The sequence below is a fragment of the Miscanthus floridulus genome, chromosome 12 (assembly GCF_019320115.1).
Source record: "Miscanthus floridulus cultivar M001 chromosome 12, ASM1932011v1, whole genome shotgun sequence".
In the NCBI taxonomy this organism is placed as follows: Eukaryota; Viridiplantae; Streptophyta; class Magnoliopsida; order Poales; family Poaceae; genus Miscanthus; species Miscanthus floridulus.
In genome coordinates, this window is record NC_089591.1 from 48958650 (window position 1) to 49030738 (window position 72089).

Here is a 72089-nt window from a genome sequence, read left to right on the forward strand (position 1 = left end):
GGTACCTAGGGCAGTTTGTTCGGGTTTTAGTGTATGCAGAACTCAATGGTAAATGCAAGAGACAGTCGATTTATCCTGGTTCGGACCCTCGATCGTTGATCGAGTAATAGCCCTACGTCTAGTCGGCATTAGCCTTTGCGTTGGATTGATTGTCAAGTGTTCTCTCTCTTGCCTCTAGGAACCCCGCCTTCCTTTATATAGTCAGGAGGTCAGAGTCCTAGTCGGTTTATAATAAGAGTTCCTAGTAGGATTACAGAATAATACTACTACTAAGATTACATGAAAAGAATCCTAGTTAGACTAGATCTTCTCCCTTCCTTGAGGGGTATCCCATGGGTCCCGCATCGACAGGCAGCAAACATAGGCTATGGTAGGCCAAGAAATGCTCTTGATGAAGTAACACAACTTGAGACAGCAATGGGAGAATCACTGAGGGGATCTAATTCTACCTTGGAAAATGATAGTTCTTCACCTTTTGGGAGGCCAAGTGGTAGTGGGGCTGCAAGTTGTTCAGGAAATCATCAAACAAGGATTGACAGGTTCTACCAAAGTCCTCAAAGTGCTTCCAATGCTCCTTTTGACATTGATTTGGCACGTAGTAGGACACAAGCTCAACCTCGAGTAGATGTTATGCTAATGGGGGGGGGTGCCAAAGAGAAACTTGGGAAATCTTGGGCAAAATGGTTCCATGCTATGGATATTCCTGAAAGGAAAGCTGACTGCCCGTACTTCTGATCAACACTTAAGTTATCACAACAGCTTGGTGAAGGAGTACAAATTCCAACCGGAAGAGAAATAGATGGCCCATTATTAGATATGAATTTTCAAGACGTGGAGGCTCACATGAGTCAATTTAAGGAAGACTGGCATGAATATGGTGTTACCATCATGTGCGATTCGTGGACAGGTAAACTATCTTGCTGTCCATGATGAATGCAATTGTATTTGTGCATTTACTTGTTTTTTTTTATTTTTGTCCATGATGATTGCTGATTAGTTATCTACAGTTACAATTTTTCCTTACTGTCCATACTTGAGTGCTGATTTTAGTTATCTATAGGTCCTACCTTGATGTCCATTATTAACTTCATGGTCTATTGCAATGGACGCATGTTCTTTCTCAAGTCTGTAAATGCAACTGGGTTGATCCAGAATGCAGATTACATTCACTCAATCCTTAGAGAGGTGGTTCATGATGATGTTAGGGAAAAATGTGTTGTTCAGATTATCATAGATAATGGTGCTAACTATAAGAAAGCATGTAGGATGATCATTGCTGAGTTTACACATATTACTTGGCAACCATGTGCAGCTCATACTATCAATTTGATGTTGAAGGACATAGCGACCTATATTGATGTCGAATATGTTGTGGATAGTGCAAAGCGAATTTGTAGGTTCTTGTACAAGCATAACAGGTAATTACTGTTACTACTATAATTGAGAAAGTTGTGTTGAAAAAAATTATAGTTTTGTAATGACTCTTCTCATTGTAGGGTGCATGCTATGATGAGAGAAAAGATAGGTGGGGAGCTCATTAGGTGGAATGCCACTAGGTTTGGCACAATTTTCATATTTCTTCAGAGTTTTTGGGATAGACAAGATAAGTTCAAGCAATGGATGATATCTGATGATTGGGAGAGTTACAGGACGACTAATGAAGGGGAACATGATTATGCATATAATTGTTTGACTTCCAAAAGATGGTGGAGTGAGATGGAGTTGGTGTTAAAAGCTGTGTCACCGCTCTATTTTGTACTTCGTTTTGTTGATCAGCAGAAGGGTGCTGTGGCAGAACAACCCAAAATAACACGATTACGGAGGTGCTTGTCTTCCACCAGACACTACACACCCCGAAAGCGAGTTATAGCGGCGGTATCCGTCGGGCACACCCAAAGGAGAACCCAAAAGATTCATATTTTTCCTAAGGATCCAATAATGAGAACGAGTTACAATACAAGTCCATTTTATACATCAGAGTTTCTTAGAAATTATATTATTACATTACCAAATGTTAGAGTGCGGAATGATAAACAACAGAATTTAAAATAAACATCTAGCAATAAGAATGAGGATTCGTCTGAGCCCACCAGAAGAATCCTCCACACAAAGATACTTCTCATGCATCACCTGTAATAGGGGTAAATAAACCTTGAGTACATAATGTACTCGCAAGACTTATCCGACTAGTGGGAATAATTTCCCAACTCCAAGGAAAATAATAAGCTTTATGGTTTGCTGGTTTTCTTTTGGCAGAAAGCAATACTAATAGTGAGTTCTTATTTATGTTATTATTACCAGCCGTATTAAGTTATTATCTATCCAGTCTATATAAGCACCTGTTCTACTTTCAAGCAAGAGTTGAGCAATCAGTTTCATTTCATCATCTTCCATCTTTCTGTTCTTACTACGGTACTAGATCAAAAAACAAGCCGTACCGGATTGCCCGGTGATTCGCGAATCAATGCCCCTAGCTGGGTACCCCGAAAACACACACCCCGCTTATACCCCAGGCACAAGCAGGACTAACCCATCACCCTCCTGTCCTGGGTGTCCAGGTCCCTGTCCAAACTTGGACTCCAAACCCCCACTCCTGAGTCCTAGACTCAGGGCGGTGCAAGGACCTCCACCATCCCTGCCTCCAATCAGTCAGTCCGGAAAGAGCCAGATCCACGACAAGAGAGTAACGAGTCTTCCCTGTGCCCATACCCAAGTATGTGCTCGGGATAATAGATCTGTGACTTGCCTCGAGACTTAGGCAATGACTGGTCCTTAATTGACACAGACAGTGAAAAAGTATAACCGAGCTATGCCCTGTTGGTCACAGGGCACAACCCCTTACACCCACCAGTACCCAAACCATATCCCTGCCCAGTCACCATTTTTTCTTTCCACCATTTTATCATAAGTGATCATATTTATCACCTATTTGCGAGTAACGGCAGGTTACTCATGCTACCGATATCCTGAGCATAGCAACTACTCGACCTTTACTAGTAGGACTCATGGGTAGATATATTTATGCATGTAGTTTCCATAAAACGCTTATAACTTAAATGCACATCATATATATATATTTAGTGATCATAAAATTGGGGTTATGCACTGGGGCTTGCCTTGGGCAGATGATGGGTCAGCAAAGTCAGCACCAAAAGGCTCCGAGGTTCCTTCCTACATAAGGATCTCCTCCTCATACTCCTCGATGACTTCCTCGTACTCCTGTTCATCGACGGGCACGAACTCTATCAACTCATGATCTACATGCATGAAATAATGATGCAATACTTAGTAATATAGCAACAACAACTCTTAAAATAAAAGTATATTGGTCTAACTACTAAGCTAGTGCTACCGACCATGGTACTAAGTTATTTATTGTTACCAATAACAAGTATGAAGTATGTCATACATTGTTATAGCAACTACATGTATTCTTACTCCTAATGCTGATTTACGCTATATATGATAAAGCAAGGATAATAGCTACTCTATTTATCAACTTACTCTAGGGCTACAAAATTTATAGCAAGTACATAATAATCTAGTGAGCCTACTGTAAAATTTTTATAGCTATAGCTATCATCAATTTACCATAAAATTCCCTACAATTATTAATCTATATAATACTAAGATCTTTAGTTTGAATTTATGAACCTACCATTGTCATAGCTAACTATAATCTAACTACACTAACAAGTAGATGGTATTTTTGTGAACCTAACAAACTTGGTTTCACTATTTTTGGACATCTACAAGATTTACTACAATTTATCAAAGTTCAGCTAGAAACTATATTGAATAAACATTTGTAAATCGCTGGAAAATTGGAAAATGAATTCACAGCGCGGCCCAACTCGCAACGTGGCTCGACCCACCACGGCGACCTGCGCCCGTGCGCTAGTGCGGCACACACGATGGCCCGTTCCCACGACAGCGGCCCAACATGGGAGACCCACGCGCGCGTCGACGTTTTTGCAAACAAGTCCCCGTTCTTTTTTCTATTCGTGAAGTTAACCCAAGCACTATTAGAATGTGTCACTGGCTTCGCATCTAGGACCCTACCTCTATTCAAATTCATGCTTTACAAAGTCCCTGGCCAGACGAACAGGGGCCATGGCCTTACCGGCCAAACGTCGGCAAGCACCGACCTCTTCGGCACCCACCAGCACCCCCATGAGCCTCTACGTGACATGCGCAACAGATTGAGGTAACAAACGCCAAGAATGGCACATCACGTAGGCGTGGCCACGCGCCGCGGTGGGGTCTGGCCATGGTTTTGGCCGGCGAAACCACCTAACTGTACGCCTCTACTGCTACTCGGTAACCATCTATAGGCTAAGAGTAACCACCTTGAAGCCCTAATTGAATCACAACTATGCCCAACCGAGCTGGCCATAGGAACAGCATCTAAGCCAGCTCGTCGGTGGCCGCCAATACGCTCTGGGCTACCTAGCCACTAATTGACTCAACCGCCTATCCTAGAAGCAAGAGGGCCTCACCAGAGATGTGGCGGATGGGCTGGGCGAAGTCGTGAGGAACGACAACGGGCTAGCCATGTGCGCGAGGTTGCTCTGATTCACGCCGGCCACGATGAAGGCGTTCCTGGCGCCCTATTGCTCCATCGGCGGAGCCACTGCACGAGAGAGGCAAATAAGTCAAGGAGAGGCAACAACCCTACCCAATTGAGACAATAGAGCAATGAGCATCGCCCTGGCCGAGCGCTCGCCTCGCCGGCCATGGTGGACTGCCGAGGGGAAAAATCTCCCCATTACCTCACCGTAGGAAGGAAGCCTGGCGAGATGACTCCAATCGGAAGCTAACTACTCTAGCTCATAGTGTGCACGGTTAATTAGAAAGTTGTGGAGTATGCGAGGCCAAATTGTAGGGGCGACGCCTACGGACTTATGGCGCCCGGTGACGGCAACACTTAAATTGACGCCCCTCCCTTGTACCACCGCAACAGTGACCGGTTAGGCACGACACTGTCATCCCACTTGACCACCAAACATGCTCAGTAACATAGATGGGGCCAGTGCATTGGTTTGGCGTTGGCGCGGCTCAGCCGGCCGGCGACCTTCTAGGCGATGTGATGGGAACCTTTAGCGTGGCCTCACGCGTAAGCGTGAGAACGAGGCAAGCAGGGCAAGCCCACATGTGCACACAACCGAACGTCAACGGAAGTAGTAGCTGTGCGGCAGCGTCGGACGGTGCACAGTGCAAGCGACGCGACACGATGGCGAGCAGCAGACTTAGGCGGACACGATGGGAAGGGGTAGAGCAGGCAGGCCTGCCGGGCCCAGCACGCGCGCGTGCCATGTGCCAGAGTGCGGCAACAGGAGGTCGTGGATGGCCACGTAGAGCCAAACGCGCGGTGTGCGTGTAGGCGCGACGAGCAACCAGCGCGGCAACGCCGAGACTCGAGCGGTGACCGCGCCTAGGCGCTGGCATGGATCAACATGTGGCATGCATGCTTTTTAAAGCTGTGACAACAACCAATTTGATGATCCGAAAGCCAAACCAGTCATTCTATCCTCAGATAGGTACATAGGGCTATCAAACTAAGAAAAGACACCTCGCCACTTCTTAACCCGATCGTTCTACAAAAATTGCCGAACATGGCTTCGTCGACCCATTTTCAAACTTACGCGAAATGACTAAGCTTCAAACGGTTTCGCGTCGAATTCCTTTTCCAAGCTACTTGATACACTAGCTAGCGAACCTCGTCCTCGACCGCATGTATTTTATCATCGTCTACGAAGTTTGTACTATGAACTTTATCAAAGTTTCGCATAAGCATTTTATAGCATTTTTGTTCGATAAAAATTCACTTAGAATACTAAACGATATAAAGCGACATGAAATGTAATACTTGTTTCTTGTTTCAGATGAATGTTTCAAGTGCCGTATGTTGATTTATACTCTATATTACACCCATGTATAAACAAGTATGATGCTCATGCAGTGTTTCTAGCAAAAACTATACAATGTAACACCGAGGGTGTTATAGGTGCTTCAATATCTAGATTCCTTCCAATAATGTTAAGTTCTATAGATGACATACGCGGCAACTTAAGTCATAATCCTGACCCCCGTTACAAACTTATGCTTGATAAGTTAATGGAGGTAACCAATGGAAGGCTTCAATATCTTGTCAATGATAATCTTATGATTGCAGGTCTGGGCTAAAGTGAAACTTGTTCAATACATGTTCCTATTTCAAGCATTCCATCAATTTCTAATGTTGCTGAACTTATTTCTCTTATTAGCTGCTACACTTAATCCTAAAGCGCTATATACTCACAAGCTTGCAAGAAGAACAATATATAGACATTGTCGGGGACCTAATACCGAGGTACCCCAGAAGGTGGAACCAATAACCACCGAATGTGAAAAACTTCTGGACGCATAAGGGCACCGTTTCATCCCTTGTTCGGATGATAGGAGTTTGGTTCCGCCTCGCCCGACGCCTTTGGGAGATGACTCTGCCTCGCCCGAGGGCTCAAGGTTAATCTCCATCTCGCCTGACGCCATTGGGATAGGCTCGGTGTCGCCCGAGGGCCAAGGGATAAACTCCATCTTGCCCGACGCCTTGAGGACGGGCTCGGTCTCGCCCGAGGGCTGAGGGATAGATTCTGCCTCACCCAACCCCAGAGGGGCGAGGTCGGTCTCACCCGAGAGATAGGAATTGGTCTCCGTTTCACCCGATGGCAAGGAACGAGTCTCACCCTGCTCCATATCTAAAGATTGGATTCATCCTCCCTAACGACTTCTCCCCATTCCCTCAAGATGATAAGTATAGGGCAAGACAAGACGTTTGGGTCAACCATGGCTCCAAGGACCATACCCTGCACCCTAGCAGGAAAAGTACTTCTAGGGGATGACAGGACAGGTGCTTTAGACCCTTCCGGACGCCGTAGAGCCCGAAAGGTTGTACGGGTGCATGCTCCTCGCCCTATAGAGTTGTAGGCGCCGCCTTTAGCCCTAGGACACGTAACCCGACGAAGATATATGACAACCGCTACGCTCCAGAAAAGGACTTAATATCTCCATGCACGACGGACATTCCGTCACCACGCTATGGACCCAAGGGAGCGGCACTCGCTTCTCGACCCCTCAGGTCCGCTAAGTCAGAAGGCCTTGACCACGTCGTCGCTCCAGACCCTGACCCCTCGTCCCTCCGACGAAGACTCACAGGAACCAGAAGGCATGCGAAGCAAGGCTAGGAGAGGCCAATAAGTCAAAACCACTGTACTACAGCCCACACCCTGTGCAGGGCAGCATTCTGTAATCGACCTGACATTCTACAGAGACATCAACAGTATTGTAGGCGCCTATCTTCCTTCACACTCATTAGAATGAAGGAGGAGGATTGGGTAGACATGAGCCACAAGACTAAGTAGAATATACATCCTAAAACCTCGCCCTTGTAAAAGCCGCCCCCTTCCTCTATAAAAGGGATGCGCTTCCTCCATCAGACGGACGGACTCTTGAGACCAAACAATACGACACATAGATACACACAATCAAGTTGTTTCGAACCTCTTGACATCCCTTCAACCCTTCCATCAGAGACTTGGGACCAGTCCCTCTCTTGATCGTTTGTACCCCTTACTACAAACCGTTCACGGAGCTAATAACACGAGCAGCAACAAACTGGACGTAGGGACTTTCGGCCCGAACCAGTATAAATCTTGTGTCCTTTAGCGCACCATCCGAGCCTAACGTGCATTACTATAAATTTACTTGCCGGTGCTTGTACGAAACACCAACAGTTGGCACTCCAGGTAGGGGAGCTTGCGCATTCCAAATCAGGCCTCGGATGGCCACCCACGCAATCACCTGGGCCCCGGGCGCACACGTGCGTTTTGGCAACCTAGATTTCATCATCACACTAGGAGGAGAGCTGGCACTGACTCACTCAGCCGCCCCATCTCCCCCTTCCATCAACCTCAGCCGTCTTAGGCTTGAGGGCCCACCGGGCAACTCCCTGGGAGTCCCGTCATCAAAGGAGGCCTCTCACAATGCCACTCTATGTCCGGAAGGGTTCGTACAGAGCGCCCCGACAGCGTTTCCGTTTGGTCTCCGCAACGTTGCGGCGACCGCTGGCCGCTTTCTGGTGCCACGTATGGTTCAATCACCCACGGGCATCGGGTTCATGGGGGCGATTGAGCAGGATACGGAGACCCTCTATGAGCTCCTCAATGAGGAGCCAGGATCATTCTCTAGCTTGGATTCTAGTAGGGGGAGCCACCACCCTTCCCGAGAGTGCTTCATGACGTAGACCCCCGAAGGTCACATCAATAGCGCCTCCAGGGAAGAGGTCACCCCTACAAACAACCCTGACAGAAGATCCAGGGAAGAGATGATAGCCCCATCTCGCCTAAGGATGGAGCAGCTGAGGGCCCATCAGCAAGAGATCGATGAGGCCGGGCAAGGGCTTGTCCAAGAATACGCGGACATCAATCGCGAGATTGAACGCCGCAAAGATGGAGGGCGCGTGCGCGCCACGGCCCGCACCATACATCAAAGGATCCTCACCGACGATGGGGCCCTTCCTCACTTTGCCCGAGCCAGCTAGAACATCACCGCAGCAATCGCCTTGCTGCATGGCCTTCCGGAGGCCGCGACGTCCGACGATCACCGCGCTTGCCGGGAGATTCGCACGTTGCTCAAGCATGCAGCGGCGTAGCAGGCGGAAAGTTCGTTGTCTCGATGATGTGAACCTGACACCAGCCAGCGCACGCCCTTAGTGCGTCCCACCAAAGACGCGTTCATTCACCAAACACCGCCAGCCGGCGGGTAGCCCTCCGTCGTCCCAGTATATCAACGCCTCGATAATGGCCACGACGTATGCAGCATCATCGACGCTCGGAGACGTGCCCACGGCGATGATGGAGAAGCAGCACGCCGCGGCTATCATCCCCGACATGGCGGACGCTACGACAGCAACGAGGACCGAAGCCCAAGCCCCAGCCTTCTAGGCCCTCAGGCCTTTGGCTGAAACATCCTCAATGCTGCGTTCCCCCTAAGGTATCGACCGCCTACCAACATCCCTAAATATTCTGGCGAAACAAATCCCAGGCTTTGGCTCGAAGACTATCGGCTTGCATATCAGGCCATGGTGTGAGTGATGACAATTTCATTATTCGCAATCTCCCGCTGTTCTTGGCTGACTCGGCGCGAGCATGGCTAGAGCACCTACCGTCCAATGCTATTCAGAGTTGGGTGGATCTAACGGAGATCTTCGTGGGCAACTTCCAGGGCACGTACAAACGCCCTAGAAACCCATGGGACCTCAAGAACTACCGCCAGAAGACCAATGAAACCCTTCACGGGTACATTTGGCGCTTCTCTCGACAGTGCAATGAGCTCCCTAACATCGCCAACGCCGATGTGATAGGAGCCTTTCTGTCCGGAACAACCTGCAAATCCCTGGTCCACAAGTTAGGACATAGGGGCCCACAAACTACAAAGGAACTCCTGGACATCGCCACCAGTCATGCCTCTAGAGAGGAGGCGGTCAGAGCCATCTTTGATCGCTCCGACGGAAAGATGAGGTGGGACGAGGACGTCGGCAAAGGCGCCTCCAACCATCCTGCCAAAAAGAAAAATAAGAAGCAATGGCGCGACAACTCGCTCGTGGCCGCTGCCGACCGCAAAGGTGGCCGAAAGCCCACGGAAGGCACTCCGAACCACTTTGAGAAAATGCTTGAGGGGCCATGCCCAAACCACGCCTTCCCGGCCAAGCATCTATGCAAAGATTGTGGCCTCATGCGCAAGTACTTAGCCGGGGGCCTCAACAAAGGGGAGCAGGGAAGGAACCTGTTCCCACCATAGATGATGCAGAGGAGAAGGACGACGCCTTCCCAACGCCGACCGATGCCCTCATGATCTTTAGAGGATCAACGGTCTATGACTCCAAGTGTCGCCAGAAGCTCGCACGCCGCGAGGTCTATACCACCGGACCAGCCACACCAGCCTTCCTTCGGTGGTCAGAATCTGCCATAACCTTCGATCGGATCGACCATCCGGATGCCATCCCACACCCAGGAAGGTACTTGCTTGTCATCAATCCGATCGTCGGTCCAAAGTGGCTCACCAAAGTACTAATGGATGGGGGCAGCGGCCTCAACATCATGTATGCCAAAACGCTCGACGAGATGGGCGTCGACTGAATGAACCTCCATCCCATCCAAGCACCTTTCCATGGTGTCGTGCCTAGGAGGCAAGCCATACCATTGGGGTAGATCGACCTGCCCGTCACTTTTGGGGATCAGTCCAACTACCGGACTGAGACCCTCACCTTCGATGTAGTGGGGTTCTTGGGGACTTTCCATGCCATCCTGGGGTGACCATGCTACGCGAAGTTCATGGCCATTCCCAATTATACGTACCTGAAGTTGAAGATGCCAGGCCCCTGTGGGGTCATCACCATCGGCACCTCCTTCCAGCGCGCTTATGAGTGCAAGGTCGAATGCTGCGGACACGTATCCGCAGTCATCGCCTCCGAAGAGCTCACCACCCTTAGGGAGAAGGTCATTGAAGAGGCACCCAACGCAAAGAAATCAACCGGGTCGTTCAAATCGGCAGAAGGCTCTAGGGAGGTCCTCTTGGATCCCAGCAGCTCCGAGGGCAAAAAAGTCTGTATCGGGACCGTACTCTCCTCTGAATAGGAAAGCGCGCTCATCAACTTCCTCTGCGCCAACAAAGACATCTTTGCGTGGAGACCCTTGGATATGCTGGGCATCCCGAGGGAGGTCGCCGAGCATACTCTCCAGATCCTCCCGGGCTCCAAGCCGGTGAAGCAACGCCTATGCCGCTTCAATGAGGAGAAACGTAGGGCCATCGGTGAAGAGATAGCCAAACTACTGGCCACAGGATTCATTAAGGAAGTATACCACCCAGAGTGGTTAGCAAATCCTGTTCTTGTCCAAAAAAAAAGAGTAGGAAATGGAGAATGTGTGTCGATTATACTGGCCTCAACAAACGTGTCCAAAGGATCCATTTTCTTTACCACGTATAGTCCAAATAGTCGATTCCACCTCGAGGTGCGAAACCCTCTACTTCCTTGATGCATACTCTAGCTACCATCAAATTGCGATGAAAGAGTCTGACCAGCTCGCGACATCTTTTATCACCCCCTTCGGATCGTTTTGCTATGTTTCAATGCCATTCGGTCTGAAGAATGCTAGGGCAACGTACCAGCGCTGCATGCTCAATTGCTTCGGAGACCTCATCGGGCGAACCATTGAGGCCTATGTCGATGACATCATAGTCAAAACCGAACAAGCTAACCACTTGGTCGCCGACCTTGAGCAAACCTTTGTGAAACTTCGGGCAAATGGCATCAAACTCAATCCCAAAAAATGTGTTTTCAGGGTCCCGAGAGGCATGCTGCTCGGCTTCATCATCTCTGAGCGTGGCATCGAAGCCAACCCAGAGAAGATATCAGCCATCACAAGGATGGGCCCGATCTAAAACATAAAGGGGGTTCAACGGATCACAGGGTGCCTCGCCGCCCTCAGCTGATTCATTTTGTGCCTCGGTGAATGAGGACTCCCCCTTTATCGGCTCCTAAAGAAAGCTGACCACTTTGAGTGGATGGCCGAGGCTTAGGAGGCGCTTGACATGGTTAAGCGATTTCTAACTAAACCACTGGTTTTAGTTCCTCCATGCAATAGAGAATCCCTCCTACTGTATGTATCGGCCACCACCCAAGTGGCTAGCTCTGCCTTAGTAGTAGAGTGAGAGGAAGAGGGGCATGCCTTCAAGGTGCAGTGCCCTGTGTATTTCATCAGCGAGGTGTTATCTGACTCCAAAACCCGCTACTCCCAAATCCAGAAACTGCTCTATGCTGTCCTCATCACCAAAAGGAAGCTACGCCACTACTTTGAGTCACACCCCATGATAGTAGTAACGTCGTTCCCCCTTGGTGAGGTAGTCCGTAGCCATGACGCTATAGGAAGAACCACAAAGTGGGCACTCGAGCTGATGGATCAAGGCATTTCTTATGCCCCCCGAATAGCGGTCAAATCTCAGGTACTGGCTGACTTCATCACAGAGTGGACCGAGGTCCACATGCCACCAGCAGCCGTCGATCAAGAGTACTAGACAATGTACTTCGATGGATCACTGATGAAGAAGGGCACCGGAGTAGGACTAGTCTTTGTATCTCCCCTCGGGGTCCATATGAGGTACATGGTTCGGCTCCATTTCCCCTCATCAAACAATACTATAGAATACGAAGCGCTCATCAACGGCCTACGAATCACCATCGAGCTAGGCATCCGACGCCTCGACGTTAGGGGTGACTCTTAGCTGGTCATCAACCAGGTCATGAAAGAGTCATGCTGCCATGACGCTAAGATGGAGGCATACTATCAAGAAATCCGACGGCTGGAGGACAAATTCGATGGCCTCGAACTCAATCACATCCCTAGGCGCCTCAACGAAGCGGCCGACACGCTTGCAAAAGCAGCATCCAGCCGAGAGCCAGTCCCAACAGGCGTCTTTGCCAGTGATTAACACAAACCCTCGGTATGCTACATGGGGTCAGAACAAGCCAACGATGGCCCTTCTAGTCTGACCCCCGGGGGTGATCCACCGACTGCTCTGCCTGACCCCGAGGTCATGGAGCTTGAAGAGGACCCAGCAGTGGAGTTTGACCCTCCCGATGACTGGAGAACACTTTACCTCAACTACTTCCTTCATGACATGCTACTGGTAGACAAGACGGAAGCCCGTCGGCTCACACGACGCGCCAAGTCCTTTGTTCTTGTAGAGGGCGAACTCTACAAATGAAGTCACATCGGAATTCTGCAACTCTGTATCCCTGGTGAATAGGGAAAACTCCTGCTGGGCGACATCCACGGTGGAGTCTACGGTCATCATGCCGCACCAAGAACCTTGGTTGGGAATGCATTCCAACAAGGTTTCTACTGGCCCACCATAGTAGCCGATGTCGAGCAAATTGTACGTACCAGCGAAGGGTGCCAGTACTACGCTCGACAAACACACCTCCTGGCCTAGGCTCTCTAGATGATCCCCATCATGTGGCCCTTCGTGGTCTAGGGGCTCGACCTAGTTGGGCCACTCAAAAAGGCGCCTGGGGGCTTTACCCACCTGCTTGTCACCATAGACAAGTTTACAAAATGGATTGAGGCTCGACCAATATCCACGATCAAATCCGAGCAAGCCATGCTGTTCTTCCTTGACATCGTCCATCGCTTTGGAGTACCGAACTCCATCATCACGGACAACGGCACGTAATTCACTGGTAGGAAATTCGTTCGATTCTGTGATGAATAACACATCTAGATCGATTGGGCAGCCGTCGCACACCCTCGGACGAATGGGCAGGTCGAGTGCACAAATGGCATGCTTCTTCAAGGCCTCAAACCCAGAATTTTGAACCGATTGAACAAATTTGGCGCACACTGGCTAGCTGAGCTCCCAGTCGTGCTCTGGAGCCTAAGGACAACTCCTAGCCAGGCCACCGGCTACACACCTTTCTTCATGGTCTATGGTTCTGAGGCCGTTCTCCCAACGGACCTCGACTATGGGGCAGCAAGAATCAGAGCATACGATGAACAGGGGGCCGAAGCATCTCACCAAGATGCCATGGACCAGCTAGATGAAGCCCGCGACATCGCCCTCCTCCGTTCGGCTAAGTACCAGCAGGCGCTGTGATGGTACCACAGCCGACGGGTGTGGGGTCGAGCCTTCAACGTTGGAGACCTTGTCCTCCGTCTTGCGCAGAGCAACAAGGACTACCACAAACTCTCCCCACCCAGGGAAGGGCCCTACATCATCGCGAAAGTACTTCACCTAGGCGCCTACTGGTTGAAAACCATCAACGGCGAGGTCTTCACCAATGCCTGGAACATCGAGCAGCTACGTCGTTTCTATCCTTAAAATAAGCTTACACTTCTTCCTTATCAGATTTTGTCATAACAAAACCCCGATCCTTAGTGACTTCCGACCCCTTCAAATCGCGAGGGGACAGACCTCACTCGGGGGCTGGCGTGTGATCATAACATATGACATATGTAATACAAGTATTACGCTTGCCAAAAACTCCTGTGTTATACTTACAAACATTCTCTAAGTTTTCCATTCGCCTCATAAACGAGTCCCAAAGGGCTAAGATTTTGGGAACCAATTCTGAATACAACTGGTAGGACTGCGAGACACCCATGCCCCAGCGGCTGCAACCTCTTTGCTCACCAGTTCAATCAGAATTAGTTCACCCATGTTCCTAGCTTCTTATGACTTAGACCATGAGAAGGGTCGGAAAGCACTAAAATCATTCCTACAGAAAGGAGAAAGATAAAAAAATTACTTAAGCAAAGGATGTAATTTTGTTCATTTTTGCACAAATTCGTCACTTACAAGGCGATTTCATTACAAAAAGGAACAATATACTTATAAATTTAGAGGACTGTTTACTCGGGGGCTTCCCCACAAAGTTATTTCATTACAGTCTCTGCTTAGCTCTACTACAAGTACTACTATGGTCGCCATGCCACACTCTCCATCGGCGACGCCCGAGGCATGTACACGGGCCAGCTCGTCTACTATGATCACCGTGCCACGCTCTCCATCGGCGACGCCCAGGGCATGTACACAGGCTAGCTCGTCTACTACGATCGCCGTGCCACGCTCTCCATCAGCAATGCCCAGGGCGTGTATACGGGCCAGCTCGTCTACTGCGGTCGCCGTGCCACGCTCTCCATCGGTGACATCCTGATATCCCGCCGCTTTGCTGGATCCTCGAAGGCGCCACCATCTACGATGCCTCCACTGGAGTGTCCAGGGACTATGCCATCATCGTCAGCCGCAACCCCGACAGCGACGCCTCTGCCGGAGCGTCTGGGGACTACACCATCGTCATTAGCCGCAACCTCGACAACGATGCCACTGCCAGGGCATCTGGGGACTACGCCATCATCCCCAGCCATAACCCTGACAACGGCGTATGGGCAGAAAACGCCTCCCGCCAAAGGAGGAGCACAGTGGATGACAGCGTAGTCGATGACGTACGACGCCCACCGGCGCCTCATCTCCTTCAGCAGCAGTGACTCCTCAGTAAGGGCAGCACGCACCATCTCATCTATGTTGGATAACCTCCGGCTCGACATCACGCACCAGACTCGTGAGCAAATTTGTGAGTTCTCTCTCTCTCTCTGGCATTACTCTTCCTCACTCAAGAACTGCCGTGACGCACGGACGCGTTCGGTGGAAAGGAAGAAGAAGGAGAGATAGCGGCTCAGAGGCAGAAGAGGAGGTGGGATGAGAACTCCTCTCCCCTCCCTATTTAAAGAGGAGGTGCGGTAGCTAAGGAAAGGTGAAAGGTTGGACGAAAAACCCTCTCCCTTCCCCTCTTTAAATACGGAATCAATGCTGATTGATATCTGAGGGGATGCACCGGAACTGACGGGACGCACCCCGGTCGACAAGGCATCCCTCTTTGGTCAAACTGAGCACTGCCTAGGTATGGCCTGCTACTGACCCACTCCAGACGTGGCAATTAAGGCGCCCACATAGGCAGGCAACCCTTCACCTCCCCATGCAGGACCACGAACGATCCGACGATACGACCTTTCGGATCTCCTGGGCCGGCCGTTCGGCCCAGAAGACACGATGAACGAACGTCCAAAGAAACATAAGCATCTCAGCTTTCTTACTTTATGCATTAAAATTCATTCACGAGCTTTCGACCCCGTCAAACGGCGGGGACACGAACATCACTCGAGGGCTGCCGAGGATGACTACCAGTCTAGACATCCTCTTCACCCGACCCCTCCATACGCTTGAAACCAGGAGTACGGAATATGGGCATAGAACTTTGAGTAAAACTGGATGAACTAGTAGACCCTACGCCTCGGTGGCTACGGTGTTTCTGTTCACTAGAAAAACCATGCTCAAACGCCCCTCGCGTCTCTGACTTCAACGTCTGCCTTCTCAAGAAGGGTTCAGAGGGGTCCGCCTACAGAGTCTCTCCCAAAGGAGAAGCTGTCAGGTTCCCCAAGTTAATTAAATGGCTCGGATCGCCACCGAGATACAAAAAACAAAGAATAGCAATTCTTATGCAGGTTACTCCAACCTCATCATGAACATCAGGGTCTGAACCCCGCGCGGACACATTTAGTAGGAGCTTTTCATCACTCATACCGCCACGGTAATGTTACCGACCCCGCATTCATTTTGATTATATTATACATATGCAAAACATCCCAAACGCTTCATGTTGCATCACGAAACGGCCGTCGCCTCATTCGATATAGGCGACCACAGGCCAAGGTTCGATGGTCGGCCCGCGAAGGGCTCAAGGCCGCCTCATGCCAAACAGAGCTAGGGAGAAATAACCGAGACAAGCCCCAGTGGCCCTACCCAACTCCACTCAGAAGCGGACAGGGACGTCTCGACCTTTTCTCGTTCGATTTTAACCCCAAGCCAAACCCACAGAATCTCCATCGAGAAGAGGCCATCGGGCCGCCGGAGCCTATCGAACGGCTTGGGCATCTGTCGGGAGGCGGGTTAAGAAGTTGTGGAGTGCCACCAGAGGGCTCTGCCGACCCCATCAGCAAATGATGGACCCAGATTCCACACGAACGTACCCGTTAGTGAGCTCGTTGAGCGAGATACTCAAGCTGACGAGGCAAGTGTCGTTCACACAGCCCCTCTGATTGCGAAAACCAAGGACAGGGTAACATGCAAATAATGGCCGACCCCTATCAGACCCTAACAAGGCTCGGGGGCTCGAGCCAATCAACACAGGGACACAGGTTCGAAGGCCCCACCTTGCTAAGCCCATAAAATCCCCAGTTGGGGATCTTTGTTGGAAGACAGGGCGGGGAATATTATGATGCCATCCATGGACTTCGTCAACCCTGTCATCAAAACCATAGTTCCAATCTCCAGTAACCCCCGACCCCAGCAAATACAGGGGGTTGGACCTTACTCAGGTTCTAGTTAAGGTACGGCTACCTCCTTTCTTTCTTTCCAAACAATCTCCTCACATCATTCACAAAACCTCCTTTCTTTCTTTCCAAACAATCTCCTCACATCATTCACAAAACCAAAATGAAATTCAGGGGAATAGATTGGTAAGATCGTAAAAAATCAAACAAAATGAAATTACGACGCAAAATCACGAAAAAGCGTCCAGACTCGAAAAATACCAACACTTGTCCACATATTACATATAAGTTGTTCTCAAAATTGTTCAACTAATTACTCCCATGGAGGGAGAACCATCTCTTTCAGATTGTCTGCTAGGTTTTTCGCAAGGGGAGCAACCATCTCCTCCATTTCCTCCAGCTCTTCATCCTCGTAGGTGGACGGGAAGCCTTTGCTCATCACCTTCAGGTTGATTTCCTTCTCGTAATGAGCGTGGGCGACGGTGAAGGCCTGGGTAATCCTGGCGTGAAAGGCACTCTCCTCAAGCTGGCCCACCTGAGCTATGATACCTGCGACACGAGCCACGAGCGGGCTGGTCTCCACCGGCTCCGTCACATTCAGGGCATTAAGGACCACCCCGACCGCAGCTTGTAGAAGATCGTGCTCATCGCTCTCAACCTAAAGGGCCCTTCGTGCATAGGCAGCCTCTTTTTCTAGCTTGACGGAGACGTTTTTAGCACTCAACCTTCGGTTCACCGCGTCACCGAGCTCCACCTGGAGAGAGCGGACCACCTCGACATCCTTGTCCACTTTCTGCTGGAGGGCTGTGGCCCTACTCTCGGCCTCCCGCTAGAGTTCCCGCTCCATCTCCAGCTCCTTTAGGACTTCGCTGGCCTTCTCATTGGCCACGACATTCCTCTGCAACAGCTCATCTCGCTCTTTTTGGAGTCTAGCAATCTCCTCCCCATCTAGCTTAGACCTCACCGACAGATCCTCGAACATCCCGTGGGCCTCCTCTGCGTCCTGACGCACCTGGGCCTCTCGCTCCTAGGCGGTAGCAAGCTAGGTGGCCATGTCTGCTCGTAGCTGGGCCTCCTCGAAGAGGCAATCCCACTCCACCTTCTGCTCACAGAGGAATTGGGATTTATTCTGGCTACGAGCAACAATAACCTGAAGAGGAAGAAGACTGGTATCAGAAATGCGAAAACACAAAAACATGCAAAGAAAGAAGAAAGCCCAGAAAATACCTGAGTAGTAGGGATAATGATCTCATGGAGGGCTCCTCTGGCATGGTCCAGGGCGTTCAGCATGGTCGAGATCCCGATGTCAAGACCCTCCCGCTCCATGCTCTCGAAATGATCATCGAGCGAGAAAAGAGCCGACGTCGGGTCCTGAGCGGCCATCCACTGGAGCGGCGGCTCCCCCCACGCAGGGGAGCGGGTTTCTCCTGACAAAGGGGCCAGGGGTAGCTCCCTCCTAACCCTGTGCGGCACCACTGCCGCACTCGAGGACCCTCCGGCTGGACCCTCCTCTGTCTGGGCCGCTTTGAGCGCCACGAGCGGATCCACCTGGGCCCCTAGTGGCGCGGATTGCACTATGCCCTCGGGCGCCACCACGACCGCGCTCGGCTGATCCTGGCTTGGTGCGGTCACGACCACCTCCACCGGCGGTATGCGGCCCTCGGCCGGCTATTCCACGTCCGCCATGGAGGAGGCCGCTCGCTCAGTAACCTCTGTGGGCGTGGGAGCCACCATGGGTGCCGTCGAGTCGGCCAACACGGCCCTGACGTCGGCACCACTCCTGCCCGAAATAGGGGTGACTCCAGGTGACACCGTCTGTCTCGCTTAAAGGGCGAGACTCTTCTTGGGTGCCAGCCCCAGGGGGTGACCCATCCGCAAGAACCTGCACAAAGGTAATAACCATTAAGTCAAAATAGAAATGGAAAAAGGATGAAAACAGGGGAATCAGCAGCTTATGTTGATGTCCTCGGCTAGAGGAAGCGTTTTGGGGATGGATCCCTAGATCCCTGCCCCGACTCATCTGGGTGGGACCGTTTCAAACCTGCCCCCTGCTCTGGGGCAGGGGGGTTCATCTCATCGGGAACGACACCGAAGTCGCTCCTCTCCATCGTCTCGTCGGGCGCGGCACCGGAGCCACCCCCCTCCATTGTCTCACAGGGTGCAGCACCAGAGCTGCTCTCCTCCATCATCGCCTTGAGGTTTGCGGCAGCAAGCCCGCCCTCCCCTGTCCACCGGTCCTCAGCCGGCACGCCGTGCGAAGCGGCGGACTCGCCGGCCTCCATTGACCTCATCGATTCACTTCCCTCCGTGTGGAAAGGGAAGGGCCCCTGCATGGATGGGTGGCCACTTGTCAGCATGTCCTCGTCCTCCAGGACGTCCCAATCCACACTGACGGCTACCTCGTCGTCGTCGTCATCATCATCATCATCGTCGTCGTCCTCACTGCTCACGTCCTCTCCCCGATCCCATGCCTCCTGCTTCAGTCGTTTCGCCTTCTTCATCTCCTCCCTTGCTTTCTTGTCCCGCTCGGCCATGAGTCGATTCGCCGCCGCCATGACCTTGTCCTTCAGCAGTGGAAGCGGACTGTCCTTGAAGACCAGCCCCCTCGGCTGGTCCCAACGTCATAAAGCAAGTGTTAAAAAATGGAGATCCATGAAAAAGAAAAGAGCACGGGAGAAGAGGGCTTACAAATTCAAAGAATCCAGGCTCTAGACGCATTGGGGGGTGTTCGGGCACTGGATACACAATGTCGAGGACCCTGCCTGCAGAATCCTTCGTCAGCTCCATCGCCTCCTTGATGCACTACGCCACTTCCGAGTAAGGGAGCGCCTCATCAACGAGCACCGTCCCCTCAAACGATATCCCAGGCATCATCTGATGTAGGGGAAGCACACACGCCATCAGGGGCACCACCCTCCTCGTGTGGTAGGCACCGATAATCCCTGTCCCCTTTACACCTCGATCCTTCAGGGCTTAGAGGGCGGAAAGAAGGTTGGAGATGTGTTTCTTGTCTTTGGACTGGACGCCCCAGCCCCACGACTCTGGAACGTCCACAATAAGACGTCCAGTATACTTCGGTAGGGTGGCACTCACATCATCCCTAACATAAAACCACTATGAGTGCCATCGATGTCGCTAGACGCATGTATGGGTAACCCCTCGACCGGGTATGGCACAGATGAATGCTAGCACATCCCATCGGCGCGTTCACATCTTTCCCCCCAATCTTCCTCTTTGATGAACTAATGTTAAAGAAATACCTCCACAGATAAAAATGGGGATCGATCCCTAGGAAACCCTTGCACAGGGCAACAAACGCTGCCATGTGTTGAATCCCATTGGGAGTTAGATGCTGCAGCTCTACCTCATAGTAATCCAACAGCCCCCGAAGGAATCTATGCGTGGGTACCCCAAATCCCCGCTCATGGAAGATGGCAAAAGAGACGACATACCCTTCTGGTGGCACCGGCTCACCCTCGTCGCTAGGTAGCAGCCACTCCTAGACGGCGGACAGTGGGTAGAGAAGGCCACGGCGGACGAGGCCCTCTAGACACCGGGAGGTGATGCTTGATCTGCCCCACAACTCCATTAAAGTAGTAGGGGGGAGGGCAGGCGCGAGCTTGACGGCGGCTGCAACACGAATGCAAGCCGGTCGACGATGACGATGCGGGCGCTAGAGGCTAGGACGATTGGCAGCGGATGTTTCAGAACGCAAAGGTAGGGGAGCGAAATACGGAACTTTTGGGGCAAACCCCATGATTTTATAGGGGGCGACGGACGCGAGAAGGGCAACCGTCCGCCTTGATCTCCGAGCCTACCACGTGCGCCACCGTGTCATGTCACAGGACACATGCCCGTAGTCCCTATCCTCTCGCCCCAAAAATCTCGGCGGACGGTTTGCCTTCCCCAGGCGAATCCAGACTCTCTACCCACCTGGGAAACGCAAGCCACGAAGGCCTGTTCTTTTCTCTTTGGCCCACCTAGGGCCTAGAAACTCGCCGGCTGGCCCAACTAAGAAAGGATCCGCGAACGATCCAAAATCAAGGGCAGAAGCACCAGCTAGGTCAGCCCCGAATCAGTTCCTAGCGAACAGGATGCCACGACCCACTCGAAAAACATCCAGTTGATAAAAAACTAAGTCCTTCAGCCTTACCCGTGAAGGGACCGATACATCCCCCTGGGCGACTCTACTCGAACCACCTAGGGGCTCGGGGGCTACACCCATCGTGTGCGCTCGCACGCACCCTCTGGCAAAGTAACTTCGACGAAGTCAAAAAAACACCCTCCAGGCGGTTCTACTCGAATCACCTAGAGGCTCGGGGGCTACTGTCGGGGACCTAATACCAGGGTACCCCAGAAGGTGGAACCAATAACCACCGAACGTGAAAAACTTCTGGACGCATAAGGGCACCATTTCATCCCTTGTTTAGATGACAGGAGTTTGGTTCCACCTCGCCCGACGCCTTTGGGAGATGACTCTGCCTCGCCCGAGGGCTCAAGGTTAATCTCTGTCTCGCCCGACGCCATTGGGACAGGCTCGGTCTCGCCTGAGGGCCAAGGGATAAACTCCGTCTCGCCCGATGCCTTGAGGGCGGGCTCGGTCTTGCCCGAGGGCTGAGAGATAGATTCCGCCTCGCTCGACCCCAGAGGGGCGAGGTCGGTCTCACCCGAGAGATAGGAATTGGTCTCCATTTTGCCCGACGGCAAGGAACGAGTCTCACCCTGCTCCATATCTAAAGATTGGATTCATCCTCCCTGACGACTTCTCCCCATTCCCTCAAGATGATAAGTATAGGGCAAGACAAGACGTTTGGGTCAACCATGGCTCCAAGGACCATACCCTGCGCCCTGGTAGGAAAAGTACTTCCAGGGGATGACAGGACAGGTGTTTTAGACCCTTCCGGGCACCGCAGAGCCCGAAAGGTTGTACGGGTGTGTGCTCCTCGCCCTGTAGAGTTGTAGGCGCCGCCTTCAGCCCTAGGACACGCAACCCGACAAAGATATACAACAACCGCTACGCTCCAGAAAAGGACTTAATATCTCCATGCACAACGGACATTCCATCACCACGCTATGGACCTAAGGGAGCGGCACCCGCTTCCTGACCCCTCAGGTCCACCAAGTCAGAAGGCCTTGACCACGTCGTTGCTTCGAACCCCGACCCCTCGTCCCTCCAACGAAGACTCACAGGAACCAGAAGGCATGCGAAGCAAGGCTGGGAGAGGCCAATAAGTCAAAACCACTGTACTACAGCCCACACCCTGCGCAGGGCAGCATTCTGTAATTGACCTGACATTCTACAGAGACATCAACAGTATTGTAGGCGCCTATCTTCCTTCGCACTCATCAGAATGAAGGAGGAGGATTGGGTAGACATGAGCCATGAGACTAAGTAGAATATACATCCTAAAACCTCGCCCTTGTAAAAGCCACCCCCTTCCTCTATAAAAGGGGATGCACTTCCTCCATCAGACGGATGGACTCTTGAGACCGAACAATACGACACACAGATACACATAGTCAAGTTGTTTCGAACCTCTTGACATCCCTTCAACCCTTCCATCAGAGACTTGGGACCAGTCCCTCTCTCGATCGTTTGTACCCCTTACTACAAACCATTCACGGTGCTAATAACACGAGCAGCAACAAACTAGACGTAGGGACTTTCGGCCCGAACCAGTATAAATCTTGTGTCCTTTAGCGCACCATCCGAGCCTAACGCGCATTACTATAAATTTACTTGCCGGTGCTTGTACGAAACACCGACAGACATGCTATCACATTGGCCTTCAAGAAGCTTACAAGCTCATCTTCAAAAGCTTCTACTGCTATGGCAGAACCTTCTAAGTTATAGGGCCCACATGCACCTGTCACTGTCCGACGACCTTTGACATTTTATGCATATGTTTCCATTAACTTAAAAAGACTGTCGGGTGTCCTCGGGGAACCCCGAATCATCCACGATTTCTGAGCAGGATCACGTTACAGAGTCATTGCAGTATTATAATATTTATTCAAATATCAATACCAGAGTAAAAACAGCGGAAGTCTTACGATATCATAGTTTACAAACCAGTTGTTTCTAACCTTACAAACTAAGTTCGATAATTATTACAAACCATAGTAGTAGTGGAGCGGCATAATTAATATATACATAACACACAAAATAAACATCCTGCCCAAGGATCACACATTTTACTTCTCATCGTCAGAACAAACGATAGTCATGCAGCACGATCCAAAACAGATCTGCTCATGAGGCTCACCTGCAACAAGGGGTCAACGAACCCTGAGTACAAAAGTACTCAACAAGACTTAACCGAAACAAAATTGAGAAGACTCAGGAATGCAGGCTCATGGATTCAAGGTATAGCTTTAACAATAATCAAAGTTCTTGTGCGTAAAAGCTCTTTAACAAAATTCTTTATATAGAAAACTTCATAAAATCATATACAAAGCTGACATGATCCATGTTGAGATCATGAAACTTCATATCCAACACCTTCACAAGCCTTATTCAAGTTCCAGTTATTAATACTACGATGATGAACAGAGAAGTGAGTCTCCATAACCGAGGAGCAACGACGATTCGAACCGATTAAAACCCAGCTGGGAATTCCAGACCACACGACATATGCAGGTCCCCGACCTACATATACCAACCTACCCTCGGATCCTCTAAACAAGAACGGGTCCGCGCCACCCGAGAATACAGTACTCCACCAATCCAGCCCATTGCCACGTGGGTACATGCTATTCCCGCCATCTCTCCACTCCCAGTGCGCGAGTAGCCATTCTCGTAGTAGAATCACCAAGTTCAGGCTTACCAGAGTATGTGGTTAGTACTACAAAGTCTCACCGCACACAGTTCAACAACGGACGTGCCTTAATCGACCCAGGCGGAAAGAACCCGCTCACAAGACCTCCATGTCTTGTGGCTCACACACACCGAGTCCACCCGGTCTAGATTTATTACTCCACATGCTCATATTTCATGATAACATAAGTAACCAAAGATCCATTTAAAACCTGCAGGTGACAGGTAATCACCTGGCTAAGCATGACTAAGCATATCTAGTCATTTTCGAATTAAAACTGGTAACAAGGTAGATATGGAAAAACAAGGTTGGTAATGCACCAATTAGGTTTCCACTTAACTCCTAATCACTTAATGCAGTAACGGAAAGCAAAAGCGAATTTAATTTGTACAACACAAGGTAGGGTTGTATGCATCCGAGGCTTGCCTTCGTTGATGGAAAAGTCCGGCTCCTGCGACGTTACACAAGTATTCGATCCCACCTCAACAGACGGATTAACCTCCTCCACAACTTGATTAACTACCACGTGCTCACCTTCGTTCACTACACGTAGTAATATTGCCATGTTTACCATGATGCGAGATACAAAATATGATGCTCGATGATGGATGCCAATTAACAACTAATTAAACATATTCATAAAACTTATTTCAATTGAACTCAAATTTTTTTTGTAAAAGTTCATCACATGATAACTAAGTGGCAAAACAATTTTCACAATTTTTGGATAATTAATTAAGCCTAGAAAAATCATGAAAACTCATTTATTAATTAATTGAGCAATTTTTATCACATTCAAAAATGACTGAAAAGTAACATTTAATATTTTTCCTAAATAATATACATCACAGAGAGGTCACACAAAAATTTTCATAATTTTTGGAGCTCTAAATAAATCTACACAAAAATAACAAATTACAGCACTATTCAATCATTTCTGAAAAAGGAAAAATTCCATTTTGAACTCACCCGCTCACACAAACAACTCGGAAAGAACCAGGAGTCACACAAACAACTCGGAAAAAAAAACCTAGAGCTCACACAAACAACTCGGAAAAAGAACCTAGAGCTCACACAAACAACTCGGAAAAGAACCTGGAGCTCACAAAAACTACTCGGAAAAGAACCTGGAGCTCACACAAACAACTCGGAAAAAGAACCTAGAGCTCACACAAACAACTCGGAAAAGAACCTGGAGCTCACACAAACAACTCGGGAAAGAACCTGGAGCTCACACAAACAACTCGGAAAAGAACCTGGAGCTCACAAAAACAACTCGGAAAAGAACCTGGAGCTCACAAAAACAACTCGGAAAAGAACCTGGAGCTCACAAAAACAACTCGGAAAAGAACCTGGAGCTCACAAAAACAACTCGGAAAAGAACCTGGAGCTCACAAAAACAACTCGGAAAAGAACCTGGAGCTCACAAAAACAACTCGGAAAAGAACCTGGAGCTCACCCCGAACGCACTGGAGCATAAAGCTGGATCAAAAGAGCAATGGATGAGTGGTTCGACGTGCACAGGAAGCACCAGTAGCTCACCCTAAACTCGATGGAGCAAAGAACAGGGCTGGAGAAGCAACGGTGAAGCAGGTTGACGATCCGAGCAACCACGGCGGAGCAAAACGTCGACGGTGGCGGTGCTCCGGCGACTGCGGTGGACAAAACTACCAAGCAACAAGGTATTAAGCACCACGGCATCAAGGCAAAGCTGGAGCTACGCCGAGCAAGGACAAATACGCACCAGAGAGCTCTGGCCACGGCGACACGCTCACGACGGTGGTGCTGCCGGCCGCGAGGAAGAAGAGCAACGAACGGGGGTTCCCGATGAAATCAAGTGACCAAAACTGGCTGGCTGGGTGCGCAAGGATCAGGCGAAGCTAGGACAGGCTTTGCTGGGACGGCAACGGCGCTGAATCGACGATGAAAGCTCGACAGAGCAGCGGCGATGGCGACGGGAGAAAACAGAGAAGGGAAAACGAAGAACGACGACTGCACAGGCTTTATAGGACGGCCAGGAAGCAAAGAGAAGCCACGCAGGGGCCTTTTCCATGCCAGCGCAAAGCCAAGGACAGCCACTGTCGCGTCTGGAAGCAGAAGGAAGATCGTAGACGGTGATTTGGCTTCCCCAGTACTGTTCATCAGAATTACCAAACTGCCATTCGATTTAAAAATCCAAATTACTCAAAAATTTATGTAACAACTCAAATTTAAAGTTCTACAACTTTGCTTTTATAACCATACCCAAATTCGGTCTACATTTTGAAATGCAAATTTGAATTCGAAAAGGGAACATTTAAAGAATCTCGCCTTTTCAAATTACTTCAAAATTTTCTAAACAACTTTGAAAACTCCAAAAACAAACTTTGTATAACTTGACAAGCTCTACACTTTTGCTTTTAGGCTCAACCCCAAAATATGCTTAGATTTTGAAATGAGTTTTTTAGGGTAGGCTTTAAATACTAAAAAATCAAGGTTTTCATGAAAATTCAAAATCCAAACCAAATTTTTAACTCAATTCAAACCATACAAGGCAACACTCATAACATAAATGTAGACTTGTTTTAGTGAATGCATATCAAAGTTTTCCATATAACCAAATGCTTTGCAATGCATATGATGACATGTCCTGTTTTAGTATTTAAACACCCGAGGTGTTACAATCCTTCCCCCTAAAAGAAATCTCGTCCCGAGATTCAAAGTCATAGGGTAAGTAATGGAAAAGGAAATGTGTCAGTCCAAAAATATCCAAAATCTGTTCATAAAACAGCTGAGGTTCCTTTACAAACTTGATTGGTAACAACATAGTACACTAACATTATTCTATATTGCCACAAGAAACTCTGGAAATTTTTCTAACAAGTAATATTCGGAATAAGTTAAATCCGGTTCTAGTTCCACTCCTTCAACTTCAACATTCTGTTTAAGCACTCGAAGACACTTTTTCAATTGAGAAACATGGAACACATCATGCACAGCTGCGAGATGTTCAGGTAATTTCAAGCGATATGCCACTTTTCCATACCTCTTCAAAATTTGATATGGTCCAATGTATCGGGGTGCCAACTTTCCTTTAACACCAAAACGGTTGACTCCCTTCATTGGTGATACTTTCAGATATACAAAATCTCCTTTGTTGAATACCAATGGTCTCCGCCGTCTATCCGCATAACTCTTTTGGCGGGACTGAGCTATATTTAGATTACTCTGTATTTGCCTAACCTTGTCTTCTGTTTCTTTCACAAGGTCAACTCCAAAGAATCTTCTCTCTCCCGGCTCAGACCAACTCAATGATGTTCTGCATCTACGACCATAGAGTGCTTCAAATGGAGCCATTCTAATGCTTTCCTGATAACTATTGTTGTATGAGAACTCAGCCAAAGATAAGCACTCATCCCACTTATTGGAATAGTTAAGGACACAACACCTTAACATATATTCAAGTACTTGATTGACTCTTTCAGTCTGTCCATCAGTCTGTGGATGATAAGCTGTACTATACAGAAGTTTGGTACCCAATGAAGAATGCAATTGTTTCCAAAAGTTGGAGACAAACTGTGTACCCCTATCTGACACAATAGTCTTGGGTACTCCATGGAGACTCACAATTCGCTCTAAATACATCTTGGCATACCGTATAGTGGGATATGTATTCTGGACTGGAAGAAAATGTGCTGATTTGGTTAGTCGATCTACAATAACCCATACTGAATCAAATCCCTTTGATGCCTTGGGTAGACCAACAATAAAATCCATACTTATGTCCTCCCATTTCCAAGATGGAATAGGTAATGGTTGTAATTCACCAGCAGACCTCAAATGTATTGCTTTCACCTTTTGACAAGTATCACACTTCGCTATATATCTAGCAATCTCTATTTTCATTTTAGTCCACCAAAATCTTTGCTTTAAGTCATGGTACATCTTGTTGCTTCCCGGATGGATAGATAACCTAGTAGCATGTGCCTCTTCTAGAATTGACTGCCGCAACTCAGGAACTTTTGGTACCACTAGGCGATCCTTGAACCATAACACATCTTCATCATCTATGCTGAAGCATTCTGCTTTTCCATTCTTGACTCTTTCCTTGATATGGGCTATACCCTTGTTTTCCTTCTGAGCAACAATAACTTGATCTCGAATAGTGGCTTCAACAATTATGTTGGTCAAACTACCTTGTTGAATTACCTCTACATTCAACTTCTCCATTTCTTGACATAGCGTCAAACCCATTGTTCTCACTGTCAGACAATTACAATAACTTTTGCGACTAAGGGCATCTGCAACCACATTTGCTTTACCCGGGTGATAATGTACTTCCAAATCATAATCCTTAATCAGTTCTAACCATCTTCTTTGTCGCATGTTCAAATCCGATTGAGTAAAGATATACTTTAAACTCTTGTGATCTGTATAAATATGGCACGTATTACCAAGCAGGTAATGCCGCCAAATCTTCAGAGCATGGACAACTGCGGCTAACTCTAGATCATGAGTCGGATAGTGTTCTTCATGTTGCTTAAGTTGCCTAGATGCATAGGCAATGACTCGGCCTTCTTGCATCAACACACATCCAATACCAATACCTGAAGCATCACAATAAACATCAAATGGCTTCTCGATATCAGGTTGGGCTAATACTGGTGCAGTAGTCAATAGCCTCTTTAAAGTCTGGAAAACCTCCTCACACTCTGATGACTAGACAAACTTGACTTGATTCTTCAACAACTCAGTTATGGGCTTTGATACTTTAGAGAATTCTGGAATAAACCGACGGTAATACCCCGCCAATCCAAGAAAACTCCGAACTTGATGAACTGTGGTTGGCGGTTTCCAATCAAGCACATCCTTCACTTTGCTAGGATCAACTGCAACTCCTTCGGCTGACAAGACATGTCCAAGAAATTGCACTTCCTTAAGCCAAAAATCACACTTGCTGAACTTGGCATATAGTTGATGTTCTCTCAAGCGGGTCAGAACAATCCTAAGATGTTCCGCAATGTTCTTTCTTATTCTTGGAATATACTAGAATGTCATCAATAAACACCACTACAAACTTATCTAGCTCAGGCATGAATACTGAGTTCATCAGATACATGAAATGAGCTGGAGCATTTGTTAAACCAAAAGACATTACCAAGTATTCATACAATCCATATCTTGTGGTAAATGCCGTTTTGGGAATATCCTCAGACTTAATCTTGATTTGGTGATAGCCTGACCTCAAATCTATCTTGGAGAAAACTTTGGCTCCGGCCAGTTGATCAAAAAGCAAATCTATCCGAGGTAAGGGATACTTATTCTTGATAGTCACTTCATTCAACGGGCGATAGTCAACACATAACCTCAGGGTCTCATCTTTCTTTTTCACAAATATTGCCGGACATCCCCAAGGTGAGGAACTAGGTTGGATAAACCCCTTCTTAATCAATTCTTGTAACTGAGTCTTCAACTCGGCCAATTCCTTAGGTGGCATCCTATAAGCCCTCCGAGAAATCAGAGCTGTTCCAGGTTGCAATTCTATGTTAAACTGGACATCCCTATCAGGTGGTAGACCGGGTAGATCTTCTAGAAACACATCCGGAAATTCACACACTACCGGAATATCTCTAATCTCTTTGACAACAGTTGCACAAACCTTGCCCACTGATCTTCTTAGAGTTGGAAGTTGGATGAGAAGTTGAGAATTACTATCAGGCAAACTTACTCTTAAAGTCCTATTCAAAGCATCTATAACAGCCTTATGCTGATATATCCAATTCATTCCCAAGATTACATCTATATCCTGATCCTTAAGGATAATCATGGTAGTGGGAAAAATATGCCCACCCAGGTTTACGGGTACCTGGTATACCATTTCCTTAGTACACAGACGTCCCCCGGGCGACTGTATAAAGAAACTTTCCTTTGTTGCCCCAATTAAAATTTCATGCTTCACGACAAATGTTCTATTGATGAATGAATGCGATGCGCTAGAATCAAAAAGTATAACTGCAGGGTGATTGGCAACAGGAAACATACCCATCATCACTGGCTCCCCTTCTGGAATTTCTCCAGCTTGAATATAGAACACCCGTCCTGTCTTCCTCTCATCTTTGCCCTTCTGAGCATTCTGATTGGGGTTCTTGTTTGGTGCCTGACCCTGTTGTTGATTGGCAGGGGCCTTCTGATAATTTTGATTAGCCTGCCTAGGATATGGATATTCCCTGGAGAAATGACCAGTCCTTCCATAATTGTAGCATGGGTAGTTGTGACCCTGGGACGTTGGAGCATTGCCACCAGAAGCATTGGTTGACTGTGAATTCGGATAGGTTATAGCAGGACGGACATTTAACTGTTGCCCAGCCTGAAACTATGGCAGACGATAAGGAGGACGATTATGATGTACTAGATGATAAATCACCCTCTGCCTCTTCTGATTTCCCCCAAAAGATCCAGACGGCACACTCTTTTTCTTTTTGAGCTCCTTATGCTGTCGATACTTTGACTCTGAAGCAATTGCAATATTTACTGCCTCATGATAAGTGACATTGGTGCAAGTTGTCATCATTGTTTGCAGCTTGGTATTTAAACCTCTCATAAACCACCTCTTCTTCTTGGCATCAGTATTAACATGTTCGGATGCATATTGTGACAGGTGATTGAATCTTCCCACATACTGCATCACTGTTTGATCTCCTTGTTTCAAAGCAAGGAATTCATCTAGCTTCATTGCCATCACTCCTTCAGGGATATAATGGGCTCTGAAGGCAGTTCGAAACTCAGCCCAAGTTATTGGAATGCCAGCTGATTGCATAGCCACTAAGTTTGCCCACCAAGCACTTGCTGCTCCTCTAAGTTGCTGGGCGGCAAACGTAGGTTTCTGATACTCCGTGCATGGAATAAGGTCAAATTTCTGCTCTATGGTTCGAAGCCAGTCATCAGCCTCCAATGGTTCATCTGCCTTGGTGAACACCGGTGGTCTTGTGTCTGTAAAATCAACATATGTAGCCTCCTGTCTGTTATGGTGACGACCACGGTTTCCTTGCATCTGATTCTGATTACTTAGGGCGATCTCATGAAGCAAACGAGAATTTTCAGCCGTCACATTGACAAGTGCAGTTATAGCATCAGCTAGATTTGTTGGAACTGGTGGCGGATCTGGAATACCATCCTCATCTTGTGAAGTTCCAGGAACATATGAACCCCGCGTACGACGCATCTGCTCATAACAAACCAAACTTTATTCACAAGCCTTTATTGAATTGCACAAAAGCTTACTCCAGACATATTACATAGGGTTTACTACTATAAACACCAGACCCTATAAGTACCAAAACAAGATACATAGCTTAACCATAATTAACTATTATACAACTCTACTCTTTTCCGTGATTACTTCAAACTTCAGGCTCGGTATCCATTCCAGAATTATTACCGCCTTCATCATCACTTTCATTGATCATTACTAATTCTTCAGGATCTTCTTCTTCTTCCTCTTCCGATTTGTTATCATCGGCAAGGATGACACCGGGGTCCATGGCATCAGCTTGAGGCTCATGATTTGGATTTAGTAGATTGCTAAGCCTATGAACTTCCTCATGTAGATAGGTATTATGTTCTTCTAAATCTTCTACATAGAATTCTAGCTCATGAGTTCTAGCTCTAGCTACATTTTCCCTATGCCAAGCCTCATTTCGTCCCTCCACCATACGAACTAACATGCTTTCATAGTTCCTGTGTGCGGTGGTGAGACGCCTTAATTGATCCTGTAATTCTCCTACCTGTATAGCATCCAAAGCCCTATCTCTAGTAGCTTGTGCTAATTCTGCAGAAATTCTCTATATCTCCGCCTGGGGATCAGGCCTAGAGCTGCTACTACTAGCACCGTCATTCCTAGGGGCAAGTTAGTGATGAGGAACTCCTTTGGGTCCAGTGGACTTACGAGGCGTCATCTTGGTACGAGCCATACTGTAGGAAGCTAATTTAATCCAAGTAAGACCACTTGATCAAAGTCTAAAGAGCAGCTATGATGGATTACATTACTTAAACCAGACTCACTACTCAACTCTAGACTCAGAGGTGAAGGAAGTAACGAGTGAATTAATAATGATGCATGAATCGTTCTTACGAACAAAATCATCAAAGCTTATAATGCACATAAACAACATTTATTTTTATATAGGGCATAGTAATATTACTACTCCACCACACAAAACCTTTTTAATCAAATAAGGAATGGTGAGAAAGAAATAAGATAAGTCAGAAGCAATTTGGACCAAATTAGCAAGTTAAATTTAGTCATCCCAAATCATTTTGAAGTTTTTGTAAATCAATACAACAAAAACCTTGTAACGATAGCTTCGATACCATTCTGTGGCAGAACCTTCTAAGTTATAGGGCCCACATGCACCTGTCACTGTCCGACGACCTTTGACATTTTATGCATATGTTTCCATTAACTTAAAAAGACTGTCGGGTGTCCTCGGGGAACCCCGAATCATCCATGATTTCCGAGCAGGATCACGTTACAGAGTCATTGCAGTATTATAATATTTATTCAAATATCAATACCAGAGTAAAAACAGCGGAAGTCTTACGATAGCATAGTTTACAAACCAGTTGTTTCTAACCTTACAAACTAAGTTCGATAATTATTACAAACCATAGTAGTAGTGGAGCGGCATAATTAATATATACATAACACACAAAATAAATATCCTGCCCAAGGATCACACATTTTACTTCTCATCGTCAGAACGAACGATAGTCATGCAGCATGATCCAAAACAGATCTGCTCATGAGGCTCACCTGCAACAAGGGGTCAACGAACCCTGAGTACAAAAGTACTCAACAAGACTTAACCAAAACAAAATTGAGAAGACTCAGGAATGCAGGCTCAGGGATTCAAGGTATAGCTTTAATAATAATCAAAGTTCTTGTGCGTAAAAGCTCTTTAACAAAATTCTTTATATAGAAAACTTCATAAAATCATATACAAAGCTGACATGATCCATGTTGAGATCATGAAACTTCATATCCAACACCTTCACAAGCCTTATTCAAGTTCTAGTTATTAATACTACGATGATGAACAGAGAAGTGAGTCTCCATAACCGAGGAGCAACGATGATTCGAACCGATTAAAACCCAGCTGGGAATTCCAGACCACACGACATATGCAGGTCCCCGACCTACATATACCAACCTACCCTCGGATCCTCTAAACAAGAACGGGTCCGCGCCACCCGAGAATACAGTACTCCACCAATCCAGCCCATTGCCACGTGGGTACATGCTATTCCCGCCATCTCTCCACTCCCAGTGCGCGAGTAGCCATTCTCGTAATAGAATCGCCAAGTTCAGGCTTACCAGAGTCTGTGGTTAGTACTACAAAGTCTCACCGCACACAGTTCAACAACGGACGTGCCTTAATCGACCCAGGCGGAAAGAACCCGCTCACAAGACCTCCATGTCTTGTGGCTCACACACACCAAGTCCACCCGGTCTAGATTTATTACTCCACATGCTCATATTTCATGATAACATAAGTAACCAAAGATCCATTTAAAACCTGCAGGTGACAGGTAATCACCTGGCTAAGCAAGACTAAGCATATCTAGTCATTTTCGAATTAAAACTGGTAACAAGGTAGATATGGAAAAACAAGGTTGGTAATGCACCAATTAGGTTTCCACTTAACTCCTAATCACTTAATGCAGTAACGGAAAGCAAAAGCGAATTTAATTTGTAAAACACAAGGTAGGGTTGTATGCATCCGGGGCTTGCCTTCGTTGATGGAAAAGTCCGGCTCCTGCGACGTTACACAAGTATTCGATCCCACCTCAACAGACGGATTAACCTCCTCCACAACTTGATTAACTACCATGTGCTCACCTTCGTTCACTACACGTAGTAACATTGCCATGTTTAACATGATGCGAGATACAAAATATGATGCTCGATGATGGATGCCAATTAACAACTAATTAAACATATTCATAAAACTTATTTCAATTGAACTCAAATTTTTTTTGTAAAAGTTCATCACATGATAACTAAGTGGCAAAACAATTTTCACAATTTTTGGATAATTAATTAAGCCTAGAAAAATCATGAAAACTCATTTATTAATTAATTGAGCAATTTTTATCACATTCAAAAATGACTGAAAAGTAACATTTAATATTTTTCCTAAATAATATACATCACAGAGAGGTCACACAAAAATTTTCATAATTTTTGGAGCTCTAAATAAATCTACACAAAAATAACAAATTACAGCACTATTCAATCATTTCTGAAAAAGGAAAAATTCCATTTTGAACTCACCCGCTCACACAAACAACTCGGAAAGAACCAGGAGTCACACAAACAACTCGGAAAAAAAACCTAGAGCTCACACAAACAACTCGGAAAAAGAACCTGGAGCTCACACAAACAACTCGGAAAAGAACCTGGAGCTCACAAAAACTACTCGGAAAAGAACCTGGACCTCACACAAACAACTCGGAAAAAGAACCTAGAGCTCACACAAACAACTCAGAAAAGAACCTGGAGCTCACAAAAACAACTCGGAAAAGAACCTGGAGCTCACAAAAACAACTCGGAAAAGAACCTGGAGCTCACAAAAACAACTCGGAAAAGAACCTAGAGCTCACCCCGAACGCACTGGAGCATAAAGCTGGATCAAAAGAGCAATGGATGAGTGGTTCGACGTGCACAGGAAGCACCAGTAGCTCACCCTAAACTCGATGGAGCAAAGAACAGGGCTGGAGAAGCAACGGTGAAGCAGGTTGACGATCCGAGCAACCACGGCGGAGCAAAATGTCGACGGTGGCGGTGCTCCGACGACTGCGGTGGACAAAACTACCAAGCAACAAGGTATTAAGCACCACGGCATCAAGGCAAAGCTGGAGCTACGCCGAGCAAGGACAAATACGCACCAGAGAGCTCTGGCCACGGCGACACGCTCACGACGGCGGTGCTGCCGGCCGCGAGGAAGAAGAGCAACGAACGGAGGTTCCCGATAAAATCAAGTGACCAAAACTGGCTGGCTGGGTGCGCAAGGATCAGGTGAAGCTAGGACAGGCTTTGCTGGGACGGCAACGGCGCTGAATCGACGGTGAAAGCTCGATAGAGCAGCGGCGATGGCGACGGGAGAAAACAGAGAAGGGAAAACAAAGAACGACGACTGCACAGGCTTTATAGGACGGCCAGGAAGCAAAGAGAAGCCACGCAGGGGCCTTTCCCATGCCAGCGCAAAGCCAAGGACGGCCACAGTCGCGTCTGGAAGCAGAAGGAAGATCGTAGATGGTGATTTGGCTTCCGAGGTTACTGTTCATCAGAATTACCAAACTGCCATTCGATTTAAAAATCCAAATTACTCCCAAATTTATGTAACAACTCAAAAATCTCCAAAAATAAAAGTTGTTCTAAATTTAAAGTTCTACAACTTTGCTTTTATAACCATACCCAAATTCGGTCTACATTTTGAAATGCAAATTTGAATTCGAAAAGGGAACATTTAAAGAATCTCGCCTTTTCAAATTACTTCAAATTTTTCTAAACAACTTTGAAAACTCCGAAAACAAACTTTGTATAACTTGACAAGCTCTACACTTTTGCTTTTAGGCTCAACCCCAAAATATGCTTAGATTTTGAAATGAGTTTTTCAGGGTAGGCTTTAAATACGGAAAAATCAAGGTTTTCATGAAAATTCAAAATCCAAACCAAATTTTTAACTCAATTCAAACCATACAAGGCAACACTCATAACATAAATGTAGACTTGTTTTAGTGAATGCATATCAAAGTTTTCCATATAACCAAATGCTTTGCAATGCATATGATGACATGCCCTGTTTTAGTATTTAAACACCCGAGGTGTTACAGCTGCAATTGACCAATATACTATTTTCAGCAAGCAAGGCGGGTTATTTGGAGGAGAGGAGGCTCGAAGATCGGCACTTAGTGGCAAAATGAGTCTAGGTAATTACATCTAAACTGCTGGTAGTAATGAATTCAGCATACTTTTGTCTTGCTGGTAGTAATGAATAAGGATTTTATCTTGCCCTTTTTAGCTGATTGGTGGGATCAATATGGTGGAGCTTGCAAAGAACTACAAGAGATTGCACGACGCATTGTATCACAATGCATGTCCTCTAGTGGGTGTGAACGAAATTGGAGCACATTCGCCTTAGTTCATACCAAATTAAGAAATAGATTAAATTATGAGAAGCTCCACAAGTTGGTTTTTGTGCACTACAATCTGAAGTTGCGCATCAAACAGCTTAAAGACGAAATGCAAAGCCTTCACCAAATGCAAAGCATTGAACAAGAGGATTTCGATCCTTGTAGCATCTTGATGGAAGTTGCTCTATATGATGAAGGCAACCCTATCATGGATTGGTTGTGCAACTCTAGGAGTGAGTCTGTGCCGACACTTGATGAATATGATTGTAGTGAGGCTGAATCTCCTAACAACCCTAGCACATTTCTTATAGAAGAGTTAGGAATGAATGAAGAAGAGTTGGCCACATTTAAAAAGAAGCTTGATTTTGGTAAAAAAAAGGTGGTAAGAAAAGAAAGGTGGCATCTGAGGAAGATATTGGAGACTATTTTGAATCAGATTCTGATCAGCAAGGTAGCCCAACTTATGCAGAGTCAGGAGATAGCAGTTTTGATGGTAGTGAAGGCAGTGGTGTGTTTTATGTTTGGATTGACTATTTTATGCATATCCTGTCATAAGTTTTCTCGATGTAATGTGCTTTTGTTGAAAATATTTGTCAAAGGTGATGGTGATGCTGGTGGTTCTTGTGGCAATACTGGTGGTGTTGGTCAGCCTAGTCATGGTGAAGACTCTAATAGAGGTCAAGCTGATAATAATGTAGTTACAGGTCTAAATTCAGTTCGTAGGTTCTATTTCTGTCCATGAGTTATACTCTAGACATTAAAGAATTATTAGTTTTGGATGATAAGCAATAGGATTGATGCTTGAATGCTCTAGTACATGTACATATGTGTGCTAGGAGGCTTATATTTTGTACATATTTGTAGGTGCTAGAGATGTACAACCAGCCCCTCTCCGTCCAAGATCGAAAAGGCCGAAGAAAGTCTTTGTCAAAGGGGCCTCTATGGAAAGGTTAGATAAATCTCTCCCCTCATCTATAATTGGACTACAATTTTTCTCATGAAATTTTGAGCATATATCAACATTTGCAGTGATTTGGGCACCTAAGAGCTGTGGTGTTTTGCTGACCAGACTTCAAGTATATTTGTTGTTTTGGTTCATGTGGTTGTAACATTTTGGACAGCATACTGCTTTAGTGCCTGACCAGTGACCACAAGCATATTGTGCTATCTTGGTTCATGTACTTTTATGTTAATGTACTGTCTGTAGTATTTGGGACAATGAATTATGGATATGGACTACTTTTAAGTTAGGTTAATTCTCTTTGAACTTGTAATAGTTGGGATTTGGGACTGTTAATCCAATGGACTATGTGGAAGGGAAGAAGTCAGATGGCTATATGACGTGTTGGGTGAAAAATGATATTCTTGCATTTCTATATGTGTATTTTTCAATGTTAGCTGATTTGGACATAATCTATGCATTATCCAGTGCAAATTCAGGTGTTTTTTTTTAAATTTGTTCGAAAAGAAAACTATAAACCGCTAGATTTTCCGATAAGTCCGATAGACCCGTTTATCGATGACCTCCGGTATTTTTTTCCCTACCGGTAAATTGAACCTTGGTACTCTATCCCCTCAGACGACCTCTGCCGACAGATGCCTCAAACGCTTTATTGAGCGAGTCACAAAGGTGAGGCAGCCGCCACTCCTAGAGCTGCCCGGAGATGATATGGCCCACGGTGGACGCGCAACGCTTGTGCTCCCCAAGAGGAGCAAGCGGATAGTGGTGCAAAGCCTGTCGCATATCCCGGCGTCCAAGCGAGGTGAGCATCTTGTATTGAAGCGTCTGGGACTAACCAGCGGGATGTCGTCTCCATCCATGTCGGTCATGAAGGCGTACGAAGAAATCTACGGTGGTGACCCCGGTAACATGTAGGCACTTCGTGAGTTGTTCCCGCCGGAAGGCGACGTGGGTGCACGCAAGCGGCGCCGCCGCCGCTTGGCAGGCTGGGCATAGGCCTTCTAGCTGGAGCCGTAATTTGGGTTGATCAGTGTCCAATGTAAGAGTATAGATTTCAGTACACTAGGGTGGGTCTGAGCGTTTATGTAAAATTCTTCCGACTTCCTTGGGCGCCGCTAATGCGTGTTTGCGTGTTGTATTAAACTTTTTCTCTACCTTAATACAAAGACGCGCAAACCTTTTGCGTGATCGAGAAAAAAACATGCAGGGACCAATGACAGATGACCTTATGACTGGATTCTAGTGATGTTGTTATGAAGAACTTCAGTGTTTTGGAAGTATGGAGGATTATATGCCACATATAAGTGATCTGTTCCCAAGTGGATATATATGTTCAGCTTTCTTTTGCCATAAATCAGCTTTCTTTTGGAAGTATGGAGGATTATATGCCACATATAGTTATCATCTTTCTAGTACTAGATGGACAAATTCAGCTTTATGTAGTATTCTATTATAGCTAAATCAGTTATCTGCTACTACCTGAAAATTCTAAACAATGTATTCTCTCATAGCTAAATCTGGGCACACACTGAACTGACATATTTTCAGTGCCAAGTCTGAATCTCTTTTCACCCTTCAAAGTTCTCAAATGAACACAATCATCACAACAGCAGTGAAGTCTCAAATACACATAATAGTCAAACTCTCCAATTGGCAACCATTCAATCACAAAGAAAACCGAGCCACAATCTCAACTCACATCAATTACCCAATGATAATTCAACACTACTGCTTGTCTACTGGTAGTCTGAACTTTAGTATTTGGCTTCTCAAGGGCGACGTCGAGCGGCGTCCTGCAGGGCTGTGAGCTAGCAGCCATCATCCTCCCATGGCCCGTCGAAGCATCCTCCCATGGCCAGTCGAAGCCGGAACCATGAATCCGCCATCGTCAACGCAGAGCACGACGGGGCAGCTGCCAGCTGCGTTGCACGCTGGGGACAGCGCGAGGGCAACAGATTGGAAAGCGAAGGATGAGGGTGGGGAGGAGAGTGCTTCTCCATGGATCTGCACGTCTGCTCCAATGACGGGGATGGGGGGAAGAAACCAGCCGGCGCACGGCGGCCATCTCCACGGGAACAAGATCCTCTAACTTGGCTCTTTCTACTGCAGAGGACGTAGGACCTCCGATGCCATTCATTCCACATCCTGCGGCACGGAGAAAAAGCAAACGGAGGAGGGAAAGAAGGAGCCCAATAACAGCGCCGGATGGACGAAAAAGGCGCGAACCTGGTAAAAAACGGCGGGAGTCTGGTGAGAAAAGGCGCCAAAGACGACGCTTACGATCGCCCGAGCTTCTCCTCTTGCATCTCCTCTGCACTTCAATTGTGTGCAGGTGTGAGTAATCTTTCTCCCTTCTCTCTCGTCGTTCCTCTTTACAGTGGCTTCATTGAGATTGATTGAAATTTCATCACTAGGTTGCAGACTTAGTTTTTGCTTCTACTGTTGTCATGTAAGAAGCACGATGGAAGAACAAACTAACAAATTGCATCATGATTCCAATACGTAAGCAGCACAACCTCACTTTATCATTTCTTATGTGACATCATAAGTATTTTACCCTGGTAGTGCTAATCTATTTCATAATTTTTTTTCTGTACTTCCACAAGCCCTTCTCATGTTATTCTTTTTTGTTGCAGAGATATACTACCTGGCTTGGCACCTCATGTTGGCATGGAGTTTCGAACTTGGAATGAGGCTCGGGCATTTTGGCTTAGTTACGGTGGACAAAAAGGTTTTGAGGTTAGAAAAAGGTATACAAACAAAAGATCTTCTGATGGCATGGTTACATCAAGTAGATTTGTTTGTGCTAATGAGGGTCATAGATAGGCTGCAGGACAAAAGGGATCATTTAACTAAATGCCCTCAAGCTGAAACTAGAACGGATTGTCAAGTCCGCATGACTCTTAAATTGGATCGAAAGGAGGGACATTATAAAGTATCTGATGTCATTTTGGAACACAATCACAAACTGCACCTACCAAAAACCTTTCACTTATTGGTGTCACATAGGAAAATTTCTGATTTACAAGCATTTGAAATTAAAATGGCAGATGATGCGGGAATTGGACCAAAAGCAACACATGAGTTGGCTAGCCACCAAGTTGGTGGACCACTCAATCTTAGTTACACCCTTCATGATCACAAGAACTATTTGCGCACCAAGCGACAACGAGAGATGGCATATGGCCAAGCAGGTAGCATGCTTAAGTATTTTCAAGACAAAATTGCCAAAAATCCATCATTCCAATATGCATTGCAAATGGATTGTGAAGAACAAATAGCAAATATATTCTGGGCTGATGCTAAAATGATTATGGACTATGCACACTTTGGTGATGTTGTTAGTTTTGACACTACTTTTAGAACTAACAAGGAGAGCAGGCCTTTTGGTGTCTTTGTCGGATTCAACCATTTTAGAGAAACTGTAGTTTTTGGTGCTGCACTCATGTATGATAAAACATTTGAATCTTTCAAGTGGCTATTTGAGACTTTTCTAAAAACTCAAAATGGACAGCAACCTAAAACATTCTAAACAGATCAAGGTGCTGCAATGGGAAAGGCAGTTGCAGCAGTATTTGCAGAAGCATGGCATGGACTATGCACCTTTCACATTATGCAGAATGCTATTAAACATCTACATGAAGTGAAGAACGAAGAGAAGAAAGAAGAGAAGAAAAGAGAGAAGAGAAAAGAGAAAAATGAAGACACTAGTATTCTATCAGATTTCAGTGCGTGCATGTTTGAGTATGAGAGTTTGATCTATTGAGGCAAAAGTTTGACCTTTAGAGGAAAAAGGTGAGCAGGCCAACTTAGTTGGATAGTATATACAAGGTGAAAGAAAAATGGGCTGAATGTTATATTAAGGATGTCTTCACATTAGGAATGAGAAGTACACAATTGAGCGAGAGTTTGAACAATGACTTGAAAATCCATAATGAACTAAATTCAGGAAAAAGTTACCTAAAATCTGTATGAGACCACCACCTATGTTAATGCAAGCTAGCAACTTGTATACACCTATTATATTTGAGGCTTTTCAAGGTGAATATGATTTGATATGATTAATATATCTTAGAAAAATTATATTATTTTTTTTGCGAAATTAAATGAAAATAATTTTTATATAAAAATTATAGATATTGACGAGATCTACAACTTTCTAGTTTTGAGTTTTTTCATTTGAAGTTGTTAAGATGCTCAAAAAATTAATGACATATTTACACTTAAGGGCATTTTTGTCTTTTCACACCTGCAGTTTGACGGCGTTAGAGCCCAAACTGATGGAAGTAGTATGGAGGGCACGAAAAAGTTGGAGCAGTGGCGCTGAACACCGCTGAATTTTTTTGAGACACACAAGCATTGCGATATTTTTTAATGGCACATAGGGAATTGTCCCTATTGTTTTCTCCTTCTCCTCCTCTGTTTGCTTTTCTTCATGCCGCAGGATGCGGAACGGACGGCATCGGAGGTCCTACGTCCTCTGCAGTAGAAAGAGCCCCAAGTTAGAGGATCTCGTTCCCTGCTGCGTCCCGGCGTTAAAAACGCACGCTCCCCTGCTCAATCATTAGAGCATCTTCAAGAACATCCTAAATTTTTCTCCCAAAAATTATATGTTTCTCAACTCCTAAAAAGTTATTAAGATAAAAAAGGCGATCTCCAATAGTACTAATATTTCACTTAAAAAAAATCAAAATTTAGTCCCACTTGGGTTTTTTACGGTCCTTTTTTTTCCTCTTTTTTTTTAAGGGAAACCGGAGCTTCATTAACCACGGACAGGATTACAATCTCGGTTTATGTTATCCATGAGATCAGGTGGGATTATAGGCCACTCCACCACCTGAGAATCACGAGATACCAATCGAGCACAAGCATACGCTAACTTATTCCAATTTCTGCTAATGAAACGTAAACTGAAATCTTCAAAGCTCCGGCTGAGATCCTCTATTTGTGCAATGGTGTATTATCTGAAATGGCCGACCAAAATAGACCCGTTGAACAGAGAGAGATCATGGATGGTTCGTCCAGGGTCGCAGATCGTCTGACGGGGCACAACCAACACCCCAAGAGGCCACCCGATATGATTGTGGATGACTCTAGTCACCGATTTGGATGGAGTTTGTAGTTATGGCTTTTTAAGGATGTTGTAAAATTGTTGGGCACCACGGACCGTCCGTTAGGTCGGGCTTCAGATCGGTTGAATAGTCTGGACTTAGCAAAAATAGTGCAAGTGTTGGTTCACATGGACTGTCTGTCTGGTTAATGGTATATGTTTTAACTGGGTTTTTGCAATGGTAATTAAAAAACAATAAAACTACGTACATAGAACATCTATGAGAAGGACTGCATGTACGCATCGCCAAGATCTATTCAAGAATGACACTAATGTTTTGGCACATCCATGAGAAACCTTCGAAGCACTTCAAATTCCCATGCCACACCTCCATCCCCTCTACTGGAATAGGAGTGCCCGATCTTTCACATGTGAAGGTAACTCTTGGAGATGGAGGCCCAATCCATATCAAGATTTAGTCCATCTTGGATCAGACTCTAGGAGCGGATCAAACTAAAATGAACACCTAGGTTGTATATGGACTACGTGTTTGACATTATAAGCTAAGGAGTTAAGCTTTCCAACGCCACTCATCCCACATCAAAAATCCCTTTAGAGTTAACAGAAATCATCGAACAAGTTGGCGTCTAGAATCTGTCATGGTGTTATGTCACTGCCTTTTGAGCAATTTGGTTGCGTATCATGTCGCAGTTTGTTAGGGACGCGCTAAGAGGTACTTGGACACCACTTAGATTATATATTCAGTGGTCGTCATCCAAGTTGGGATTTGAATTTTTCTTAGATTAATCTGTTATCAAATAGTTTCATCATCCATCGGTCTGTGAGACCCCAACTTGTAAGTTTCATCTATATTAATTAGCAATATTTCTAGATTGTGTGATTTCTTTGTTCTTGATTCGTGAGCAAGGATTAGCTTTCGTGGCGAGGTCAACCTGGCAGTGCACGATTGCTAATTAGAGAAGTGGTCTTGCGGTTGTAGGGTTCGGGTCTTTGCATCAGAAGTTGTATGTGTGTGTCAAGTTTCCTCCCAATCATGACTTACCTTCACCTAACAGAAGATTGGACACTCCCACTCCCATCACCCTCCTTCACTTCCGATGCTCTACACCTTGCCATCCCAACATGTCTTCTTGTCTAGTTGCTCTTTACCAGTTGTTTTAGCTAGAAAGTTTTGCATACTGACGTTTATGAAACAACCAAATGGAACAAGTTGATTTCAACGATTCTAGATTTAAATTTGGAAATGATCTGGAAGAGTAATAGGTTTCGACGGCCAGCATTTTGACCAAATCACAAAAATCGTATCAACGTTTGATGTTTTATGTGATATTGCTCCATTGATTCCTAGTGCACATGTGTGAAAAGTTTGAAAGTTTGAGGACAATGCAACAAGTACCGTCCTTTTTTTTCTTCACAAGAAGATATCACAAGTGGAAACAAATGTGGTCATGTCATGTCTAAAAACAATGCGATGGAGTGGTATGGGCAGACCTAATATCAAATCACCAGCGATGGCTCATGATTTCTTTGAGAAGACTTGAGACATCGATGGATGTTGGCACGATGAAAGGTTGGTCAGTGGCTGCTCGAGGCAATGGTGCTCCAACAAGCATGAGTAGCATTGGGATGGATCCAACAATGTTTTAGATCTTATCACAAAAAAAACTATGTTTTAGATCTCATCACAAAAAAACTATGTTTTAGATCAAAAAGGCAATTATGAATCTGCAATCGAATGTACAAAATGTTCTAAAATTTTAATTTAGAAGAAGGCTAAGAAATTGAACAAATTCTGAGTGACTTAGGCCGTGGTTTTCTTAAGTACCGGAGCACACCAAAACGAAAATAAATACTACCTGACCTAAAAAAAATACTACCTTCATTTGGCCGGCGCGTGGCATCAACATAAATCGCGCAACATGTGATTGGAGTGGGAAAAAAGAAGACGAGATAGACGATAATAGGTTTAAGCCAAGGTCTTGATTGGCAATAGCTATATGAAGTTTGTGCCTATAAGTACAACAGAAAGGCATGGAGTAAGAACCATATAATGAGACAAAGAAGCAAAGGGATTTGCTAAAATTCAGGTGGCTGGATTTTAGTTTTCTTTCAGACGACGGTTATTGCATATATTTTATATTAAAATTGGAGATTCCGTTCACTGCAATTTCTGTAGACGCAATTCGCAATTTTTTGGTACCGAGAATAAAAAAACCATTAGATAAAACTACAAATCCGACAAAATCTGATTTGTGTCAGCACAAAGACAATTAACAATTTACAAGTATTTCTATAGGAAGACAAGGACAAAAATTTAATGTGTTATGACACAAAGACAAATAACAAGTAATAAAAGTAACAATTTACTTGTACTAATTGGTAGTACAATAGTGTTGCCTGAAATCAACTTAAAATTAGGAGAAGTTTTTTCTCGAACACTCAAAATGTTTGCGTGTCTCTGTATTAAGGTAGAGGAATAGTTCGAAACAACACGCCTTAGCGGCGCCCTAGGGGGTCAAAAGAGTTTTACATAGACGCTCAGACCCTCCTAGTGTACAAAACTATTGACCAAAGGCATTTTTAATATAAAAATAGAGTAAAATACACTGGTGGTCCTCGCCGTGACATCCTGGTCCCTAAACTCTCAAAACAGACGTTTAGGTCCCTAAACTCTATTTGGGTGTCAAAATAGTCCAAACGGGTCTAGACATGTATCCTTATGTGGGGGCCACCTGTCAGATTTATCACCCTCCTCCCTCCCCTGAGCTCCCTCACCTTCTCTCTCCCATGCTCACGCGACCAGGGGATGGCGCGGGTGATGCAGGAAGTCGTGGGGCACGGGCAGGCGACACGGACGGCGACGCGATGCCGCAGGCCTGGGGAGGTGCGGGCGACATGCGGTGCGGTTGTGCGGGGCTAAAAGGTCCTTATTTGGTTTTGGTAATTGAGTGACAACCTAGATGGACTAATGTGTTTAAATATGAGATACACAGGTGATTAGTCCACAGGTACACTTGTGTGAGCAACTTATGCCATGACGGTGAAGATGGCTTGGATTTGTTGCAAGGCTCACACATGTGATGAAGGAGCTTATTGCATATGAGACATGATATTGAGTCATGTGACTATGGTGGAGAAGATCATGACAAGACTTGGATTGATGGACCAGTTGTAAGCGTGAAGGGCAAGTTGGAAGTTTTGGAGCGACCGACCGCGTGGCGGTGAAGCTTGAGCAAGACTTGGCGTCGATGGACGAAGGCAACGGTAAAAATCAAGTGAGGTCAAGATCAATGAGCCAACAAGGTCATGTGATGATATGAAGTGGATCATATCATTTGTTGATCAAGGTTGGTGCATGTGTTGGATCAACATTGGAGGAGATGGAATAGAATGCTTAAGGCAAAGGTATAACCTATAGGGCATTTTATTTCACCGGTCATAGGTGTGTAGAGAAGTTTATGACTGGGTTTATGATAGATGGTTGTACTATCAAGAGGAGCAAACTTGTTTGTATATTGGTCATCTAGTGCCACTCGAGTGATCTAACTTTGCATCATTACTAGGATTGAGTGGCATGGTGAATTGAGTGACTAATCCTTTGGAAAATATTTGTGAAAAGCTAACACACATGCACAAGATGATGGTCACTTGGTGGTGTTGGCACATTTGCAAAGGAGTTGTTGGAGTTGATTTGGATCAAGTAGGAGAAGAAAAGGGGAAGAAAACAACAAGTTTGGGTTGTCCGAGGGTCAAAAAACGCAACCAAACTTATAGCCAACGCACAACCCAGCCTAGAGCGGTAGCACCGCCACCCCTGCAACGTACCCATTTTAGCAGCACCACCCTTTCATATTTTGGGCATAACTCTTAGCTCTGAACTCCGATTTCGATGATCTAGGACTTTTTGGAAGGATAATGAAATGCTATACAAGCTTGATGTGGTGGAAATCAAGTTTCAGCTGAAGTTGGCACCGCCATGGTCACCGGACTGTCCAATGCTTGGCACCGCCATATTTTTCTAGAGAGGGGCGAAAACACGTTTTGGGTGCCGCGGGGGCGCCGCCACCCCTAGGGCAGTGCACCGCCCTCCCTTTTCCGGTGCCAAGTTTGCCAATGACTAGTTCAAATTGTCCATTGCAATTCAACCATTGGGGCACCACCACCCCTTGTCCGGTGCCCGTATGTTGTTGTCCGATGATCGCACAGAAATGTGTTCCAAGGCTCCAACGGCTCTATTTGGCTTGGGGGCTATAAATAGAGGTGGAGCTTGGCCTTGGGCTGTTTGCTGAGCACCCTTAAGCCTTGGTGGCTTGTGTAGGTGTGCTTGGGAAACCCCTAACACACATACGCTTGATAGTGATCATCTGATTGAGTGTGAGTGCGATTATAGTGCGATTGCATCGTGAGGTTGCATCGAGTGGCACTAGGTGTTCAAGTTGCGAGCCGGTGGTGCTTGTTATTCTTGGAGGTTGCCACCTCCTAGATGTCTTGGTGGTGGTCTCCATCGAAGCACGCAAGGAAGATTGTGCGGTGCTCCGGAGAAGGGATTGTGAGGGGTATTGTGCTCACCCTGCAGGAGCCACGAAGGGCTACTCTAGTTGAGCGTGTAATTGAGCTACCCTCACTTGATCGGTGGAGTTCTTGTGGCACCCAACATGTGGGCTTGGTGTGGTGCTAATTAGCCGCCGAACCACCAAGTGAACGGTCGACACAACGGGGACTAGCGTGTTGGCAAGCACGTGATCCTCGGGATAAAAATCACTATGTCTTCCTTGTCTTCCTGTTGGTTTGCATCCCCTTTACATGAGCTTGTATTTACTTTCATATACATTGTGCTTGTGTAGTTGCTCTTGTAATTAGTTAGCTTGTGTAGCTTGCTAGTTACCTTCTTGCTTGTGTAGCATAGAAGTAGCTCGCTTGCGTGACTATTTTGATTTGAGTAACCTTGTTAGTCACATTGCTTAGTTTGTGTAGCTAAGTAATTTGTGCTCTCTCATTTGGCATTAGTTGTCTTGTTATTGAGCATTGCTAGTGAGCTTAGGCTTTGTGCTTTTGCATACTAGTTGTGGAGGAGCTCCCCCATGCTTGAAGTACTAGCAACATATGTTTGTGTGACCTTGCTCCTAGAATTGGTTAGGTGAGCTCTAGCTAGTCCAGCACCTTTGTTCCCTAATTAGGATCTTTATAAGGTGCTTGTGAACTTAGATAGAGGGGTGTAGTCTTGGCTAGACCGATAGTTTTAATTCCGCATTTGTTTCGGTTAGCCGACGCGATTAAATTTAGAAAGGACTATTCACCCCCCTCTAGTCCACCATCTTGACCCTACACGTGGTATCGGAGCTATGTCTCTCATTTGTGGTCTTCACTGATCTGAGAGGATGGCGATTAGTGGGCTAGATGATTGTGACTCACACATTTTTGATGGCACACACTTTGCACGGTGGAAAAATCACACGCTTGATCATTTTCATGCAAAGGGACCTAAGGTTTGGTGGATGGTTATGAATGGCATTTCCCATGTGCTAGATCATAAAAATCTCACCAAAGCTCAAAGGGTTATCTTTGAACTTGATGCACATGCTTATTGCTTTATAATGGATGCTTTGAGTTTGGAGATTTTTTATCGGGTGGATTGCAAAGGAACTGCCCATGAGTTGTGGGAGGCAATCAACCGCCTCTATGGTGATTCATCCACATGTGAAGATGGCAAAGTCAAGGAGGATGATCCCAAGAAGGAGATACATGAGTGCATGCTTGGGATATGAGAGTGATGCTTCTACAAGACCATCACCTTCACCACATTGCTTCATGTCACAAGGTGACACAAAGGTACAAAATGCTAATGTGGTTGATCATGTTGATTCATATGATGAGCTTGTTAGTAGACTTGCTAGCATGACCATGTCTTTAGAAAATGAGAAAGATAAAACATTGAAATTGGAAAATGAAAACTCATTTCTAAAGAATTCATGTGAAGAACATAAGCACTTACTTGATGTTCTTAAATCTTCACATGATGAGCTAAAATTGACTCATGAGAAGCTTCTTGTGTCTCAGGAAGAATTATTAGAACAACATGCTTCTCTCATTAAAGTGCTTTCCAAGAAAATTAAAAATAATGAGAGCTCATCACGTGAGTCAAGTGATCAAACGCAACATGTGACTAACTCTTGTGATGTAGGGAAGAAGCATGTATCCACCTCTTATGATGATTTATTAGATATGCCATGTTCTTCACAAATAAATGCTTGTTCTTCTTCTATATCTTGTGAGACTAACATTTTGAAGAAGAACATTGAGCTCAAAAGAGAAGTGAAAAAATTGAGCAACGAGATAGAGAGGTGATATAACTCAAAAGTCACCTTTGAGCACATGTTGAAGACTCAAAGAAACTATAACACCCTAAATTTTGCTTTTCAAAAGTAGGATTTAAATTGATTTAACTCAATTAGTTGCTTTACTTTATTAGGCAAATAATAATGATCTATAAAAGAATCCTACAATGAAATATAAGGTAGAAACCATGTAATGTTGCATTCATGCTTCTGCATTTTTTTCTTGCTTGCTCTATGTGTGTTTAGGGCCTTTTAAAATCAAGTTTATGAGAATTCAATTCAAAAAGCTACTTAAAATAAAAGAAAAACCATTTCTTTTCTTCCTCTTTTTCTTTTTGGCTTTAGGCCTGTAGCAGCGCAGCTAGCCCAGTAGCCCAGGCCGCAGACGGCCTGCTTCCTCCCCCCCTGCGCGTGCTCAAGCATGGGCCAGCTGGCCCACCAACCGTAGCCCAACCATGTCCATGCCGTGCCGCAACAGCAGCAGAGCAGCCGCGCTCTCTCTCCCGCGCCCAGCCGCTGACGAGCGGGGCCTGCCTGCTGGTGGGACCCACAGCACAGTGTTGTCTCCTTCGTGGAGATGGACACAAGCTCGCCGAGCCACATCACGTCGCGTCCGCATGTGAACCAAGGTTCGCTGACTGCCCGTGCCCTATAAAGGGGATGCGTCAGCCCTCCGCGCCGTATTTCGCAAAACCCTAGCCGCTGGAGCTCACGAATCCCGAACCCTAGGTCGAGTTCTTGCTGAGTTCGCTGCCGTTCTCTGTCTCGCCGCCGTTTTCGATCAAGGTGAGCACCGTACGGCCTTCTCGAGAATCCACGGAACATGCCAGAACCCGTACGTGCTCTCTCTCCCTCTCTGGGTGCGTGCCGCCACGCCGTAGTGCCTCCGTCGCCGCTTAGCCGCGCCACCGTGTGAACCCACACCTCCAGCCACTCTCGGCCACGGCCCAGGTGTGCATCGCGCTCGCCATCATGTATGCAATGCGCTCGTGCACTCTCTTAGTCACGCCGCGCACCGTAGTGCCACCACCATGAGCTCGCCGGCGCCAGCAATGGCGCCGCCATCGCGTCTCGCGCCGCCACCGCTGCTCGATCCACTGTGGACCAGTGGACTCAGTCCACGGCTGGTCCACCAGACCCGGCCAGCCGTAGCCCACCGCATGGTCACCCTATCAATTTTGTAGAAAAGCCCCGGCGTTTTCCCTAAATCAATATGCGGTCTTGCATAGTTTAAAAGTATTTAGATTTAAGCCCTAGACTTTGCTGCTAAGCCCCTGCATCCATCAGTATTTGCACTAGGAGTCCAAAATACACTTTAATTTCAGTTTTAATTGTTCTTAAATACGAAATTAGTTCAACTAAATTACAGAAATGCCATCACTACCTTGTTTAGGTCATAGCTTTCATGTTTTAACTCCGATTTAGGTGGTTCTTGTTCCTACAGTTTTGTCTCAACACGTAGATTAATTCTATGAGCTTGTTTACTACTATTATTTGTGTTGGTGTACTGCTTCTAATTAAATGCTTGTTTGCTTGCATGTATTGCTCCCGTGTGTGATGATTGTTGTGTTTAGAGAACGAGACGTTCGTGAAGGGAGAGGAGCAGGACCCCGAGGAGTTTGAACAACCCGAGTTTGGACAAGGCAAGTGCAAACACCATTTGATCATTTTGTTCCTATACACTAAATACATTTACTTTCATTGCATGTGTTTAAGTACTACAAACCCTAAGGACCTGACTAGCCCTATCTTATATTCCTTGTGTTACCTGGGGGTCTACAGTTGGGTAGTGTAGTTATGCTTAGATGCTCCACCCACATTATTACATGTTAATGAAAGTATTGATGCCTAATGATTATCTTAATAATGATTACTGATTAATGATGATTAATGGTTACTATGGAGATGGAGATGTTGTGATGCTTTCTAGCATCATGGTTAATGTGATGAAAGGGGGAACGGGTACTAGAGCTTGGCCCAGTTTTCCGAGGGGGTACCCGTGTCCACCCTCCCTAAGGACCTATTCATGGAACGACCACCTGGGACATACAGTACAACTTCAAGCCATATGGCTCTGGCTTGACGTAGTATCAGGTCCTCTACTAGTAGCGTGTGGCTTACCTGGTAGGCGTAAGAAAGTAACCTAGGTAACGGATATTAAGTTGTGGTTGTCCAGGTTCCATGGCCATGAGGATGGCTACTAGCGCCTAGGCCAAACCTTACAGGTTGCACTCTATTAGCTGGAACCTATGAAAAGTCTCGTAGTGAAACCCTACCTACTCACCTCGGTTGTGTTTTGGGGAGTCATGACCCTGGGCAAATGGGAATCATGACTTGAAGGGAAAGTGTACACCTCTGCAGAGTTAAAACTGATATATCAGCCGTGCTCTTGGTCACGAGCGGCCGAGACTCTCACATGATTTGAACTTGACTCACTTGGATAGTGGAGGCAGTTTTTGGATTGAGGTGGCTACCTCGTGTTTTGGCAGGATGGCTATCACGTGTTCTTATTGGGGTTACTACCCTGGGGTTTCTATTTGGGGTTGGTACCTCGGAGATATTAATTAATAATGATGATGATGTTTACTAATATTGTTAATTCTACTTCATCTAATTAAGGGTTGGGATATTTTACTCACAGTAGTAACAGGTTGTTCTAATAAAAGTTACCAGCTAAAATTGCTTACCTGCAGTCAAACTGTGTCAGCCATCCTTTTTTATAAGACTTGCATGTCATTACTTTCCGTATGTACTTGCTGAGTTCGACGTGGGCTCACCCTTGCTATAATCACAAATAAAGGGTGCTCGGACGATCAAGATTGGGATGTGGACTTCCCAGAAGATTTACCTGGTTGTTAGGCTCGTGTGTCTCCTGCCATCGACCTTCCTGTGGTGAGGTGGATCTGCTACGTCGACGTTGCCATTTATTTTGTTTTATCAAACGATACTATTTGTTTCCGCTAGAACTTTGATGTTAGACTTGTAATAATGATATGCATGTACTCATTTACGCTTTACTGTATGAACACTGTGTTTTGTACCATTGATGATGTCATTGCATGTGTGTAATTTGAGATCCTGGCACACATGTGATATGCACCTGGTTTGCTCTCTCAAATCCAGGTGTGATAGAAACTATGGTGACAAGAGTGGCCTTGGCTTCAACAAGAAGATGACAAAGGGTGAAAGAAAAAGAGAGAAGAAGATGAAGAAGGAAGCACAAGAGAAACTTTCTCATTTCATGTGCTACCGATGCCATGAAGTGGGTCATCTTCATGATCAGTGCCCTAACATAAAGAAGGTCAAGAAGAAGAAAGAAGAAGAGAGGCTCAAGTGTAACACCCTCGATGTTATGCCCTAAACAAATTACTAAACCATGTCATGAGCATCATGTTTACATGATAATGCATGTGATGGAATGAATAGATGAAGTATTGCAACCTAAAATGATCAATAAAAATGCTAAACGAGAAGCTATTCCATAACTTAGGCAATTATAAAGTAGGGTTTTAAACCAATTTTTATGGAACAAAATACTATAGAACATGTGTGTGATGCTTAAATAAAGTTTGAAGCACAAACTTTGTAGATGACAATGAAATACTTGTTGTGGAAAAATAACATTGCTAGCTAACATTTCTAATAGTCTAAAAATGGAACTCAAAATCAAATTTAGCTCAAGACCTAGAAAAATTCTTAAGTCCAATAATAGTATGGCAATGGTATGTTGGTGAATTAATTCTAGAAAATTTAGCTAAAGGTCAGTGCTATGTTTTTGCTCCTTATGGTAGCCTGATGTACCTCCTTCAACATGGTCAAGGTGGTTTAGCCGCAACCGAGTTGGATTAGTGTTGAGAGACGCTTTAAAATATGTGCACGAACACAGTCTCGGGCTACCTGGCCTGTACGCACGGTCACCACGGCGGCCGCTCTATGTCGCCTCACCATGCCGTGCTTGCCCGCACTGGCTAGCTGAGGCCGACCTGGCTCGACCGTGGCTTAGCTATGGTTAGCTGTGGCTAGCCACTATGCCTATCGATAGCCGCTTGCCCGGCTAGCTGCTGGCCACTGTGCCCCAACAGCCATCGCTGTCGCTCTGTCGATCTGCTGCCCCACCCACTACCGCACGGCTACTATGCTACTGCCCTCCCTGCCTCGCGCTGTGGCGCAGCTGATGCTGCTACTTGTCACCTCACCATGCATGTGGCCTTATCCCTACTGCCGGCACCGGTGCCTCGGCATTTATGGCACTATGGCTACACATGTCATGCTCGGTCGTGGGCGTGCGCACGTTCCTAGTGGCCGTGATGGCCCGTAGCACTTGCACAATGTGTCAACTCGCTAGTGGCCAGTTGTGCCCCGCTAAGGCGAGGACGAGCTGAGCTCTGACCTACCCCATCCCCTCTCTCGTCTCTGCTACCATGGTGGACTGAGCCGCGCCATTAAAACAAGCAGGGAGAAGTCACCATCGCCTGATTCGTTATGTCTCTAGCTCTGCCATCAAACCGCCTAGCCGACCGTTCCCACCCTGCCTTGAATGGTGCCCAGCCAAGTTTCAAATTTAGAGATTTTCCCCACCACCATGCCGATAAGGCCTAGTCTGCCCATCGCCGAGGGCAGCTCCCATCTGACCACCTCAAGCCAAATTGGCTGCACCGCTAGACTCATCTCGAACCCCTCTTTGCCTTGCATGCCTTAGCCGAACCTCTACCACCTCACCATCGTCACTGACACGATCGTGCCACTGCATGGCTCAGCCACACGTGGCCAGCCCTCCACCGTCGTCCTCCGCTCCAACCGTTGCTTCGGCCTAGTCCATGGTAGCCTCCTAATGCTTGTGCGCTAACCAATTAGATCTATAGCTGCCCCAGCTCACTAGAACAGTGGCACCGCCATCACGGATGGCCGTGCACCGCTGCAGCCTTTCCCCGGCAAGTCAAGTCACCCGCACCGACGCTTAGCGTAGTTGCTCAGGTCAGAGATGGTGACTAGCCCGTTAGGTGGGCCGGTGCAGGTCCTAGGTGGCCGGTGCGGCCACGCTATGTCACCATCGCCGCGCCGCCATGCGCTGAGTCGCCGGGGTTGCGCGCGGGGGAATTCTAGGAAAATTAGGGGGTTAAGTGGGAAGATTTGAGAGAGGGGGAAATAGTATTGGGGCTTAGGTGTAATTCAGAAGAAAATTGGGGACTCTTTTGCAAAAATGCTAGCGCGCATGCTTCCCCACCGTGCATCGTGTGGGCCGCGCGTGTGGGCCACGCGGGAGATTGGTTTTTCTTTTTCTAGGAATTTGTGAATGGTTTTCTAATTTAATTCTGAGCTAATCTTTGGTAATTAATATAAATTCATGTAGGTGTCTAAAAATTGTGAAACAAATTTTGTTAGGTTCCTAAAATTGTGATCTATCTGCTGGTGTATTTAGTTCATGTTTATATGTGTTTACACTAGGAGCTATTAAATCATTTGAAAGTGCTTCATAATATTAAGTTAATTATTGTAGGAATTTTTATGGTGAATTGATGATAGTTTTGATCCTAAAATTTTTACAATAGTTTTATTGTATTATTATGTGCTCATTGTAATTTTTGTAGCTTTAGAATAGACTAAGCATTAGGGTAGTTAAATGCTCTTTGTTTTAATATACATTAAATCACTAGTCGAAATAAAGATATATCCTTAAATTGCCAAGCTAAGGGTTTGTTAGTTGAACCCAACACTTTGCTTGATGCAAATGATAGTTAGCTTAGTATCTTAGTCATTAGAGCTATCTTAGTAGCTTAGTATGCATATTCTTATTTTAAGAGTTGTTGTTGCCTAAATGCCAAGTGTTGCATCATCATCGCATGCATGTAGAGAACGAGTTGGCGGAGATCATGACCACCGGCGATCACGAGTTCGAGGAGATCATCGAGGAGTACGAGGAGGAGATTCTCATCTAGGAGGAGGTCCTAGAGCCGCCATTGACTGACTTAGCTGACACCGTGCCAACCCAAGGCAAGCCCCAGTGAATAACCTCTATTTTATAATTCCCCATATATATATGTGTTGTGCATTTACGTTAGAGGGATTTTATGGAAACCACATGCATAGATATACATGTCCTAAGAGTCTTACTAGTGCAGGTTCGAGTAGATGCTATGCTTAGGTCATCGGTAGCGTGAGTAACTTGCTGTTGCTCACAATAGGAAATTATTATTACTCTCATAATAAAAGGATGAAAGGAAAAATGGAGACAAGGTAGGGATATGGTATGGGTATTGGTGGGTGTAACAGGTTGTACCCCGCAGCCAATGGGGCTTAGCTTGGTTACATAGTTTTCCCTGTTCGTGTCGATTAAGGACCGTCCATTGCTGTGGATGGTAGTCAGGTCACAGATTTATTATCCTGAGCACATACTTGCTTATGGGAGCGAGAAGGCTCGTTACGCTCTTATTATGGGTTCCGGCTCTTTCTAGATCGACTAATTGGAGGCAGGGAAAGGTGGAGGTCTAAGCACCATGTTGAGACTGAGTCTCAAGTGTGGGGGCTTGGATTCCAAGTTTGGACAAGGACCTGGACCCCATAACAAGAGTGGAATGGGTTGGTCTTGTTTGTGCCTGGGGTACAATTGCTGCGTGTGTTTTGGGGTACCCAGCTAGGATACATTGGTTCACAAATTGCCATTTCCATGAGATGGTACGACTTGGCTATGGTCTAGCATAGTAGTAAGAACTGAAAGATGAAAGATGGTAAAATAGTTCTGATTGCTTAACCCTTGCTTGAAAGTAGAATAGGTTCTTACCTAGAATGGTTAGCTAATGAAGTAATCATGACTACTAATAAAACTTGACTGTAAGGATGAACTATTAGTAATGCTTTCCGCAAACAAAAAGAAAACAACAAACCCATATTGCCTACCATATTCTTGAGAGTCAGGAAACTATTCCTACTAGTCGGGTAAGTCTTACGAGTACATTGTGTACTCAGGGTTATTTTACCCCTATTGTAGGTGCAGCTTGAGGAGTAGCCCTTGTGTGGAGGATTCTTCTGGTGGGCATAGACGGATCCTTGTATCGTTTCCGCTAGATGTTTATTTTCATTCCGCTGTTTATTTATCGCACTCTGAACTCTGGTATTGTAATAAATAGTTTCTAAGAACTCTTTTTGTATGAAATGGACTAAGTATTGTAAGCCCATACTCATTATTGGATTCTGGATGTAAAACATGGATTGTTTCGAGTTCTTCCTTGGGGTGTGCTCGATGGAACTGTCCGATGTAGCTCACTTTTAAGGTGCTTAGTGTCTAGTGGAAAACGAGCGCCTCTGAAAGTATGTTATTTTGGGCAGTTCTACCACATCAAGCATGTCAAGTGCATCAAGTGCCGCACATGGGGTCATTTTACCTCTATGTGTCCAACCAAGCAAGTGGTGAAGCTACAAGAAGAGCCTCAAGCAAAGCCACTTGAGCAAGAAAAGACACCCCAAGAATAAATCAAGATCAACCATGAAGATGATGGTGACTTGATGATGATGATGAAGAAGAAGAAAACAAGAAGGGGTGGAAGAGCAAGGCATCAAAAGTTAGATCAAGATGCCAAGATGATGAGCAAGACTCAAGATGAGAAGAAGGTGTATGCTCACATCAAGTGCTTCAAGTGTGAAGATATAGGACACTTTGCCTCGAAGTGTCCTACCAAGCTTGAGAAGGAGGCTCAAGCAACTCAAGAGAGGCAAGGCAATGAGAAGCAACAAATGAGCAAGAAAGAAAAGGCTCTAACCAAAAAAATTTACTACTCATGCCGGGAAAGTGGACACATGGCTAATTCATGTCCTCTAGGTAACACTCCTAAGCTTATTTCAATTGATGCAAATATTACGCTTAGGAAGGATGCAATGGTACCTCATTGGTTGCAATTGCAAAATATCCTGCTATTCATACTAAGTCTATGCCTAAGTATGTTGCTCCTAACTTGAGAGGACCCAAACTAGTTTGGGTACCATCAAAAAGTGGATGATTGTTTGTAGGTATCATCGGCATTGGAGGCTTGGTTCAAGTGGTATTCATCTTGTTGATCATATGAATGAGCCAAGTATTTAAAAGTGATGATCATTATCCCAATTCCATGACAAGTTAGTGAAGTCCAAGTGCTATCAACCTACAAGTGCAATATTCAAGTTGTTGTGATTTATTGGCTATAATTGGTGGTTTTGCAAATATTTGAGTTGAAGCTGGCTATGGATGATCATGAGCTAACCAAGGTATATCTCTAGTTGATCTCAATCATTTGGGTGCATAAGAGTTGTTTGAATTAGAGAAATAAGCAATATGTTGCTTGCTATGAGATGTTTGAATAGATAAATTGCTTAGTAATCAAATTTGGATTAATTTGAGTTTAATAAATTCATAAGATGACTTTTAGTAAGTGGATTGAATGGAATTATGTCTTGTGAAAGTATTCAAACAAGTTGGTTTTAAGTTTGATTCAATTTGATGAAGAGTAGCTCAATATGTAGAAATCTGTCATTTATTGAAAAACTGAGCTAGCTGAGATCAAGACTGGGTTTGAGTGATCAAATCTATTTGGATTGGATTGACATTTGGTATTCATGCCCTAGACTTATTGTATAAGTGGCTGTAGAAAGTTCATGATAATTGGATAAGAATTGCTACGGTTTTGGAGTGAATCTTGCTAGCTATAGTGCAGCAGTTTTTAGCATATAGCAGTGGTGGAAGAATTGAAATCTGGTAGCAATCTAGAAGTTAGATAAAGCTCAATTTTTTATAGATGCTAGATAACTTAGTGAGGCACATCTCTACCAAATTTTATGGAAATTTGATCTGTACATTGGGAGATATAGTTTTTTCACTGAAGGGTACAGAATATGCCAGAAAAGTGTCAGTTATTGGATTGATTAAGAGCCACTTTGATTGAAAGGTCCTCAAGTTGGAATTATATTTATAAGTGGCTAAGGAGCCTAAGTTTGGTTTTGATATGAGCTAGAAGCATGACAAGCAAAGAGTACAAGATCATTTGATTGTGGAGTGTTCTTGGCACATATTTGGTACTCAAGTTGAAGATCAAGATCAAACTCAATATGGAGATGAAGTTTAAGTTCTAGTAATAATTGGAGATCATTTGATTGAGAGAAAAGGACTTAAAGATGGATTCAAGGTTACACATCAAGTTAAGTCCATCATATGGATCAATCAAACAAAGTCATTTCAAGTGAGTATCAAAAATGGTTTTTTGGAGAGAGGTCACTTCTCCCTAGTGTAGGGACTTGCCGCCTTTTGTAGGTAAACCAAGCGTGGTGCTTGGAAGGCTAATATGGAAGTAGTGATCTAAGAAACATTTGAGATGCTTTGTTGAAGAATCAAAGGGTTGATCTAGAGAGCAAGCAACACCCAAAAGAGAGCAAGTCAAGGAATTTCAAGTGGTATTCTCACATATGATGCTCTCAAGCAAGCAATGGTCAAATGAAGAAGCAAGCCAACCACAACAAGAAAGTGCACTTGATCATAAGTGGTTCTCATATCATATGGGTGAAGAATGGGATTCAAATATTGATATTGGTCTTCACCAAGCTTATAATTGGACTTCACATTGCTATTACGGAGCTTATTTGGAATCTAATGACTATCCTCTACTCTAACATAGCAAAGGTATCATTGTAATGTGCATGATCATTTTCATTCCTTACTAGTATGTGGTTAGTGCATATAGTACATATTTATAGGATCATGCATGATGAATGAAATTTTAAAAATTCATAGCCTACCACTATTGCTTGTATGATTAATTGATCTAGTGGTAGTATATGTGTTTGTTCATGAGCTAGTGAACCCAAGTACCTAATCTAATTTGGATTGCCAACAAGTGACAAGTACAACCTCGATAAGATAATGCTTAATGTGTGTGAAGAAGCTTAGAGAGGGTTCCAACCGGACTTAGAAGCTTAGGCAAATCAATCTAGTTCAAGACAAACATAGAAGCTCATGAAGATGACAAGTGTTCAAGAAATGGATATAATTGACAAATCCTACAAGTGGTTCCATGATTGTTCTTACATGTGGTATATCTAGATTATCACCTTGTTACAAGTAGCATTCATACAAGTGGTATCTAGCACATCAAATGGTGGTTCCACAAGTAATCCTCAACTTTAAGTGATCATCAAGTAAAGCAAGTTCTCTCACAAACAAGAGCTCAAGTTTATCAAGTGGATGACCCATGCTATGACATAGGGGGAGGTGCCCCACCAATTGGTGTCAAGGTCAAAGATCCTACATGAGGTGTCATTCCAACATATGTGGTGTCGTCCATAAAAAATGCAAGATTCAAGTGTCAACCATCTACCCCAATGCAATCCTTTGTATCAATAAGAAGCACACATTTTATGGAAATTGATGACAAAGGGGGAGAAGTTGGAACAAAGATATGTAACAACATCATGGGGAGAAGTAGTAGTTGGACATGGACAAAGAGGGAGCAACATTGAACAATGGACAAAGATCAAAATTCTTGGACAAGAGAAGCACACAAGTAGGGGGAGCAAGCTCATGAACTTTGGTTGCATTTCATATGTGTATATTCATGTGCTTGCTTGCATTGCATAGGTTTTTAAATTTGATATGCAAGTTTGTGTGTTGTATGCTAGTTATAGAACTTGAATGATTATATGATAACTAGCATGCATAGTGTCGGGGTTATAACCCTGAGGTGTCTTAGGGCACCGATTAGATAGTAGGCCGAGCAGCCCATGATACATCAGCCAGCAAGAGCCCGAATGACCGAGGCCTAGTTGATCCAAGAAAACTAGGCCAAGTGCTAAGGTAGGGGTCGACCACGACCCCTTCATCAGACTTAGCCACATGATGCGCAAGAGACTCATGACCTCCCCACCGCTTTGACCCCTAGGAGGAATGGGGAGAGGTCGAGCCTAGCCAAGCGTGCTTGCCCAGGCAGGAATAAGCATGTCGCACTGACCCTGTAAGGACTGAGGGGATAGCGATCACCTTAGTTCAGTCAGACACCACTCCTCGCCACACAGCTCAGACAAGACAACACCGCCCAAGGCAGTGACTGCCAGTACAGTGCCCACTAGCCAGATATGGCCCAACAAGATGCATGTACGATTCTACCCACTATGGGATGGGATCCACAATGAAGGCCTTGACTTAGAGTCCATCTAGACCGGCAAAGCCATGACCCCAATGATTAGGATCATGGCCCTCAGCTCCACAAGTCAACCGGGTGATCGACAACCTAGGGGTAGCTACCAACTCCTGTATGATACCCTAGGAAACCAGGAGGCAATGACGAAGACCACGGTGGAGACCACGTCGCATAGGACGGTTGGTGAACCACCACTGTACCTACAGTGCCGCCACGGCTGACACAGTAGCACCACACCACCCTATACCATGATGTGGCCATAAGACCATGACGACAAGCATGCCCGGACCACCATAGATGGTGTAGCTTACAAGCCAAGTTAGCTAGGCCCTTTCTTAGGCTCATGACCCTTGGTCGGGAGAACCTTCTTCTTTGTACATGCCCTAGCCTTGAACTCTATATAAGGGTAGCCAGGGCACCCATCTTGGGGATCCAAACTGATTCACTCATTCTTACACCATAGAAGGGCTCCTAAAGCTTCCCTTCGGGTAGCCCATCTTATAGCTCTAGCTCTCCTACCTCTTCCACCATTCTTGCACCCCCCATTGTAAGAACTTCAGAGCATTCAAGCGAGGAACACGCACTCAATAATCTACATAAGGCTTTGGCCTAGACCAGTATAAATCCTCATGTCTTTTAGATGCTACCATCATCTTCCTAGAGCAGCACGGCAATCATATAAATTTACTAGTGCGGTTTACAAAACACTGACAATTAGCACGCAAGGTAGGGGACAATCATGTACTGTCGTTTGTTGAGAAGGAAGCGATGGCTCCTCGCACCATCTGTGGACTCGCTAGTGGAATGACCCACGATGGCCACATCCACCATGGGAACTATGAGTTCACCAGCGCCCGTGTCCACCTTCAGCCGCATCCTAGACCTTAGCTCCAAGATCTAGACCCCGTGGTCTATGGCAGACATAATCTTAGAACTACCCTCAATGGCAGCATCCTAGAGTTCACCTACATTGGGGGGCCAGTACCCTCTTTCACCATGAGCCATGGCCAAGTCTCCCGCCTAGGAGGCCATAGGCCCATGGCTCAAGGCGAGCTCACCCAGGGAATGGTCTCGAGCGGCCACATCCTTTTGGGAAACCATGAGGTTATCCACACTAATGGGTCAGCGCCCATCACCAACTTCTACACCATCTAGGCCAACTGCATGAGAAGCCTAGGTCCAATGGTAGAACCATGCTCCGAGCAATGTCTCCACAACTAGTAGAGCGTAGCGTGTCAGGGCACGCACGAATGACAAAATCACCCACCGCCACGCGTCATCGTTGTTAGTGATCAGGTGGCTACCCAGCGCCACATCTCGTAAGGCCACCCAGTCCTACACAGCAGATAAACCATCCATCACATCTTAGTGAACTGTCAGCCGTCACTCAGAGAAACATGCATCTAAGGAAGTAGGCACCCTACGTGCACCGCGCACAACACTGAGCAGACCAAACCACGTTGCACTCAAAACCTACTTCTACAGTGACAGGTCGCTCTAGCTCTTCATCGATTGTGGCAACCACACCTAGAAGCAAAGGCATGACGGCCACGATGTCATCATGCTGCGAAGGCTCAAGCATCAAAATGCACGAGCCCTCAAGACTAGAGCCCACGATGAGCCAAACTCAAAGAAATCATCTCCAAGGGCTCACGAGCCTACCAAGGACGTTGAGTCGACAGGGGCCATCCCAAGGTAGCCTAGGAGGATGATCCACACCAGCTACGACTGCTCTGAGTGGTAAAGAAGCACCATCATCGGCTCATGACCTATAGACCACAATAACTTCATCACAAGCAGACGCATGGGGGCTCGACGCACCCTGATCGATGGTAACCAGTTTCACAATAGCTTCTAGTACATTGGTCAGTCACATCCACCCTGACCTTAGCCTCTCTACAAAAGCACATCCATTTGCACATACAATCCCGCCAATAGTTGTAGAAACCTAGGGCTTACTCGTAGAGCAAACCAGATAGCATGATGCCCATACATTATGTCCTAGTAGCGCTTAACTCCCGAGTGACCCAATCTAACTTGCACTCATAGTCAGACATGACTCACTCATGGGGGCTACACACATAGGTACATTCACACGACCCACGGTGCAGCACTATTTGTCATCATCCCAGCAACTGGTCCATTTCAAACTCCTTCTAATCGCGCCTCTCATCCTGACGAACTGGTGACCCACACCTTGATCTCCCGCTCACATAGGTCTGAAATAAAATGGAGAACTCACTCGATCAAGGCAAAAGGAGCTAAAAGAAAGAAATCTTTTGCCGCTTGATCGCTTTCCTCTCACATCGTGTTAAATCTGCGACCTACCCTCGACGCCTCATCGCTCTAATGGATCATGCACATTTTAACCCCATGGGCCAGCCCCTAGGTTAAAATGCACACCCATGAGCATAGGGCTAGGGGGGCGAAGCACATTCTAACTCGAATGAAAAGAGAAGCAAAAAGGCAGGAAAACGGCAAATGAATGCGCCGATCACACACCATACACATACAGAACCCAAACATCTTCACTACAAAAAGGACATACGCACAGAGTCCTAGCCAATTACACTAGAAACTCCTATACATCAAAAGCCTAAAACTAGAGACAAACAGTGGCAGCCGGCACCTTGCCCGCGAGGACCACTACACCACAAGCGGTGGAATTGCCGATGGCAAGGATCTCGGCATCAAACTTCCTTGATGAGTATCCTTGCCCCACGGCGTCGTAGTTTATGCCCTCATAGTGGGAGCCGACCAACATCAAGGCCACAAGCACACCACTATGAACCCCTACAGAGATTAGGGGTCCACCCGATGATGAGCCTCATCGAGACAAAGCGCCAGCTGGACACTCCCTCGGTGGCACCAAGCACGACATCGCACATGGCCTACCCAGAACTAGTCAGCGCCATTGGCTCTATGGTCGCCTCCTATGCCCTCTGCTCCATGGCCATCCTCACCTCCAAATCCGAGAGCAACCTCGCGCGCAAACCTAAAACAAGTGGTTGATCCATAATGGAGCATGACCAACAAGCTAAGACCCAATGCGGGCAAAGAAGAACTCACCAGCATAAGTGGAATGAAGGCCTTGACACTCAGCTTTGAGGCATCGACGACCCTGCTCAGCCTCATCCTAGGCAGCGTCTACCGTGGTGCATTTCACCTCCTGAATGACCATTGCTGCCTTGAGGTCGGCCACCTAGATCATCAGCAAACTAATCTAAGATCAATCTCATGCCCCCTGTTCCCCGAGCTACTCTTGGGTAGAGTCAACCCCTCCAATAGTGTTGACTTGGCCCTCGCGGAGCTCCACCTGTGCTTTTTGGGGCCTCCAATTCCTCCCATAGATGCCACACTTCCACCTTCACCTCGGCTAGGTGGTCATGATTCGTAGCGCTCCTCAACTACACCTAGAAGGCTAGGTGTAGACACCGGGACTTCTCCATTGAAGCCCTCACCAATTCCTACAAAAGAAGAAAAAGTAACTATGCCATCCAGCTAAAGGAATGACTCGCACGGTGAGCTCGAAAGATGAAGCAGAGTAGCAAGGCCTCACATATTTGCATAGCACGGCCTCCTCGGTCATCAGTCGTTGGGCCTCCACACCTAACCTGGTGACTATGGCAGCTGCATCAACCAACTCCAATAGGGTCGGTAGGATCCTCCCATGGCTCTATGAGGCACCAGCCCACACGGCCTACTCGGACGTGTCGTTCACCACAAATAGAGCCTTGTGGGGGTCTGTGGGGTATGGCCAAACGAGATGATCTTCACCAGACCTGACCTCCTTAACGCAAGGAACCAAGGCTGGCTCACCAGCATCACCGGCTACTATCCTCATGAGCGATGGATGGATGGCGAACGGTGAGTCTGCTCCCTCCTTCGGGACAATAGTCACCTCATCCTCACCCACATTCAAGGCTTCCCCCTCGACCACACCTGCCACCACTTTAGAGTTGGAGCAGTCCTCACCCGCGGCTAGCGGACACAAGGTCACGAGGGGAAGCCGCCTGACTATGGTCACCACGGCCTTGCTGTGATCCAATGGAAGGCCCAGCCATATGGGTGGGTTTGTGAAGCCTAACGGCTTAGCGATCTCGAACTTGGGAAGAATCTCCCTACAACAGAACTTTCTAAAGACAAGGGAAAAAGATGACATAGGCTCTACCGCTAAAAGAAAAGGGCCAGGGCATAGCATACCTCTTGGAGTGACTCACCAAAGGGGGGACAACGAGCCTCATCACGCCTCTCCTTAGGAGCGAAACCGCAATAGGGGTCACAAAATCTGATGCTGTGGGACCAAAAGCCAACGAGGAGACACGGGTCACAATAGCGGCGTCGGCCTTTGACCGCCCGCCAACTCTGGCCTCATCGTCGAACAGTGGCAAACTGACTAGGGATGAGCCAGATAGAGCTAAGGATGGAAAGCCTTGGCCACCATTGCCGGTGGCGCAAGGGCGCTTCAAACTCTCCCTCATCAACGGCAACAAAGCTGAGCGCTTCTGCGTGACCCCATCCTCATTCGTGGCATGCGCCGCATGGCCGCTACTGCTCGACCAAGCACTATCTTCGGATCTCCTAGATTCTTTTACAAAATGGAGGAGCCCCCAATTACAAATGTTGATGGCTTAAAACTCAAAGGAGGTTTAGATTCTTTTATATTTTGAATTTGAGTATAGGAAAAGCCATACTATAAAGGGGGAACAATATTTAAGCTAACTTGTGCTACCAAGTGCTCAAACCTACACATGCATCCTTAGATTCATAGCCAAGACAGCTAGCACTTCACTCTTACCCTTGCTATCTTGCCTGGTGCGGTAGCGTTGCACCTAGAGAGAGGCACTACCACAGTGCGGCACTGCCGCACTTGAGCCGCGGCACTACCGCGACTTAAGTGATCGTTAGGGCTAGGGGGTATTTATACCTTTCCCCTTCCTCCCCAATGTCACTCTTTGGCTCCCCACTCATTCAGCTCATCCAAGAATAGAAGAGTGCCCTTCTCTCTCTCCTCCATTGGTGACCTTGAGGTCCTAAGCATTCTCCCTTGATTTCCCCATCAATCCTTGAGAGAAAAAGGTTCCAAACTCAATTAGAGAGCAGATCCTTTGATTTCCCAACTCAAAAGAGCACTGGGTTCATGTTTTGGCCGGTGGTTGTGTTTATTACTCTTGGAACTTTGCTCCTAGCTAGCTAGAGCATCGCCCATGGAGCTTACCAACTTGTGTGGCAGCCCTGAGAGGTTTGTAACCACCTCTTGAAGCTAGTAAACTCACCCCTCATCTCAAGAGTTGAGTCTCTTGACTTGAGAATGAGGAAGGGTTGCAAAGCCCTAAGCCTTAGTGGCTAACCTCAGCAATATGGACGTAGGCAAGCCTTGGTGGCGAGCTGAACCATAGGTTAAATCATCGTGTCACCTTGTGCTTGATTTATATCATTTGCATTTCATATTATTGTTAAGGTGATTTCTAGGGTTTGTGGTCGATCTACTCGTGTGTTGTGTTCCTACCACTTCTAGCTCTCGATTTATGAATCTCATACTTGCAGGAAGCTAAGAAATTTCTCCGATTCAAGTTTACATTCACTGATTTTGAACTATAACTCAAAGTTGTCTGCAGGTGCGGGAGTGCTGCTGTTCTGACCTGACAATGCCACGAGGTCAGAGCGGCAGTGCCGTAGGTTGAATTTGATGAAAGTTTGAGTGTTTGTTTTGACATGCCTATTCACCCCCTCCCTCTAGGCTAACTAGAGATCCTACAAGTGGTATCAGAGCAGGTTACCTTGTGTGCGCTTCACCGTGTGAGGTATGGAGCCCGGAGGAGGAACTAGTGGCATAAAGCCGGTGGATGTCAACACCGACAATAATGAGTTGAGTGCATCAACAGCAAGCAACACCATGCTACCACATCTTAAGGCTACCGATGCCAAAAGAGCTCTCATTGATAATGAGAGAAGAAGAAGGAGGCAACAAAGCTCAAAAGAGAAGCAAGAGAGTGGAAGGAGTAGCAGCGGTTAGAAGACAAGAAGCAAAGGAAAGAAGAAAGAAAGCTCATAAGAGAAACAAGAACAAGAAGGAGAGAAGCTAGGAAGAAGAAGGAAGAAGAAGAAGAAGAGAAGGCAACAAATGCATCATCAAGTGACATATCAAGTAGTTCTAAAGATGGAGATGATGATGAGTCCTACCAAGTGTCAAAGGGGGACAAGAAGGAGAAGAGAGGAAAGGGCAAAGCCAACAACAACAAATATGCCGCCGTATCCTTTAATTACTCTTCTATACCTATGACTAACCATGATTGGAGGTCTTTCATCAATGTGCCCATGGGCAAGCTACCCATTTCAGTGGGACTAACTTTGCCAAGTGGAAGCACTTGATGAGAGCCTATCTTATAGGTCTTCACCCCAGCATTTGGGAGATTGTTTGTAATGGATTTGAGCCACCGGTTGATCCCAAGAACCCAACACTAGAAGAGATGAAAATCATTCACCTCAATGGTCAAGCCATAAGTGTGTTGCTTAGTGCTTTGGATGGTGATGAGTGCAATAGAGTGATTGGGGTTGATATTGCCAAGCAAATATGGAACACTTTGCACCTAGCACATGAAGGGGTTGATAAAGTGAGAAAGACAAGAATTAATTTGTTGATGTCAAAGCTCAACCGGTTTGTAATCTTGGATGGAGAAGGGCCACAAGAGATGTTTGATAGGTTGATGACAATGGTGGGCAAGATTAGAGGCTATGGTTGTGATGAGCTAGATGATCATAAAGTTGTCAAGATTATGTTAGAGGCTTATGCACCTAGAAATAAGATCATAGTGACTCTAATTAGAGACAAGAAGAAGTTTGAGTACTTCACACCAAATGATATACTTGGGAGGATCTTGACCTTTGACATGCAAAAAGAAGAAGCAAATGAGAGGAAGAAGCTTGGTGAATTGCAAGCAAAGCTAGAAGGCATCAAATTCAAGGATGTAGCTCTCAAGGCCAACAAATCAAGTAAGCAAGGCTCTACAAGCAAGTCCAAGATCAACAAGCAAGCTTCAACTAGCAAGCCCAAAGCAATCAAGCAAGTCCAAGAAAGAGTAGAAACCACATCATCTTCAAGTGAAAGTGAAAATGATGATGATCAATATGAGAAGGTTGATGATGTTGCTCTCTTTATGAAGAGGTTTCACAAGGGGCTAAAGAAGCAAGGCTACAAGGTAGTGAAGAGAAACTTTCCAAACAAGAAAAAGAGGACATGCTATAATTATGGTAGCACCGATCACTTCATTGCTAAGTGTCCATATGAGATCAAGGACAACAAATACAAGAAGGACAAGAAAGAGGAGAAGGTCGACCGTAGAAAGAGCAAGAAGTACATGGGAGAGGCTCATATTGGGCATGAATGGGACTCAACTAGAGAGAGCACACGTGAGGAGAATGAGAAGGTTGCAACCATTGCTATTCACAAGTCATCTCCTACACCAAGGCTCTTCAACAACATGTCCGACGATGACTACTACTCCCCTCACATTTGTCTCATGGCAAACCATGAGAAGGTAAAATCCAAATCAAAGGCCAAATCTCCTCTACCTTCTAGTGATATCTCTAGTAGTGATATTAGTGATAGCTCTAGTGATGATGAATCTTGTGATGAAGAAATAAACATGATAACTAAAAATTTGGATAGAAAGACCAAATTATTCATCACTAAGCTAATGGAGGATTTAGAGAGTGTCCAAGCCGAGCTAGAATCTAGAGAAGAGACTCTTATCCAACAAGAGGATCTCTACATTGCTAGCAAAGAAGCTCTTGCATTAAAGAGAAGTGAGGTGCAATCCTTGCGCAAGGCTTTGGCCAAAGAGCAAGGGGACCATGCTATTACAAAAAAGCAAATAAAGCTCTCAAGAAAAAGTATTGTGACTTGGATGAAAAGCACAAAGAACTTGAGATGCAATATGGCATTCTTTGGGATAGCAACTCACATCTCCCTAAGGCAAAGGAAACCTCTACTCCCTCCACTAGTCAAGGTTGTGGAAAATGTTTTAATCTTGTTTTGAATGCCTATTTCACTAACCTTGCAAACATGGAGGCTATGAGAAAGGAGATTGCTAGGCTCAATGAAATCATTGGAAAAGGGTGGATGGGTGAGACCCATTCTAATGACAAGAAGAATGATGAATCAAAAGGGCCACAATTCAAGCAAGGAAGGCATCCCTCAATCAAGCATGGGCTTGGACACACAAAAGGAGCTAAGACAAATAAAAGAAGGATAGTGAATAGCTATGAGTGTGTGCAGTTTGAGAGGAAGGGAAAAATTGGTACAGATCAGCCTGCACAGACTGCGGCAGTGCAGCATCCCCGAGCGGCAGTGCCATGGTTAAGGGCGGTAGTGCCGCGCCTCGTAAAAATGGGAAGGCTACCAATTCTGTTCCTGATCAAACTAAGCCCAAGAAGAAGGTGTTCCAGCAGAAATAGGTTTTCTAGAAGCCTAAGGAATCAATGTGGGGCAACAAGAACAAGTATTCCTATCAACCAAAGATCTATGCACCTCAACAAAGCTTGACATTATGCTTTGTTTTGAAGAGCAACAACAGTGGAAAAGTGGTTGCCAAATATGTTGGAAAGGAAACCAACATATATAGGAATACTTCTATTTGGGTTTCTAAGTTTCTTGTGACTAACATGCAAGGCCCCAAGTCAAATTGGGGACCTAAATCTAGCAACTAAACTTGTTTTGTAGGCATACTCCTCCGGTGGATCAATTTGGGTGCTTGATAGCGGATGTACAAATCACATGACCAAAAAAAGGATTATGTTCTCATCATATTCCCCGATGATGCACTCAAATGAAAATATTGTCTTTGGAGATAATTCAAAGGGGGATGTGATTGGTCTCGGTAAAGTTGCTATAACCCTTGAGCATTCAATTATAAATGTATTACATGTTGATTCGTTAAGTTACAACTTGTTGTCCGCTTCTCAATTGTGTGAGATGGGTTACAATTGTCTCTATGGATAAGGGTGTGGAAGTCTTTAGAAGGGAGGATTCCTCTATTGTCTTTATGGGTCAATTAAAGAACAAGCTTTACTTAGTTGATTTTAACAAAAGTAAAGCTAAGCTTGAGACTTATTTAGTGGCAAAATTTAGCATGGGTTAGCTTTGGCATCACCGACTAGCTCATGTTGGGATGAGGAACTTGGCCAAACTTCTAAAAGATGAACACATCCATGGACTAACAAATGTTCACTTTGAGAAATATAGGATTTGTAGTGCTTGTCAAGCCGGAAAGCAAGTTGGCATACCTCACCCACCAAAGAGCTTCATGACCACCAAGCAACCATTGGAGCTAATACATATGGATATCTTTGGACTGGTCGCCTACCTAAGTATCGGAGGTAACAAATATGGTCTTGTTATTGTTGATGACTATTCCTATTTCACTTGGGTAGTTTTCTTGCATGACAAGTGCCAAGTTCAAGAGAAGGTGCAGATATTTGTTAGAAGAGCTCAAAAGGAGTTTGGTCTTCCCATCAAGAAAGTGAGAAGTGATAATGGGACCGAATTCAAGAATACTCTAGTTAAGGAATTTCTTGATGAAGAGAGCATCAAGCATGAGTTTTCAACACCATACACCCATCAACAAAATGGTGTAATAGAGAGGAAGAATCATACACTCATTGACATGGCAAGGACAATGCTAGATAAGTACAAGACGCCAGACATCTTTTGGTGCGATGCCATCAACACCGCTTGCCATGCCATCAACCTCCTCTACCTACATAAGAAGTTGAAGAAAACTTCATATGAGCTTTTAATCGGTAACAAGTCTAAGGTATCTTACTTTAGAGTGTTTGGGTGCAAGTGTTTCATACTTAACAAGAAACCCAAAACCTCTAAGTTTGCACCTAAAGTTGATGAAGGTGTTCTTCTTAGTTATGGATCAAATGAGCATGCCTACCATGTCTTCAACAAAACCTCTAGGAGAGTTGAGATTGTGGTAGATGTGACATTTGATGAATCTAATGGCTCTCAAGTGGAGCAAGTTGATTCAAGTGTTGTCGGAAAGGAGGATCCACCATGTGACGCAATCTAGCAATTGGCCATTGGTGATATTAGACCATAAGAAGATGAAGTCACTGAAGTGGGGTTCCTCAAGTTGTTGCTTCACCTATTTCTGCTGATGTACCTAATGCTAAACAGCAGCAGACACCTACTACAACACCTGCATGAGGCAGTGCTGCACTTGAGAGAGGCAGTGCCACACCTACATAGTCAGCAGCAGCTGATTCGACTCCAGCTTATGGACAAGACCTACAACCCATATTTGAGCAAGAAAATGATGAAGGTCCAGAAGATGAACAAGAGGCCTTTGAGCATCTAGGTTAAGGCAAATAATACAATGGGATCATCCCGTTGACAACATCCTTGGGAGTCTTCAAAAGGAGATAACAATGCATTCACATTTAGCAAATTTTTGCCAATATTATTCGTTTGTTTCCTCTTTGGAACCTCTTAAGGTAAAACAAGCACTTGGAGACCCAGATTGGATGATGGCCATGCAAGAAGAGCTCAACAACTTCGAAAGAAACCAAGTGTGGACCTTGGTGGAATGACCCAATACCAATGTCATTGGCACCAAGTGGGTTTTCCACAACAAGCAAGATGAGAATGGAGTGGTGACAAGGAATAAAGCAAGATTGGTTGCTCAAGGTTTCACTCAAGTAGAGGGCTTGGACATTGAAGAAACATATGCATCGGTGGCAAGGCTTGAAGCAATCCGAATGCTTCTAGCCTATGCCACTCATCACAACTTCAAGCTATATCAAATGGATGTGAAGAGTGCATTTCTCAATGGCCCTATTCAAGAACTTGTCTATGTTGAGCAACCACTGGGCTTTGAAGATCACAAGTTTCCTAACCATGTCTACAAACTCCAAAAGGTGCTCTATGGGCTTAAACAAGCACCAAGAGCATGTTATGAATGCCTTAAGGAATTCTTGCTTAAACAAGGCTTTGAAATAGGCAAAGCCGATCCTACCCTTTTCACCCACAAAGTCAACAAAGATATATTTGTGTGCTAAATATATGTCGATGACATAATATTTGGTCGTACTAACCATTATTTTTGTGAGGAATTTAGTAGGATCATGACCAAGAGATTTGAGATGTCCATGATGGGTGAATTAAAGTTCATCCTCGAATTTCAAATCAAGCAAGTGAAGGATGGAACTTTTATTAACCAAATGAAGTACACCCATGATATGCTCAAGAAGTTTGACATGGTGAATGCCAAGCCTATCAAATCTCCCATGCCAACCAATGGACATCTAGATCTCAATGATGACGGGAAAGCCATGGATACTAAGGTATATCGCTCCATGATTGGCTCTCTACTTTATTTGTGCGCATCTAGGCCCAATATTATGCTTAGTGTGTGCATGTGTGCTAGATTTCAAGCTAACCTAAAAGAGTGCCACTTAGTGGTTATTAAGAGAATCTTAAGATATTTAGTATATACTCCTAACCTTGACATATGGTATCCTAAGGGCTCTAAGTTCGATCTACTTGAGTATTTGGATTTTGATTACGCTGGTTGCAAAGTAGATCAAAAAAGCACCTTGGGGACATGTCAATTCCTTAGACGGTCCCTAGTGTCTTGGAGTACTAAGAATCAAAATTGTGTAGCCCTTTCCACCGCCGAGGCCAAGTATGTTGCAGCCGGTGCATGTTGTGATCAACTACTTTGGATGAGGCAAACTCTTTCAAGATTTCAGATATCACTTCACCAAAATCCCACTCTTGTGTGACAATGAAAGTGCCATAAAGCTCACCAACAATCCCATAAGCCACTCAAGAACTAAGCACATAGACATCCGACATCATTTCTTAAGAGACCATGAAACCAAAGGAGATATCGAAATTTGCCATGTGAGCACCAAAAAGCAACTAGCTGATATCTTCACTAAGCCACTCGATGAGTCAAGGTTTTGTGCTTTGCGTAGTGAGCTAAATATACTTGATTCTCATAACGTGGTATGAACTATAGCACACCTTGATTGATGAACTAGCATGGATAGGAGAAATGAATTGGAAAGGTTTAAATATTGTGCTTCAAAATGATTTATCATAAGAAACAAGTGCATTATGATCATTGTTTGTATTGATTATTTGCTGCTAATCATAGTGTGCTTGAGATATGTGTCCATATCCTATATGCATATAGCTATTTAGTTAGTAGCTAAATCTTGTTGTTCTGGGGAGTGCGGCTATGCCGCACCTAACGTGCGGCAGTGCCGCGTGTGGCAAGCGGCAGTGCCGCACTTTGAATTCCAACTAGAATTCGGCCCACAACAGCTTGTTACCATGGGGCCCACCTCTCCTTCTCTTTTCATCTAGCCCTAGGGTAACCCTCTCCTCACTTTTCACCTAACGTTGTTGCCCTTCTCTTCCTCTCACGCGCGGTAGCATTGCTGCCGCCACCTCCAGCAGTGCAGTGTGCCATCCACCAGTTCCCTCCTACATCATCGGTGGCCGCTGAAGCTCTTGGGCAGAGCTATTTCATCCCTTTCCTCCTCAATCTGCATGAATCAAAGGTGAAACCCTAATCCTTCCTGATCTAGGCAATGTGTCGATTCTAGTTGTCTTAGATGGTTGATTGGAAAGTAGATAGTA

General features: G+C 45.7%; 1 long non-coding RNA gene and 1 pseudogene across 1 annotated transcript; both read left to right on the plus strand.

Annotated features, from left to right (window-relative positions):
* The first annotated feature begins 843 nt into the window (after positions 1-843).
* On the plus strand, positions 844-36656 carry LOC136495831 (uncharacterized; annotated as a pseudogene).
* Positions 36657-48983: 12327 nt separating this feature from the next.
* On the plus strand, positions 48984-51609 carry LOC136496306 (uncharacterized). Its single transcript, XR_010769029.1, has 3 exons — positions 48984-49067; positions 49856-49924; positions 51082-51609. It is a non-coding gene; the product is annotated as an uncharacterized lncRNA (long non-coding RNA).
* Positions 51610-72089: the final 20480 nt, after the last annotated feature.